At 41.4% G+C, this 65,014-nt stretch overlaps 1 protein-coding gene across 4 annotated transcripts; it reads left to right on the forward strand.

Annotated features, from left to right (window-relative positions):
* The first annotated feature begins 13,080 nt into the window (after positions 1-13,080).
* Positions 13,081-47,893, forward strand: LOC122066604. 4 transcript variants are annotated; one of them, XR_006136406.1, is made up of 4 exons: positions 13,081-14,371; positions 14,737-14,805; positions 14,874-15,025; positions 47,638-47,893. XR_006136406.1 is itself a non-coding variant. In XM_042630432.1 (3 exons), exons 1-3 carry the CDS (start codon positions 14,222-14,224, stop codon positions 14,973-14,975), a joined length of 321 nt encoding a protein of 106 aa, XP_042486366.1. In that variant the 5' UTR covers positions 13,081-14,221; the 3' UTR covers positions 14,976-15,111. The 4 variants fall into 4 exon arrangements, 3 of the variants coding, with proteins under 3 accessions (XP_042486366.1, XP_042486368.1, XP_042486367.1); XM_042630432.1 differs by lacking the exon at positions 47,638-47,893 and having other exon boundaries at positions 14,874-15,111; XM_042630434.1 differs by lacking the exon at positions 47,638-47,893 and having other exon boundaries at positions 14,879-15,111.
* The last annotated feature ends 17,121 nt before the right edge of the window (positions 47,894-65,014 follow it).

Below are 65,014 nucleotides of genomic sequence, written 5' to 3' on the forward strand. Positions count from 1 at the left end.
AAGGACTATGAAAAGAACTACCCTACCCATGACTTGGAGCTAGCAGCGGTCATTTTTGCCTTAAAGATTTGGCATCACTACTTGTATGGTGAAAAGTACAAAATATACAGTGACCACAAAAGTCTTAGGTACTTTTTCACCCAAAAAGACTTGAATATGAGACGAAGGAGATGGCTTAAGCTTATGAAAGATTATGATTGTGATATTTAGTATCACTCAGGGAAGGCCAATGTAGTGGCAGATGCTTTAAGCCGAAAAGCTCAAAATGTGTCCCTTGCCTAGCTAGCTGTCAGTCCAGAGCTCGTACAAGAGGCGTTGTTAATGGATGAAATCCTCTTGTATGAGGGTGCGACCTTAGAACTAGAGCACCAGTCAAATGATGTCCAACAGTTGACTATGTCCTTGGTAGCTCTACAAGTACACTCATCCATCAGGGAAGAAATCATAATGAAACAGCCTTTGGATCCTGAGTTGCACCAGATCAGAGAGAAGATTCAAGAGTAAGCAGAATGACCCTAGCTTTACATTAGCCAGTGATGGAGCACTATTATTTTGGGGCAGATTATCTATACCCTGAGATGAGGTAATACAAGACAAAATAGTAAAAGAAGCACACAGTTATGAGTACTCTCTTCACCCTGGAAGTACAAAGATGTACAAAGACCTAAAGCAACACTACTGGTGGCTAGCAATAAAGTCCACAATAGCTCTGTATGTGTCGACTTACCTTGCATGTCAGAAAATCGAAGCTCAACAGCACTGACCTTTTGGCACTCTTCAACCACTCCCAATACCTAAATGGAAGTGGGATAACATTACAATGGACTTCATCACCAGACTACCACGTACACCTAAGGGAATGGATGCAATTTTGGTAGTAGTTGACAGGCTTACTGAGATAATTCACTTCATTCCAAAATCAGGACCAATTACACCATGGATAAACTAGCACAACTTTACATGGATAATGTGGCACTCTTGCTTGGTGTACCGGTGAGCATTGTATCAGACAGAGACCCGAGGTTTACCTCCAGATTCTGAAAAAGCTTCCAGCAAGCATTGGGATCACAATTGAACCTGAGTACGGCCTTCCATTCACAGATAAACGGACAGTCCGAGTGGGCAATACAGATATTAGAAGATATGCTCTGAGCCTATGCCATGGGAATGAGTGGCAGTTGAGAGGAATACATAACTCTTATGGAATTTACTTATAACAACAGCTACCAAGCTACAATTGGGATGGCTCCATATGAAGCATTATATGGTAGAAAGTGTAGGACTCCTCTATACTGGGACGAAGTAGGTGAACATTCAATGCTTGGACCGGAGATGATTCAGATGACATGTGATAAAGTCGATGTCATTAGAGAAAGGATTAAAGTAGCCCCCAGTCACATCAAAAGAGCTATGTAGATAGCCATAGGAAGGAAATGGAATTCCAAGAGGGAGAGAAAGTGTTCCTCAAAATATGTCTTACCAAAGGTCTGCACAGATTTCACAAGAAAGGTAAGTTAAGTCAAAGATATATTAGGCCATTTGAGATTTTGAAGTGAGTTGAGGCAGTAGCATACATGTTGGCATTACCACCTTCCCTCAGCAGTGTTCACAATGTCTTCCATCTATCCATGTTGAACCGGTACGTTCATGATCCATCCCACGTGCTATCTATGGAATCGGAATACATAGAAGATGATATGACATATGAAGAACATCCGACTGAGATCTTAGACCAGAAGGTGAAAACTCTCCCTAACCATTCTATCGCTTTTGTGAAGATTTGGTGAGCCAACCACCCGATCGAAGAGGCATCTTGGGAGAAAGAGGATGATATTCAAACCTTGTATCGTCATCTTTTCGGACAACCAGGTACTACAATTTTGGGGACAAAATTTTCAAAAGGGGGGTTAATGTGATACCCTACTTTCTAAATCTGATCTAATTACCCGTATTGACTTGGTTTGATCATGTAGGGGCTGAAACGGAGCGAACTGACGCAAGTACTACATAGAACATGGTAGCAAGAGTGATCTTGAACTCAGGTTGGCCCGACAAGATCGAGCGGGTACCAAGTGTAATATGTGCACCCAAACCTTGCACTTTCACACGAGGCTATATACAAGAAGTAAAGGTACGTTGCTAGTAATTTTGGGTCCCTATGCAATTTAATTATAAGTATGAGTTTGTCCCCATTGAAGTCTAAGTGGAACACTAGCAATGGGCTGACTAGAATGGTATACCCACCTGAGATATACTCACCTGAGATATACCTACCTGAGAATGCCCACGTAAGATATACCCACCTGAGGTATACCCACCTGAGATGGTACCCACCTATGACTAAAATATATTTTGGGGGCCCAGGTATAAAAGGGGGGGAGACGTTTATTTTTTTTCCCTCATTAATGATAGTTGGTTGGTGGGAGGGTAAAGAAGAGAAAGAAAGAAAGAAGAAAGGAAAAGGAAGAAGAAGAAGAAAGGAAATTGACCGCAGAGCTTCACCAGAGCTGGGTCTTGGTATTTTAAGCTCGGATTAATGATCAACTCTCCGGGATCTTTGATTTGAGGTAGGTATTGTACATATTCCAAGGATACTTAGGAAACCCCCTTTCTTAAACCCTCTTTTTAACTTTTGGGAAAGAACCCACTTGTATTTTGCTAATTCTACTTGGATAATCAAATCTAAGGTCTAATGGAAGGTGTGTACAATGATTTTGATGGATTTGGATGGAGTGTTGGTGAAGATCTAAAGTATTTGAAGTTCTTCAGCTAAAAAAGTGAAATTTGGGTTTTCACTGGTGTTCTTGAGAAAGAGGTAAGAATCTCCTTTTTTTCTTTTGATTTGATCTGAGATCTAGGTTGAGGATACATGATTGGACCTTAGATAAGTGATTTGATCACCGGATCGACCCCAAACAAGTTTTCCAAGCAAGAGAAGATAGGAAAGATGATGAAAAAATTTTGTTTCAAGACTAGGAGAGTTCCAGACCCACCTGTCTTTGGGTCTCTGGCCCACTTGGTTTCCTAGTACTCAATTTCTGAGCCTCTGGTGTAACCATTGTGTATAAGACCGGTGAGCTCCAAGGCCCACCTATCTTTGACTCATGCCCACCTGTCTTTCCAGACTGCCTAGAATGGGTCCAAATTTGATGGATAACCCCCATTTATGATTCTAAACCTAATTTTAGTGTTCAAACATGATGATTTTGACCCTAATATAGTGAAACGATAAACCATTATGTTTATGATAGGTTACACTCATTATACACGTACCCACACACCGGATCTCTTGCGTGCCGGGTATAAGCACCGTGTCCATATACAATTAAGTGGGGAGCGGACTTTGACTTACTTTCGGAATTTTATGCATCACTTAACATGTGTTAGTCTAGCCATGTCATTATGTCACTTGTGTGTAGACTAGACATCATGTATGCCATATCACACATTGTATGTGTATTTACATAACATGCTATGCTTCGCTTTATGATGAATATTCTTTATGTCTTGTTGTATGTGATGGAAGAATTTCATATGGACATGATATGCATACTAGATTAGATGTCGTAGACGGCTTGGAAATGAGTGCATGGTGGCTCGTGGAATGGGACGTGGTGCCATCGTGTAATCATACTATGCTCATATAGAAGTATGTAGCTAGGATATATATATATATACCCCTTTGTGCTACGACCCTTCCCAATAGGGGTTTACGTTTTGGGTTACTATTAGGGGGAAGCATCGGGTTGAGGTTGTCAAACTCCTGCAATGGTTAGAAGTACACATGGTTGATTGCTAGGATAGTCAGTAACCCCAGTGGTATATTCAGAGGGCCAATCGTACTGCTTTTATTTCGGGTGGAGTCACCCATTTACTTTCTGTCATTTAAATTTTTTGGGAGTTGGCTTATATTTTAAATTCTGGTACCAACGGTGGGCCTTCTTTGACAACTCTATGGGTGTATCATGGGTTGGGGTCCGTGGCTCGTACCGAGGGCATACGCACACTATGGCTGTGAGTACATAGCCTATGACCTAGTAATGTTGTTAGGTGAATAGGGCTAAAATGAATTGCATACATATAGGTGCATTTGTATTGTGACTCCTTGTGTGGTCTTCCTTTCCACTTACTAGGCTAGTGAGCTCATCCCACATGCACAACTCTTTTTAGGTGATTTTGTAGGTTACCCGCCTAGAGATTAGGAGTCGAGCCCCACTGTGGAGTTTCCCTCTGAGGACTAGTGGGTCCCTAATGAGTTTGAGCACGGTGCCGATTGCATGTGCGAGGATTGTGCTACATGGCAGCAGTGACTCTAGAGTGATTCTTTTTTATTCTTTTGATGTACTCTCTTTTGATGACTTGATGCCTAAATTGTTATATTTTTGTGTATATATCTTTTATAACTTTTATAACTCAATTTGGGTATCATGTATTTGGGAAACAATTACAGGTCTTATTATGATCAGGTCTTCTGCTAAAAATATAGGTCTTATCTTAGTTTAGTAGATGTATGTTGTATTGCAGTTACTGCATTGTTGATCCTGGCAGGTTTATGAGTTAATCGGAGTTAACTCGGTCACCGGCTCGATTCTGTGCGAGTGGGGTGTGACAATAGATATAAATGGATCCTAGCCCACCTTTGACAAGCATGGGGCCCTAAGCCTCTAAAACTTCTCCTTCATCTTTTTCAGATCCGTCCAACCCTCTACATATACTTAGGCTTGTTCTGGTGTTGGATCTTGTACATGACCATGTACATGTTGCTGATCTTGCCTATGCACTTTCCCTTGTGCCCCATCGGACTTTTGAAGAGTGGCCGAGCCAGTGGGCATCAGAATGGGTGCCGATGGAGTAGGAGGTGTTGGCGGTGTATTAAGGGCTTCCATTGTCGTTTGGATCCGATTATCAATCTTGGCCATGGATTGGTTCTATCTTTCTTCAACCTCCCTCATCATATTATTCATGATGGAAGCAACATCATGAGGGATGAGCACCGATGGAGCTGGGGGTGCATTTTGGGGTCTACCCCGGTTCCTCGTAGGGGAAGTGGGAGGTGATGCACGTGACTGGGATTGGGACCGGGTGTTTCGGCATGACATGAATCCTGTGGAGGAATCCAATTAGTTCACATGCACGTATAAGGTTGCATGTAATTAAAACACACGCATACATAGTGGGTCTCACACGTATACACAAAAGGAATTTAGGGTTAGAGCATGTATAAGTGGGGTCTACCAAGTATTGGATCCAATCGCACACATATTAGGGAGGGAATCCCTAATTAAGGAAGCAAATATAATAATATAAAATAAAATAAAATAAAAATTTGTTTCCAAAAATGTTCACCGGAAATAGGGTCATTCCACTGGAAATATCAGACCTATTTTTGGTGGAACTGGAGGAGGTAGATTTGGAACTTTTTCACTCACCGGAAACACTCAGCGGAAACAAGCCCAGTGTTTCTGATGGGTTATTTCCAGTGGACCAAAAATCGCTATATATAGGCTCGGGTTTGGGGTTTATTTCATAAATCCCTATTTTAACTTGTGGAGAAGAAGAGGAAATGGCCAAGGGAGGTCCTCCAGCTCATTCCCCACCTTTCTCTTGTGATTTTGCGATCGATTAGCGCTGTCTACGCATCCAAGGTTAGTTCTCCTTCTTCTCTAACCTAGGTTTTTTTTTTTTATCTGTGAGACTTGTTTCACTTTTTGAACTTAGGTCTTATTCTCTAAAACCTTAGGAACCTCTAAAATCATGTCTGGTCATCGTGTTCATACTCACCGCACCGTCACACAAGAGAAATCAGCCATTCTTGAAGAGGCATAGTATGACCAACTACTATTTCCCTCTGTGGTCGAACATGACCGTTGGGAAAGCTTTGAATTTCATAATGTGGATCCGAGGAAGTATGTGTGGACTAGGGATTTCTAACAATTCTGCCTCAACCAACACTTTGAGGCCATTGGGTGGTATCGCATTCTGAAGCCCAACCAGAGATACTACCCAAGGTTGGTGAGGTTATTCTACTCTAACCTCTAGTGCGTGAACCGCTGCAAGAAAGAGATGAGGATCACTTCCTATGTGAAGCGGGTCAAAATATCCTTTGACATAAGGTAGCTGGCTAACATTCTGATGGTTGACAATACAAGCAAGCTGGTCTACTGCCCTCATCAGACTTCAGCCTATGAGTTCTAGAATCCCGGGGTCCTTCCAGAGATGAACAATATGCTCACCAAGGCTACTTTTGGGTGGGATTTCACTGTCAACGGTCAAGCCACCCCAAAGGTTGTCAATAGGGCAGTTCAGTTGAATATCCTTCCTACCTGTGGCCACTATGGCAAGATGCCTATGCTGCATGCCTATGTGACATATTATGTGTACATGGGGGTGCCGGTTTGCCTTCCCTACCTACTGATGTGGACCATGGTGACAAGGTCCGAGGGGGGGCACATAGGGCCAGAAATCTGTGTTATGGGAGGATTCTAACTGATGTGTTCCTCCACTTTTGGGTGGACTTGGAAGGTGAGGGGTACTTGGGAGCTGATGTAATAGACTTCAACCAAGATTCCCTAAAGAAGATGACACTAGATATAAGTGAGGTCTCACCCGATGAGGCTGAGGGGGAACAACCAATGGAGGTGGAGGGTCAACTAGGAGATGATGCCAGGGTTGTTAGTGGAGGTTCTGAGGGAGATGGTGGAGATGCTGATGGGGCTAGTGATGGTGTTGGTAGAGGTGCTGGTGGAGCTGGTGGTGGTGCTGGCATAGGTGTTGGTGGGGTTGATGGTGGTGCTGGTGGTGTTCCACCACTTGACCCATAGACTATGGTTTCCACTGTTGCCTCCTCTTCCTATAGCACTAGAGGCGTGAGACCTTATGGTCTCACTGATGTGATGTCCCACCTGGGCACCACCATAAACTTGTTGAGGAGGATGGAACACCAGCTTGAGAGCATGGATAGGAATTACTATCTAATAGACAATAGGGTGGCCTCCCTTGAGGCACAAATACAGGCGATGATCTTCCACCTCGCCATTCTGATGCCACCTCCAAGAGTACATGGTCAAAACCAGAGCCAGGCTCAAGGCCAATGGCAGCATCAGTAGTAGCATGATCAATAGGAGTAGTGGATTAGGTTGCCACGGTAGTCTTAGAATTTCCCATTCAGTGTTTTCTTTAAAATTCCATGTTCTAGATATTCTTTGAAATTTATTTTGTCATTTGCTTATGTTATTTGAATACCTAGATTTAGGCTAGTTAGGATTTCTAGCTTTCTGTCTTTTATTTTGAGAAAATTGGTGTAAGCTTATGTACTCAATTCTTGATTATAATGAAATGGCTTTAACACCTATACTTGTCTCCTAAATGTATAATTTCTATTATTTGTTGTCTTTAAAATTTTTAATTTTAATCCTAATCCATAAATTGTGGTTCGGTTGAGATTGTGATTTAAGGCAGAGTATCACGCTCTGATGCCAAGCTGTCACACCCCACTTCCAGGAGACCTAACTCACCGTATAAGAATACCGATTGTGTAAGTAAGACGCTTACTTATCTTACGAACCTACCAAGATCCCTGACAGCAATACCTTAACTATTCACAATCTCACAACACAACCAAATAATAGCAACGAAATCAGAGTATAATAGCAGAATCATAATAAAATGTGGAACATCTAGTGATACTGTCAATATCCATAACCAAATTATCGGTTTACAATTATTCGAGACTTATAAAATTAGTTCAAAGTATACCATTCACAAATCTATATTAGAATAACAAAATACGCCAAACACCTCATGGTGCCACGTAAGCACATACATCATAGGTACAATCCTAGTTATGCTCCCCTGCTTTCGTCATCAACCAATCGCTCACTCCTTACTTGAGTCCAGAGGAAAGAGAGTCACAAGGCATAGGACCGACCATACCTGCATCATCATCTAAAAAGGGGCATATATGTGAGGTGACCTTTCCAACTCGCTCAGTGAGGGGTAGGGTTCATGCACAACCAAGCAAAGGCAATCGCATAAATAATTCATGATACATGATTACATAAATTAAACATATAGTCCATGATGCCCGTGATGCAATTCATTTATTTTATTATCCACCTAACAATACAACTAAATCTGGCAAATGCTACTACGGCACATTAGGTTGTATCCCTGGTCTCAAAACCACCATCGATTGCATAGTGATACAAATCCTAGCCATAATTAGGAGCCTGCCGATCCCAGTATGCGGCCATCAATCACCCAACAAACTTTTGATAACCCCCTCCTGGCAGTCACGGCACCGATATGTCCATCGGCCATGCCAGACAAGTTCCTGCCTCTGGCAACAATCACATCTTACTGTGGGTGTGCCATTCTAGGAAGGTTCATTGAATATACTGTGACAATAATGACTGAAAGAAGATGAGGATGTCTCTCTCTTTCCCTTTTTTTGGGGGAGAGAAAAGGACTTGCATCGATTCCATCCTCTCTCCTCTCTTTCTTTTTCTAGTGAGGCAGGGGTGTGTCATATGTGCTTTGCTTGTAGGCCCCACACAACCGTATCACGGCTCGAAGATACGTGGAGGCCTATTTCGCAAGAGTGTAAAGTTTATCATTCTAGATGGGGGTTTGATGATGGTCCAATAAGGGGATCGGGATCATACAAAAGGGTTTGGAGTCGCCACCTAAGATTATGGGCCCAGGACCCAGGGGTGGGCGTAATTCTAGAGAAAAGGGCCCAATAATTGGTCTGGTCCAGGGTTTTAGGGTAAGTGTTAGGTTACAGAGTTGGGAAGGTGTTAGGCACCCAATCTACCCGATTCAACCGGTCTTCCTACTAGATGATTAAGAGCGAACATTTTTCATAATTATTACTATTTCACATACATGGCTAAGTTATCACACATATATACATTAACCGAATTTAAGCTACTATGTACACTAAACAAGGTCTATTAGTTATCTACATTATGCTCAAATAAGGAGAGAGATTATACCTAAATTTGACCCCTATTTCGGGTTAAGAGGGGTGGGCCCCTGATTAGTACCAACTCAGACTGTCTTTGGTGTTCTCATGGCTCAAGGGAAGATGGTCTTCACCTTCAAGTTTCTTTCTTGAGAGATGCTGATTGTGATGATATTCGGACAGGGTTCCGGCTAGGAATGGTTACTTTTGGATTTGGATTCGGACAGAGCTTCGGCTAGGGAAGGCTATTTTGGATTTTGATTCGGATAGAGCTTCGACTAAGAACAGCTACTTTTGGATTTGGATTCGGGCAGAGCATCGGCTAGGGAAGGCTATTTCTGAATTTGGGTTCGGATAGAACTTTGGCTAGGGAAGGCTATTTCTAGGCTTGGGATGAGGTGGCACTCTGGCAGAGCTTCCACTGGGGATAGGCTATGCGAGGGCTAGGCTGAGATGACACTCCGATAGAGCTTCTGCTGGGGATAGCTAGGGAGGGCTAGGCTGAGGTGGCACTCCAACAGAGCTTCCGCTAGGGATAAGCTAGGGAGGGCTAGGATGAGGTGGCACTCCGACAGAGCTTCCACTGGGGATAGGCTAGGGGATGGCTAGGCTGAGGTGGCACTTCGATAGAGCTTCCACTGGAAATTACTATTTCTGAAAAGAATCTAGGGGCACTTGGACAGAGCTTTTGCTAGGAATTGCTATTTTTGGAAAGAAACGGATTGACCTAAAAATGGATTGAAGATCCCTGAAGCCCCGAAGAACACCTTGAAGATCCAAACAGAATTTTGGATCTTGACAAAGATCTCTTCGTAGACCCAAAGAACCTCAAGGGGGAGGGATTTCTATTTCGGGTAAAACTCAAGAACACTCCAAGGAGGGGGTTGAAGAACACACTATGTTTAGCAAAAACTGGATTGGACTAAGAACTTGGATTGAAGATCTTCAAAGTCTTGAAGAACACTTCGAAGATCCGAACAAAATTTTGGGTCTTGAAGAAGATCGCTCCGAATACCCGAAGAAAATCACGAGAGGGAGGGAAGGAGAGAGGGTAGAGCTTCACTACTATGGAGTAGATGGGGTTGTTTTGTATATAAAATCCAAAGGAGGGGGTATTTATAGGTTTTATTGGCCAATGGGAAAGAGGGAGCATCTCTATCCAATGGACGAAAGAGGGTTTTTTAACTAAAGTTGGTGAAGAGGGCTTTTAAACAATGGGAAAAATGGGTTCTTAGACTAAAATGGGTGAAACAGACTTTTAAACAATGGGTAAAAAAAGGGTTTTTTAGGAGAGAGAATCCTCATTAAAAATGGGTTTTTTGGTCTTAAGCTGGTGAAGAGGGAATTTCTTCACCCATCAGGTTAAGGGAATATCAATCCAAGCTATTGATGGCGGTGCGTGAGACTGGGCCGAAGTGTATGAGGCATGGTCAGTATAGGAGGGCAGGTGATGTATACAAGGTGTGCGGGCAATGTCATAAGTGTATGACGTATGGCACACGGGTAGTAACATGGGTGTGCGTCACTTGGCACACGAGGCAACGCACATGGGCAGCATGCATAGGCAGCAGTGGGCTATGGCTAGAGGGGGCATGGGTCAAGGCCAGAGGGGGTGCAGGCATGGGCCTGCTGGGGGGGCTCGGGTCAAGGCCAAAGGGGGCACAAACATGTGCGGAGGGGGCGCAGGTCATGGCCTGTGGGGGCGTAGGTCATGACCTGCGGGGGTGCAGGTCAAGGCCAAAGGGGGTACGGGCATTATCGGAGGAGGCGTGGGCATGGCTAGCATACATGTGTTGTAGCCCATAGGCAGCAGCTATGTGCTGCAGCCATGGGCAGCTAGCACGATTACGGGCTGGCCTGTTGGCCAGCGCACTGCATTCGATCATAAAGTTTTTCGGCGATGATCATAGGAGATCTATCAGTCCGATTTTGACGTACTATATATCGTCAGAATTGTACTTTCGAGCACTATCCATCCGTATGGTCATCTTGACCGGATTCCTTTGTATCTAAAAAGTTAAAATTGGACCTCTTGTCTCCCTCGTAGGGGTTTCTAGGGTTTCAGGTAGGGGAATGTTTTTGGGTTATCTAGGTAGGTAGGGGATGATCTTTAGGGTGTTTGGGGTAGGTAGGAGATTTTTCCAGGTTTCCAGTAGGCTTGTCAGTGTGCGCGGCATACGTATGGGAAAATGTAATTTTTTGGGGATGACCGCGGGAGGTCCGACAGTCTAATTTTGACGTGCCATATATCATAGGAATTGTATTTCTAAGCACTATCCATCTGTATGGTCATCTTGACCATTTTCCTTTGTATATAGAAAGTCAAAATTGGACCCTCTTCTCTACCGAGTGGGGGTTTCTAGGGTTTCAAGTAGGGGAGTATTTCTATCATCGTCTCTATTGATTGGAAGCCAGAAGTCATATCCAAGATCCACATTCATCATAGCCAGAGGAGGGTGACAAAATTGGGTATCTACAGAATGCCCCTCTTTTGCCGAGGCTTGTGCCAACAGCCGAAGGGCAAAGAAAAGAACGACCACATTTTATCACCCAGAGCATGTACTGCCATCATCTTGCTCATTTATGATGGAGTTGAAAAATACAACAGATAATATCTCTTAACTACTTTAAAGTTGAGGACTTACCTAGGCCACTGATGACAGGAAAGAAATTTGAGCCCTTTCAATCCTGTTTTGAGATGTTAAACTAACATTTTGTAGAGATTTGAGCCCTCCCTATAGAGAATGTTAGTATATGAAAAATGTTCTTCCTAGGCTGGACTTCCATCCGCCAGTCCTAGGGATTGATCCATCATTTGCAGAAATTTGAGCCCTCTCTGCAGAAGATGTTAGTACATGAAAAATGCTCTTCCTAGGCTGGACTTCTATCCACTAGTCCTAGGGATTTTGGTCTCCAGGCGGGTTCTTTCAAATCGGTCTGGGCTATCTAGTCTTCCAACTAGGTGCTTTTGAACCGGGCTGGGCTATCTGGCCTTCCAAGTGGGTTCTTTTGAACCGGGCTAGGCTATCTGGGACCAAGTCAATGAGATTGGACCATTGGGTTTAAGCCCCTGGTTCTTAATCATTTGGGTTTTGAACTTTTGGTTCTTGATTTGGAATCTTGATTTTTGGATTTTTTGACCTGAATTTTGATGTTAGACTTGGAATCTTGATTTTTGGATTTGATGCCTGATTTGGAATCTTACCCTTTGCTTTTGATTTGGTATCTTTCTTCTTAATCTTGAATTTTGACCAATAAAAATTTGACATTTACTTTCTTCTTTTTCATGTGATATAATTTCCACCTATCACATGAATTTGAATTTTACCTTCCTTTTTATTTTTATTTTCTATTTTTCTTGAATAATTTTTACCTACCACATGAATTTCTACCTTCCCTTTGAATTTCTACTTCTCATGTGACATAATTTGCAACTACCACAAAAATAATTTTGAATTTGATATTTGGTAGTAAGAAACTTTGATTTGCACTTTGGATTTGGAATCTCAAATTTTTTTTTTTTGGGAAAAACAATTTTTTTCCTATAAAATGATCCCCCTTCCTTCTCCATTTCTCATTCTAACTTTTCTGAGTGAAGTGAGTGGGTTTTGAGTTTCTAGAGCCCTTAGGTTTTTCTTGAAGTTCTCCTTCTTGTTTTTTAAGTTTGTCATCTTGTTCTTGGAAATCTTCATCTTACTTTTGAAGATCTTCATCTTGTTCTTGAGGGAGGAGTCATTTAGAAAATTTATATTCTTGTGGGCTTTTATGCAAATTGGAAAACTTTCTGGGGCTTCTTGCTAATTGAGAAACTTTTGGGGGCTTCTTGTAATTTCTGAAAATATGGCTTAAAGGAGATTGAGAAAATCTTTGGGAGAGATCCAGCTGGAGAGTTGTAGCAATTCTTCCCATAGGGATGAGGCCCTGGCCGATTGGTACTCCGGGTAGACTCTTCACAACAGTCGGAATCACATCTGCGACTCCGTATGGGGTTCTTGGGTAAGTCTTTATATTTTATTCATTATTTTGATCATCTTTTATTCTTGTTTTGTTGTTTTTTTTATATTGCTTTTTGCTTTTTTTTTTTTTTTTTTTTTTTTTGTATATTCTTTATTTCCATTAGCATGAGGGGAGGGAACCACCTACCATGGCCTTGTATGGCCATCCAAACATGGTTCAGTCTTGGCATAGGATACTCCTCGTAGAGTGAAAGAGATGGTTGATACATCCTACCTGTGCCAGCTAGCCCTTGTAGAGACCCGAAAGTTCAATCCGGCACTGGTGGGGGCCCTGATGGAGCAGTGGTGGCCGAGTACTCATTCTTGTCATCTCCTTGTTGGCGAGATCACCATCACGCCCCTATGCTTCTATACCTTGATAGGCATTCCACTTGGGGGTAGACCCATGACCCTACCTAAGATTTCAGCTGTCAGGGAGTTCACAGATTTGACAGGCATTACCATCACGGTCGGCTAGACACACATCCGTCTAAGGGAGATTAGTGCCCGATGGTGGAAAATCGGCCTGGGGGAGAACCCAGGCAACATGTCATAGGTGGCCCATTCTTTCTTGCTATTTGCTGTGGGTCAGTGCCTTTTAAGTGACCTACGAGGGGGAGTAGATATCCGCCTGGTGTTCTTCCTCCAAGATCTTCGTATAGTAGATTCTTAGGACTAGGGTGGGGCCGCCTATGCATATCTCTTGCGGACCCTAGACCTACTATCATATGGAGATAGGGGCCTCAAGGGGGCAAGTTACATTCTTCAGGTAACTTTCCTTCTTGTAACCATTTCCTTTCATTCATTTGGATTGCACTTTCTTACTTTAATCTCTTGAAATAGCCTTAGTGCTTTGAGCACTTGGGGACCATAGCTCCAAGACTAAGGGACCCTTAGGCATTCTTCTTCACTGTAGCCACGAGGTAGGGCGACAATCAGGTGATCAGGGCTTGGCACCATCCTCTGGGGACCACTGCTCGTTCTCTTTTGAACGACCTCACTGAGGTATGCCAAGTTTGATATTGAAATTCCTTTTATCTTGTGTTGTACTTACTTTTCCTTGGATTTGTAGGTCACTTGGAGACCATTTTATTGCCATGTATTTCCAGATTCTGAAGGATTCACATTGGCTAAACACTTATTCGAGAACCAAGTCCTTTTTCAGGGCATTTGGGGCCACGTCTAGTATTTGGGAGAGAGGGTAGTACCCCAATGGTCGGATATCGAGTCATGCCCCTCTCACGGTCTTCCTCCACCCACTATGCACTACTCAGAGATCATCGCAGTAGACGAGATGAAGTGCTTGGCTGACAAATTATGGGATGACTCATTTCTTGACCAGGATAAGGACTATAGGGCCTTCCTGGAGGAGGAGACAGTATGCACCCCTCTTGGTCCTGATGGTCCAGTGGTATGTTGCCCTTTCTTAAGTATTTCCTTCAAATTTTTCTTGTTTTGGTCTTGACTGATGTTCATTCAGGGGAGAGTGTGATGTGTAGACCCTTCTTCCGTTAGGTCACAAGTTAGTGCCATTGATCCTTCACAAGCGGGACCCTCTACCAGTGTAAGTGGGTCTCTCAGAGTTGCTAACATCCCCTTCCATGGCTTCCCTGCTTGGAACTATCCTAATGTAGCCAACTCAGTCTCCCTCATCTTTTAGAGCAGACAACAGATGTAGATGCTTCCCTTGGGCTGCCCATTGATTATAACTATGTGAGTATCTGATCATCCTTCAATTAACTCTTGACTTCCTTTGGCTGATATGCTCTTTCTCAGGTGTCCCCAGAGGTTTATTCTGAGATCAGGATGATGCATTATGGCTTGTGTGAGACAATTGTTGCCAAGGTATTTCTCACCTTCCTCCTTTTTTTCTTTCATTATTCTTCTTTTTGATACTTTTATATGTTCCTTAGGATAGAAGGATTGTCACCTTGCAGAGCCAAGTCAGCTCCAATGAGTGGGAAATTGCACGGAAGGATACACTGATTCAGGACATGAGCCAGAGGTTGCAGTAGGCTGGACTAGCATCCGTGGGTTCCCTGGTACTCCATGGGGATGATTCAGAGTATGGTTCAAATGATGACTTTTGACCCATAGGGATTTGTTCCTGTATTTCCTGTAAACACAAACACATGTATATTTTCCTTTTTCTTTCCACCCTTGTTTGTTCATCATTTTATTTTAGCATCTTATGAATGAAAACTTACCTTTGGTGCAAACAAAATCTTTTCTTTTTGCTTTTATTTTTTGTTTGCAATGTTCAGGCATAATCAATTCCATAACTCAAGTCACAATTAGAATAATCGGGATTAAATGAGAATCCAAATACTTCCCCGTTCTATTACCAAGTGAATTACATGAAAAGAGAAACAATTTTCCTACCATAGATAAGATAGGTGAGTAACAAGCTGGGAAGACAACTCTTGAGGTGGATGAAAGTTCACTAACTCCTCTGGGTTCGTCACCTCGAGCCCATATTGTCGGCTGATGTATGAATGCAAATAAAAGGATGTGTGAGTCAATCCCATCAACCTAACATAATTATAGCCAGGGGTCTTCATCAGAAAATCTTCTTGTGGCCTCCCTAGGCACCTTCATACAATATCTTACACAGTTCTTTCCTGTAGGTACTTATCCCAATCAATGATGAGGTCAAATTCCTGAACTTCCCTCTTATCCTAGTAGTAAAGAGCTCCGAATGGGCCTCCTTTTAATAGTTTGGTCAACTTCAATTTCTTGAGGAGCCAAATCTGAAAAACAATAGGACTCCCTTGGTAATGTTCTAGTCTAAATTTGTGGCCACAACTCTTATCATCGAATCCCTTGAGTGTTTCTGCAAGAACCGTAGGGATGATGTCACTTCCCTTCTTCAACTGTTTTACTACCTCAATCAGAATGGATGGTGCACCACATCCGAGAGTGGGGAGAACATACCAAGCTATCATGTAGATATTGGATGAAGATCTAGGCCACCTTCAGAATGTTGATCTTTCCATACTTGACAAATTGTTTCGCTTCCTTTTCTTTCCATCCGAAGAAGTCTTGAATTTCCTCGGAATAATCTTTCTTCAAAGATGGCTGAAATAACCTGCCTTGAGGTGGAGATAACATACAAACTCAGAATTCTTTGAGATTTAGGCAGATCTCTACTAATCCAAACCAAAATATATTTAAGTTGGCGTCCCAATGTTGAGGCACTTTCCAGAGTAACTGATGATGTAATTTCACACATTCGATTCGATCGACGAATGACACAATCATAGATTCTAGCAATCCTAGTGCTCTCATGTTCATGTCCAGTGTCCATTTCCTCAATGTCTCATCCAACGAGCACATGGTTTTTTTCTGAAACCATCACAAATAAAAGAGATATGATGATTTATCAAAGCATTACTCATTAGCTAATGACTCAAACAAGCCTTTACCACTGTTGCATCAAGCTCTTCTTTTTTGACTGATCAAGGGTGGGGAATAAACTAGCCTTGACAAACTGGTGCCGGGTGGCAATTTTCTATTAGGAAATAGAATCCTGGATAAGAGTTGATGGACCATAGGTGAATGACAGATACCTAATGGCCTTGCATGCCAAATGGCAATTCTTAGGGGATAAAATCCTGGGGAAGAAGTGAAGGACCAATGGGTGGATGACAAATACCTAATGGCCTTTCATGCCAAATGGCGATTCTTGGGGGACACAAACTATAATGATCTTTTAAAATACTTTGGTTATTAATCAATGAACCAATTTAATGCCTTTAGATGGTTGAGACCGCACTTACACGTGTCAAGTTGCCTACGTATCCCTCAAAAGGAATCAAGTTTGATGTAGTTCAAGCTATTCGAGCTATTCGCCCTATTAGACATAATATTTCTTAAGTTGATCCATGTTGACCAGTCCGGGTATTTCTTTGCCATTGTGGTCTATGAGTTTCACAGCTTTGCCTAGTAGAATTTCCTTGACAATGAATGGGCCGCTCCAGTTGGGCCTGAATTTCCCTCTTGGGTCATGAATTGGGGCTTTTTGTTCTCGAAGAACAAGTTTTCCCTCCTCTATGTGGCAGGGCTTCACATTCTTGTTAAAGGCCCTGGCTATTCTCATTTGATATTTCTTCAAGTTATCCATAGCTTTCATACGCCTTTCATCGAGCAAATTGAGCTCGCCATGCCTAACCTTTACCCATTCTCCTTCAGGTATCTGACTATCAAGGACCACCCTTAGGGATGGTACCAGGATTTTCATGGATAGAACCACCTCAACCACATATACCAAAGAGAAAGGGATGGCCCCTGTCGAGGATCCAACAGAAGTCCGGTATGCCCACAAGGCAAGGGGTAACTTATCAGCCCAATCCTTATGAGTTTCTGCCATTTTCTACAGGATGACTTTGATGTTCTTGTTGGCCACTTCTACTGCCCCATTGGTCTATAGCCTGTAAGTGGTAGAGCGATGCCTTCTGATTCCAAACTTTGTGTAGATTTTATCAGTCTTGCCCTAGAAATGGGATCCCTGATCTGATATCAATTCTTGAGGTACTCCATATCGGAAAATAATATTTTCTTAGATGAATTTTTCCACCTTACCAGACGTGAAGACCGCATAGGACTGAGCTTCTACCCACTTGGTGAAACAATCAATGGCTCCAAGATGAACTAGTGACTATTAGATGCCTTGGGGTTGATCTTCCCAATGATGTCAATGCCCCAAGTAGAGAATGGCCAATCTGAATTGAGAAAATCCAGCTTGGTTGGCGGGATGTGTATGATGCTAGCAAATATCTGACACTCGTAGCATTTCTTGACAAAGTCCACGCAATCTGCTTCCATTGTGTTCCATTAATATCCCAGCCTGAGGATCTTCTTAGATAACATCTTGGCATTCATATGGGGTCCCACAAAGACCTTGATGAATTTCCTCTATGATGATTGTAGCTTGTTCCTCATCTACACCCAACAACTATATTCCGTCATAAGATCTCTTGTATAACAGATCTTCTTGAAGAATAAACTGGGTGGCATATCTTCTCAGAAACTTCTTTTCTCTATCAGTTGCTTCAACTGGGTACTTCCTTTCTCTGATGAAATCCACTATTGAGAAAACCAAGACCACCCATTCACAGTGAGAGAGTTCACTGAATTCTGATAAATGGGCTTGCTTCTTTGTTTTATAAAGAACGGTCAAACCCTAGCCATAGGGTTGCATTCTACCAAGGAAGCCAAAGTCACAAGGGCATCAAAAAACCTGTTGTTATCTCTTTAGAAGTATTCGAATGAGATCTTCTCAAAGTGTTCACTCACCTCTTTGGCTTCAACTTTTCATCTCTAGTCTTCCACTTTCCTTGTGTCTAGTAGAAGACGATGGACGAATCACCATAAACCTTGATCCTTTTCACACCAAAAGTCAAAGTAGTTTCAAGCCCCAAAGCACAAGCTTCATATTTGACAATGTTGTTGGTACAGGGGAAGTCAAGGCAGAATGATGACAGTAATTAAAGGCCATCAAGGGTGATAAGCAATATTCCCACACCACATCCCTTCTAATTGGCTTCTCCATCAAAGTATAACAGCCAGTCGTTAACTGTGTCATCTTTCTCCATTGTGGTGATTCCTTCATCGGGAAAGGCATCATCCAAGGATCTTCCATCTTTTGTGGGGTGGGCAGCTAAATGATCGGCTATGGCTTGCCCCTTGATATACTTCTGAGTAACATAGGTGATGTCAAACTCTGATGGTAAAAGCAACCAATGGGCCATCCTTCCTGTTAAGGCTAGTTTCTCGAAGAGATATTTGATGGGATCCATCCTTGAGATCACGTACACCGGATAGGAAACCATGTAATGTCGTAACCTTTTTGTTGCCCAAATCAATGCAGTACAAGTTCTTTCCAAAGATATGTACCGTGTCTCATATTCTAGGAACTTCATGCTAAGGTAGTATATGGCATGCTCTACCTCTTCTTTTGTCTCCTTCTGTTCTAGCAATGAGCCCATGGAATATTCTCCCATGGATAAGTACAAGAGAAGTGGTTCTCCTTCCATCGGCGGTGTCAATACTGGTGGGTTCATAAGGTATCCCTTGATCTTATCAAAATCTTGTTGGAATTGGTTATTCCATTTCGTGGGTTGATCCTTCTTCAGCAGTTTGAAAATTGGTTCATAGATTATAGTCAATTGAGCTATGAATCTGCTAATATACTGAATGTGACCCAAAAATCCTCGTATTTGCTTCTCAGTCCAAGGTGTGGGCATTTCCTAAATGGCCTTGATCTTGATAGGATCAACTTCAATGCCTCTTTCACTCACCAAGAAACCTAACAACTTTCCTGTTGTTACCCCAAATACACACTTCTGAGGGTTCAACTTCAGTTGATAGTTCTTGATTCTTTCAAAGAAATGCCTTAGCACGGGAATATGACCCTGCCAATCTTTTGACTTTACTATCATGTCATCCACATAGACTTCCACATCTTTGTTCATCATGTCATGCAATATGGCCATATCTACTCTCTAATAAGTTGCCCCAGCATTCTTCAGTCCAAAAGGCATTACCTCGTAACAATAGGTTCCCTATGGAGTGGTGAAGGTTGTCTTCTCACGATCTTCTGGGTGCATGCTTATTTTTTTGTATCCTAAGAATCCATCCATAAATGATAACAAAGCATGCCCCGCTGTATTATCCACCAATACATCAATGTGAGGTAATGGGAAGTCATCTTTAGGGCTCACTTTGTTAAGATCTCGGAAGTCCATGCACATTCGTACCTTACCATCCTTCTTTGGTACTGGTACAATGTTGGCCAGCCATTGGGGGTATTTCACCACTTGTAGAAATCCCGCATTCCACTGCTTCACAACTTCTTCTCTGAACTTCTCACTCCATTCTGGCCACATTCTTCAGAGTTTCTACTTTACTGGCTTTGCCCCAATGTAAGTCAACAATCGATGCCACACGATGTTGGGGTCGATACTAGGCATATCCTCATAAGACCAAGCAAAGACCTCGGCGAATTCCTTAAGAAGACTAACCATTTCTTCTGCTTCTTCATCATCAAGGGTAGTGCCAATTTTTACCTCTCGAATGCATTGGTTGGTTTCTAGATTAATAACCTGAGTATCCTCATGGATGGGTTAGGCTTTCTTTGTTTTCCATTATTTTATTGATTCTTGATATTTATTAAGATCATCATCAGAAAAAGGAGGCAAGTCGTACTCAGAATCAGAAATTACATTCATGAAAGCAGGAGTAACAGACTTGACATACAAGGACTCTGAACTCTCCTCAAGAGGGGTGGTAGACACGAAATCATAAACAACAGACTCGACTACAAACTTGATAACTGGCTTGATGCTTTTGCTAAGTGTATTCAGGCTGGTTAACTCAATAGCATAAGAAAACTTGAAGTTTTCTCCAATGCTTGTCCAGTTCAGGAGTGGTTCAGTGGCTTGATGGATGAGGAGGTGTGGTGAAGGGCCTTCTTCTCCTTCTAAAAAGGTTGTTGCTATATTTTCAGTGGCACAATGTTTCTTCTGGATAGATGTCTGTTTCTTCATGAATACCAGCTGGTCAATCTCATACTCTCGGAAGTCAAATTTTCTAAGGGGTGAAGATTGTTGGAGACTGCTCAGTTCTCTTTCTATAAAGTCCATATTTTCTAGCCTGTTGAGGGATGCCATCTTGGTGCCTTGATCATACTTTGACCACCTTCATAAGTCTTCCCATTGCAGTTGGTTCGGGCACAATACATGCAAACCATCATTCTTTGTGCCCTTCTTTGCTTTGCATACACACTTCTTCCTCTAAAAGGATGAGGCTTGAGTTCATGGAGCTCTCGGGCTCTTGGTTCTTATAGGAGGTAGCAAATGTAAATTTTCAAATCCGTGGGAAGCTAGAGACTCCAGGTGAACCTTATCTTCTTTTCTCATTCTCTTTTCAAGAGGACTCGAGGACTTGGTGCCTCCTTTGATTGGATCAATGTTGTAGGGTCACCAGAGGAAGACCCAGTCTCAATCTGTGCAATTTTCGCTATCCCAGTGATGCAACTATCTTAATCACTTTCATTGACTAGCATTTTTTGTTGTTCCACTTCATGAGCCACCCTATCGAACTCATCTTGGAAAAATAATTCAAATCCTGGTTGCATCTTTGTGGCAATTTCATCAAACCGTGGTTCCACATTTCCACAAAATGGAAAATCCTCTCCTTTTACAAAATACCCATTGAGAGTAGGGTAGTAAGAGATAGAGGTCTTCCTAATCATCCTCAGTACTTTCTACCCCTTGGTGGTCGGAGGAGTGTATCCGAGACCGTTCTTTCCTTTGCTCACTGCCAAACTGGGCTGCTTTGGAACTCCTTGATGATATTTCCCTAGCCCCATACTAGGAAAATATTGCATATTATTTGTCATCTGATTCACCAGCGAACTCTAGATGGCTTCATAGTTAGCCGGATTTCCTCCTTTCGAACTTCTTTGGTGATGACTGCACAAGTTGTTTCTAATTCAAAACCACTTAGTTGAACTTCCTAGTCTTGTTCTTCTCCATTTTCAATATTGGCCAAGGTGTTAACCACTTCGAGGTCCCCAGCTACCGTGATTACCTTTCCTTTATGAATGAACTTTATTTTTTTATGAAGACTAGAGGACACTGCCTTCGCATGAAGCAAGCAAGGCCTTCCCAAGAGCATGTTAAAAGCTTCCAGTATATTAATGACTTGGAAGTCAATATCGAACTTCACTGGGCCAATCTTTATGGAAAGAGTAAGCTAAGGATCTTCCTCTTGGTATTGTCATATGCCCATATGGTTTGGGTAGTCGGCCTCATTTCTTCTAGGTTGATACCAATACTCTTTGTCGATCTCAAGAGAAGCACATTCAAAGCAGACCCGTTGTCAACGAGAACCAGGGGAACCACTTTGTCAAGACATTCTACCATAACGCGGAGAGCTCGATTGCGCTAGACCCCTTTGGGAAGCTCTGAATCTAAAAACATCAAGGATTGCACCGCATATGTTACCCCTACTGTATGTGCGAGATGTGTCGGATTTATCTCGATTGGCACCTGTACATTGGTGAGAAACTTCAAAACTGCTTCATGGTGTGTGGGGGATGCCATCAATAATTCCAAAATTAAGATATTAGCCTAGGACTTCTTAAGTTGAGCCAAGACTGGGTTCTCTGGTTCTTTCTTCAAACTACTGGTTCCAGCCTCATGGGTCCCTGACTGTTCCACTGCTAGAGCCTTGCCCTTGTAATCTCTCCCACTTTGGGTCTCCATCACACTGACTGGCTTCTTCACAATAATTTCTGTGGGATAACAATCTTTATCATCACTATTTTTTATGGTGATTATCCCTACCATGGGATCATCCTCTTCTTCTAATTCTCCCCCTGCTAGGGGTGGGAAGTCGAGGTCCTCCACAAATGTCGAGGGCCCTGGCTCGTAACTTCTTGACTGCATAAGATAACTGTTAGAATGCGGTGCCAACTGCTTTTGCGAATGTGTCATCTGGCCCTATTTCCTCCAGATCATTCAGCTGCTCACTGTAGTAATGATCACTGATAGTTACTTCACCCAACATGCTATCAATTTCTTCCACCCTTTCTTGCATTTTCAATGTGTTTGAGTACACTTCACACAATTTTTCTTCCAACTCAAATGTGGAGTACTGTTCATCCATATAAACTTGTGTTGGCTCTCCAGATTGCTCATCATTTTCTTAATTTAATGTAGAATCATCTCCCTCCATGTATGGGGAAGGGTAAATGCTACCTGTCAGATTAGCTATTAGGTCATCACCACCAATAACATAAACTAAAAAACATGTCGGATGTTCTGGTGAGTAATATTCTGACTCATCATCATTGTCATTGTACCAAGGCCCTTGGTAGCCATCCTAGTCTGGATACCCATCATCATCTTGAGAATCAGAGTCATCTTCATCATTCTCATCCTCTTCCTCATCCCCATCATCGTCGTCATCATCCTCTTCTTCACTGATTCCCCCCTCACTTGGTTCTTTATCAGATTCTTCTGGACCATCAAATTCTCTAATATCCAAACACTCGTAGTATTTAGAGCGTATGGACTAAAAGATTTCCTTAGGGTTGGTTCTGACATCACTGGCCCTCAGTTGGACCAGTCCTAACTCATCATCCTCTGTGTTGCTCCCTATATGGATTAGGGAGGTGTACTCTTTGATCTGCTCTCCTACTGGCAATGCTATTACTACCCTGAGGAGATCATCTGTGACTTCTTTAATTACTTCTAGATTTTCCTCTAAAGAATAGTGGGCTGAATTAAAGAAGTGGGATCACCCTCCTGGTCTTCTCCTGAAGCATTCACTGATCCTGTTGATGAGGTCATCTTTGGGGAATCTGGTAGTGTGAGCATATCTTTCCAATCATACCCATCCGTCCATCTTTCTTTTGGATAATATACCAACCCTTGAGAATGGGATTGGTATGAGGATGATAAGGGATAAGAAGCGGGATGTTATTAAGATGATGTAATGTGAGATGTGGGATATGAGGATTGGGGGTGATGGGATGAGGAAATTCCTTCTCCTTGATGATGAGGGGAAGGTTGATGGTATTACGGAGGTTGATATTATGGTGAAAGTGGGAGCTATGGTGGAGGATGGTAATGTGGTACGGTGGATTCTTCTGTTTATGAGAAAGAATGAACGACGGGAATCTAATCTTCTGATTCTTCTTCTGATGATTCTCTTCTTTTGAGAGTCCCTATGACTCTATCCCTTTGACTCATGAGTTTCCTATAAGCGTGGGCATTCATATGGTTCTTCTGAGCTCTAGGTACAATGAGTTGAGTGGGGTCACTCTCTATGGCTTCTTCATCTAGATTGTTCACATGATCAGGGAGTGGGTTGGTGTTGACATTGGGAGATTGCTTAACCTTGAACTCAATGGTTCTATTATCTACGAAGGCCTAGATCACATGTAGAAGACCTATGCATCTTTTAGTGGTGAGCCCTTTCTGAGTATAGTAAGCACAATATTGGAGGGTTGTTGATCACTCTTGGGCCACTGTCCCTTGCATTCCCTGTTTCTTTAACTTCTCATATGTTGTTGTCATGGGCATTCCCAGATCAGAAAACTACCTTATTAGACGAGGGGCTTTCTGGTAGGGTGCATCTGCTTGTATTATGAATAGTTGTGAAGAAGTAGCTAGCGGGCCTGACTGCTGAACTGCACTCACCATATTAGCTTCTGGACTCTTTCCACGTCCAACTTTGGTGTTCTTCCCTGCATCTTGGGAGGATCCTTGATACTGGACTTCCCTTAGGATTCTGTTCTCCACCCATGTGCCGATGGCTATTAAGGCATCAAAAGTTTGTAGATGTTGATAGTAGAGAACATCATAATAGGGCTTTGACAAGTTATCTATTAACCTCTCCACCTACTCCTCTTTTGAAGGCCGATCTACCCTCTTGGTGGCCTTATCCCTAAACCTCATTAAGAAGGTGATGAATCCTTCTCTAGGTCTCAAAGTCTCAAGCTCTCATCGCTTCACATCCACTTCGGTGTTGTATGATTACTGTTTGGTGAAGGCTTTCACCACTGTTGCCCAATTTTGAGTTTGGGATGACTCCAACTGTGTGAGCCACCTTAGTGCTGGTCCCAATGGGGATAACATGAAGGCTTGCCCCATCTAGTTATCTGTAAGTTGCCATGACTTGGCGATGCTAAGAAAAACTTTGAGGTGAGCCTTGGGGTCTCCTGACCCATCAAACCTATTAGTCTGCCATTTGAATTTTTCGGGACTTCTTACCCCAGTGAAGAAACTTATTTCCTCTGAATCCACTGTTTGGCCTTCCAAGCTTTTTTCTGCTCAAATCATATTCTCTAGCTTCTCCAATTGCTCTCTGAGTTTTCTTTCTTTCTCCATCTCTGGAGGCTCAATGCGGACATGTGCTGTAAATTCCTCCTCATTTTCAATCATTACCTTAGGAGGAGGGATGCTAGACTAAATTCCCCGTTGACTATTTGGACTGGTAGGTGAGGTTCCTCTCTTGCCGGTTGGCCTAACTTGCTCTGGTTCTCCTGAGTCAACTGGTGAAGAGTTCCCATGATAATCGGTAGCCCCATTCTGTTCCAAATCTCCCATAGCCGGTGCCAGCTCAATTCTAGGATTAACTCTGGGAGGGTTCTGAAATGCATGCAATATCTGAGTTATCCCCCTTTTTACTTCAGCCATTCTATCTGTAAGGTCTCTACGGGATGGACCTATGCTTGCTCATGTGATTCAGGGTTGTGGGCATCCTGCTAACTGGACTGCAATCACTCGGTGGTAGACAATCTCGAGGAGATGACGGAGGTGATGCTGGACTTTGGCGAGTCAACCGATTACCCTAACGCATCCAAAGGGACTATAGAGAATACTTGAGGTGTGGAATTGTGCCTGAACCAAAAGTGGTTTATTTTAGGATTCTTGAATTCCCAACCCCTTATTCACACATTCACTAGATTAACAACCAATGATCCATCCAAAGTTAGTCCGCTTAATGATAGGGAGTGGATAGGGTTTGATGCCCCTAGTCCACTCGTTGTCATAAGCAGGAGATTCATACAAATGGCTTATCAAGAACATTCCCATAAGATATTCCATGTAATAAAGTCAAGCTTTCCTTAATCTTTTCCCACTGGGTGTCCTTTCTCCTGATTTTCTTGGGACTTCTTTGGACTTGACGTGACTCTAACAGGATTGGCCCTGACTCACGTATCTGGACTTTTTCTTAAGGAGGAGGGACACCTTCTATCCGAAACCCACTTAGGAAAGCAATTATTTACAATAGCACTATAATATAGGAACATTCCTTTTCAAGATCGTAAACATGTTCTACAGTTAGCTTGTGGGGCTCCTAGCTTCTTCATCTTTCTTCTACATGATGCTGAGCATATGGTGGATGTAATAGGACCAACAAGGCTTCCTTGATATGATCTAAATACATAGGGTACGTGATTCTTTCGATATACCTGTAGGTACAAGATCAAGGGGGTGACTTACTTGCCCTTTACTTGTGACTACACATGAGTTTAAGAAATTGGCTACAGGGTGGGGAACTGTGAGTGATTGTGTGCAAAAGTATAATGTAGGGTAACCATCATTCAATCTCAGAATACAATAAAGTGCATGGACCTCCCCGAGGGTGCTAGCACAATTATGGACATCCTCGTCGTTTGATGAAGCATTCGATCTCAGAATGTCATAAAGTGCATGAACCTCCCCGAGGGTGCTGGCACAAATACAACATCCTTACCATTTGACGATACCTTTCATTCTTGTGTAGGAAGCGGGTATCATTTTCTCTCAGAGTACTCTCCATGACATGCACTGACCTCGTCGAGGGTGAGGGCATGACAGGGAGTCCCTCACCAAATGATTTCACTTCAAGCACGATGCATAATGTGGTTAGCGAATACAACTACAAACATGGGGTTAGCCAAACACATTTTCAAACAAATGTGGTGGAAAATGTTCTTACATTTAAAGGTAGCATCCAATTTCGGAAGCTTGACATTTATCCCTAGCAGAGTCGCCACTGTGAGGGTAGCGACCAAAAGATGATGAGGATGTCTCTCTCTTCCCCTTTGTTTTTGGGGGGGAGAAAAGGACTTACATCGATTCTGTCCTCTCTCCTCTCTTTCTCTTTTTAGTGAGGGAGGGTGTGTCATGCTTGCTTTGCCTGTGGGCCCCATACCACCGTATCACAACTCAAAGATACGTGGAGGCCTATTTCACAAGAGTGTAAAGTTTATCATTCTAGACGGGGGTTTGATGATAGTCCAATATAGGGATCGAGATCATACAAAAGGGTTTGTAGTCGCCACCTAGGATTATGGGCCTGGGACCCAGGGGTGGGCCCAATTCTAGAGAAAAGGGCCCGATAATTTATCTGGTCTAGAGATTTAGGGAAAGTGTCAGGTTACAGAGTTGGGAAGATATTAGGCATCCAATCTGCCCAGTTTAACCGGTATTCCTACTAGATGCTTAAGAACGAATATTTTCCATAATTATTACTATTTCACATGAATGGCTAAGTTATCACACATATATACATTGACCAAATTTAAACTATTATGTACATTTAAAACAAGGTCTATTAGATATCTACATTATGCTTAAACAAGGAGAGAGATTATAACTGAATTTGACTCCTGTTTCAGGTTAAGAGGGGTGGGCCCCTAGTTAGTACTGACTCGGACTGTCTTTCGTGTTCTCTTGGCTCAAGGGAAGATGGACTTGACTTCAAACTTCCTTTCTTGAGAGATGCTGATTGTGATGGCATTCAGAAAGGTTCCGGCTAGGAACAGTTACTTTTGGGTTTGGATTCAGACAGAGCTTTGGCTAGGGAAGGCTATTTCTAGATTTGGATTCGGACAGAGCTTCGGCTATGGAAGGCTATTTTTGAACTTAGGATGAGGTGGCACTTTGGCAGAGCTTCTGCTGGGGATAGGCTATGGGAGGGCTAGGCTGAGATGGCACTCCGACAGAGCTTCCACTGGGGATAGGCTAGGGAGGGCTAGGCTGAGGTGGCACTCCGACAAAGCTTCCTCTGGGGATAGGCTAGGGGAGGGCTAGGCTGAGGTGGCACTTTAGCAGAGCTTCAGCTGGGAATGGTTATTTCTGGAAATATTCCAGGGGCACTTGGCAGGGCTTCTGCTAGGAACTTCTATTTTTGGAAAGAATCGGATTGACCTAAAAATAGATTGAAGATCCCCAAAGCCCTGAAAAACACTTTGAAGATCCAAACAGAGTTTCGGATCTTGACAAAGATCTCTTCATAGACCCAAAGAATCTCAAGGGGGAGGGATTTCTATTTCGGGTAAAACTCAAGAACACTCAAAGGAGGGGTTGAAGAACACACTATTTTTGACAAAAATTGGATTGGACTAAGAACTTGGATTGAAGATCTTCAAAGTACCAAAGAACACTTCAATGATTCGAGCAAGATTTTAGAACTTGATGAAGATCACTTCGAAGACCCGAAGAAAATTAAGAGGGGGAGGGGAGGGGAGGAGAGAGAGCAGAGCTTCACTACTATGGAGTGAGATGGGGTTGTTTTATGTGTAAAATCCAAAGGAGGGGGTATTTATAGGTTTTTTCGGCCAATTGGAAAGAGGGAACTTCTTTATCCAATGGATGAAAGAGGGTTCTTTAACTAAAGTGGGTGAAGAGGGCTTTTATACAATGGGAAAAATGGGTTTTTAGACTAAAATGGGTGAAGTAGACTTTTATACAATGGGTAAAAAAAAGGATTTTTTGGGAGAGAGAATCCTTAGTAAAAAGGGGTTTTTTGGTCTTAAGTGGGTGAAGAGGGAATTTCTTCACCCATCAAGTTAGGGGAATATCAATACCAGCCATTGACGATGGTGCACGAGACTGGGCCGAAGTGCACGGGGCATGGTCAGTATAGGCAAGTAGGCGAGGTGTACAAGGTGTGCGGGCAATGTCATGAGTGTGCGGCGCATGGTACACCGATAGTGGCATGGGTGTATGTCACTTGGCACACGGGGCAACGCACATGGGCAGCATGCATGGGCAGCAGTGGCAGCACACATGGGCGGCAGGGGCAGCACACATAGGCAGCATGTATGGGCAACAGTGGGCTATGGCCAGAGGGGGCATAGGCATGGGCCTACAGGGGCGCGGGTCATGACCTGCGAAGGTGCAGGTCAAGGCCAGAGGGGGCACAGGCATATGCAAAGGGGGCTAGCATACATGTGCTGCAGGCCATAGGCAACAACCATGTGCTACGGCTATGGGCTACAGCCATGTGTTGCGGCCGTGGATAGCAGCCATGTGCTGCGGCCATGGGCTATAGCCATGTGCTATGGTCGTGGGCAGCAGCCATGTGTTGTGGCCATGGGTGGTAGCCATGTGTTGCGGCCATGGGTAGCAACACTCATACGGGCTAGCCTGCTGGCTAGCACACAGTGCGCACGTGATCATGAATTTTCTCAGTGATGATCACGGGAGATCCATCGGTTCGATTTTGACGTACGACATATCTTCGGAATCCTACTTTTGAGCACTATCCATCCTTATGGTCATCTTGACTAGATTCCTTTATATATAAAAAGTCAAAAATTGGACCCTCTTCTCTCCCGCATGAGGGTTTCTAGGGTTTCAGGTAGTGGAATGTTTTCGGGTTATCTGGGTAGGTAGGCGATGATCTTTAGGGTGTTTGGGGTAGGTTGGGGATTTTCTAGGTTTCCAACAAGCTTGTTAGTCTGCGCGGCATACATACAGGAAAATGTAATTTTTTGGGGATGATCGTGGGAGGTCCGACGGTCTGATTTTGACATGCCATATATCGTAGAAATTCTATTTTTGAGAATTATCCATCTATACGATCATCTTGACCAAATTCCTTGGTATATAGAAAGTCAAAATTGGACCCTCTTCTCTCCCGCATGGGGGTTTCTAGGGTTTCAGGTAGGGAAGTGTTTCCATTATCATCTCTATTGATCGGAAGCCGAAAGTCTTGTCCAAGATCCACATTTCATCATAGCCAGAGGAGGTTGACAAAATTGGGTGTCTACACATACCATAATTGGGTTGTCCAACACTTACCCCCTGTTGGGAAGGGGATGTAGCATGGGGAATGTCACTTAACTATAATATCCTACATGCCTTCATAATGATACAATTAGTATGGACCACATGACACCGGTATGTCCATCAGCCATGAAGCGGGTCCATCTCAAAGTATAGTCCCGGGGTACACGATATCAGGAGCACATCGGCCACAAGGTGTAACCCACGACTATATACCTATCTAGCATGCAAAGAAGTTGAGTATGAACTATACAGCACCGATATCCCCATCGACTATGAAGCGTATCCATTCCCAAATGCAGTCCCTGAGTACACGATATCGGGAACACATCGGCCATAAAGTGTGATCCATGACTACAACTAACTCTAATGCACATAGTTAATGCATAAATGCAACAAATATACAGAAATCATGGTACCGGTACCACCTCGACTACACCAGATTCCATCTCATGCATACAATAATCACACGGTGATCACGGTACTGGTACCACCTCGGCCACACCGAATCCTGCCACACATATCAATATACATCTCATATCATTTCCATCAAAATAATACTTGTGATAGAACATCATCATCATTTAAGCAATTTAAATAATAATGGGAGAGTCTATACATGTGAGCAATTCTAAAATAAATAAACATTCCCAAAAATAAACGTCAACCATCCTTCACCTTGTTTAAGTTCAACCGGATCGGGTTCCAATTATAGCCACCGAGCATTCAATTTAATTCTAGCTTTGGGGTACGTGCGCATCACTGCCCTAAGCACAAGGATAACCAAACAACAATACATGTTGAGAACATCAAGAGGTGCCCACAGGGGTCACTCCCAAAGGGTTTAGGCAAAGTCCCACAGTGACAGTATTGTCACCGAAAATAGTCATTGTCCACCGAAAATATCAATGGTGTTTCTAGTGGACATAACAAAGAGCTCCTAAGGCCAACATGTTCACTAGAAACAGCCAGCAGAAACAAGCCCAGGCTGTTTTCGGTGGCATATTTTCGGTGGCAGTGCAGAAACTGCCTGTGAGTTTTGGGGCTTTCTAGCTCAGGCCCGATCACCAGGATTTGTTCTGTGGAGTTTGTGGTGGATATTCCCAGCATCATTATAAGCTATTAAAATCCTGATTCCACTAAGCCATCTAGGAGAAATGTCGATCGAATGATTAAAACTCATTTGACTAATCTTGTTACCGGAGCTCACCAGACTCGGTTTGAGCTCGGCAACAGTACCAGGGAGGTGAAATATGAAATCTCTGAGCTCAATATGGTTTGTGGACCAAGATTCCTCCTATACCTAGCTTGTCCTATCTTAAAATGAAGAGAGAGAGTGGTTGAAAAGGTAGCACTTACCTCCGATAGGGATTCTGGCAACTAGGCGGGCAGTTGGCACCAAGGTGAGCTTCCCTTCTCCTTCTTCCTCTTCTTCTTCTTCCTTCCTCTCCTCTCCTTTCCCTCTCCCATGATTTTTACAAGTGAGAAATGAGGAAATGAATCCTCATTTCCACTTATATACAAAGTTAGGCCTTAGGGCCTGTTTGGCTGACCATAGTCTGGTCTAAGTAGGTTAATCGAACTTTCGGGGCATGTAGACCCCACTACCTTGGTTCATAAGGTGAACATGTCATAAGCAAGGTGTGGGGAAGCTATTAGAATCATCCAGGGTTGTCCACAATGCGAGTGGTGGGACCCACAGGCATCAGAACCTAACCAGCAACTCAAATGGCCAGGGGAAATAGGCCCAGGCTGTTTCTGGTGGCCTATTTTCGGTGATCAAGACAATAACCTGTCTTGACTGCTTGATGTCCACCAGCTAGTCTCGCACAGGTAGTTGTCCTAGGCTATGTTCATGGTCTTTTGGTAATTTTGGTGTATACTGGGATTTAGGTGTGAGGTGTCGGGCCACTTACCATCTAGGATCGGATGGTATGAATCCCCTCCAGTTGGACTGGCAAGTAATACACAAACATGTGGGGTCATCTCTCCCTCTTCGATAATGGGCAGCTGTGAGCCAAAACCCAGTGGTACTTCCCACCTCCGGTCCAAGACCTATCACAATAGTTCAAATTATATCGAGTCAGGGCATGGGTGTAACATCATAGCACTCTTTACTCTGTACATTTTGGAAGTACCAAGATGTATAAAGATCTGAAGAAATTATATTGGTGGCACAATATAGAAAATCATGTGGCAGAACATGTAGCAAAAGGTATGAACTGTCAGATGGTAAAGGCAATGAGACAGAGACCCCATAGATTATTAGAGCCTCTTTTAGTACCGGAATGGAAATGGGAGCATATCACTATGGACTTTGTGTCAGGGATACCAAGGACCAGGAAAGGGAATGACACTATCTGGGTGATTGTTGATAGATTAACAAAGGTAGCACATTTCACACCTATAAAGGTATCTCACCCTATAGAGAAATTGGCACAGTTGTATATTGATAACATTGGGAGATATCATGGTGTGCCTATCAATATTTTTTTTCATCGTGATTCCTATTTTATTTATAAATTTTAGGAAAGTGTGCAGAAAGCAATGGGGAGTAAGTTGAATTTTAACACGGCATTTCATCCACAGACTGATGGTCAATCTGAAAGAACAATCCAAATTTGGAAGATATGTTGAGAGCCTATGCTATAGATATGAGCTACAGTTGGGATGAGCCGTGCCATTGATTGAGTTTGCATATAACCATAGTTAACAAACAACTATTGGTATGGCACCATTTGAAGCTTTGTATGGAAAGAAATGTAGAACCCCATTGTATTGGGATGAAGTTGGAGAAAGAAGAATTTTGGGCCCAAAATTTATACAAATCACCTATGAGAAGGTGAACATGATCAAGGAAAGAATCAAGGTAGCTCAGTCCAGGCAAAAGAGCTATGTAGATAATAGAAGAAAACTCTGGAATTTAATGTAGGTGATAAAGTATTTCTGAAAGTCTCACTAGTCAAAGGTATTAAGATATTTAGAAGGAGAGGAAAATTGAGTCCTTGATATATGGGACCCTTTGAGATTTTGGGTCGAGGTAGTCAAACAGCCTACAAGTTGGCATTACCTCCAGAATTGGAGAGATTTCATAATATGTTTCATATATCTATGTTGAAGAAATATATTTCAGATCCGTCACATGTGTTGCCTACTGTGGAGCCACTGGAATTGGATGATGATATGAGCTATGAAGAGCAACCCAAAGGAATCTTTGATAAAAAAGAATATTAGTTTCATAACCGTACTATACCTCATGTTAAAATTAAATGGAAGAACCACCCAAAGCAAGAAGGCTCTTGGGAGAGGGAAGGTAAGGTGAAGGAGAAACCAAAGGGCATTACTTTCTATTGGTAATGTTTGTTAAATAGGACACTGAATGTTGTGAGTTGTTTATTCTCTCATCAGTCAGCTTCACTTGCCAAAATCCCAATTTACAATAAAATATGCTAAAATATTTGGCATTTTTCGCCTTATGAATAAGAACATCTTTTCAAGGGATGAAGTATCCATCAAAAATGATATTCTGATTAAGCCCCTTATAGTTGATCATCATGCGAGATTTTCCTCTAGCATGTTGTGCATGGTTTCGTACCTTAAAAGCAAGACTTATATGAGGATTGTTAGAGGGTTCAACCAATTTGAGGTTTAACATCTCTTTTAATTGTATCTCAAATTCTTTAATATCCTCCTCAAAATATATAATTAGTTTGACTCTAATGATTTTGTGTAAATCATCAATCTGAATATGGCAGTAACGAGTGCTTTTATCTCATAACTTCAGAGGGTTATCACTAAAATTATCAGATCATTCTTGAAAGAGCCAATGGGTAGGTTCTAGAATATAAGAGGTATGACGAGGTAAAATGGGTATCACTACCTCTTGAGAAGAAAAAGTTTATTTTATAGAATGTGGTAGAATGGTTAAAGGTAGGTGATTCTATAAAAAGGTGTTTCCCAATATAAAATCACTGTGCATAAAGAGGAAAACAAAGAATTTTGGGAATAATAAATTATATTCCACTTAAGTAGATGGGTACTTTATGAGCTTTTGTAACACCCCAACTTCACTTTTCTACCTTACTTGTGGACATGTAAAAGTGCCAAGGAAGGCCCATGTTGGTATGGTTGCCTGTAGTGGAATGCCAAGAGAAGAGGAATGACCCCGCATGCACCTGTCTGACCTGCCAACAGTACTGGAGGGAACAACACAAAGAATGGGAAAAAAGGTAATTTCAACTTGGAAAGGGGTTAAGTATGGCGGGGGTGTTATAAACCATAAGAGAGCTAAATTTGGCATAACTTGTGGGAGAGAACCGGCCAGCCGGTTTGCCTGGCAAGAACAGAATTTGAGACTCCGTGCAACTGTTGTGGGCCCCACACACCTCCCTACTATACATCCCTTCTTTCCCATTATTTTAATGGTGTTGTAGGGGAGAATTAGTACAAACCCATGGTGTGATGATTGAGTTATTGAATATAATACAAATATATATATACGATACATATAGGAATATATATATATATACATAACCCTCCACCAAACAGGCCCTTAGCCAAGTTCAATGGAGGAGGGATATAAAAGAGGTGGGGATACCACCGAATATCCATTTGAAACCTATTACTTATTTATACAGAAAGAACAGGAACAGAGAAAGAAGAAGGAGAAGAAGGAAGGAGAAGGAAGGAGAAGGAAGGAAGAGAAGAGAAGGAACTAAGGGAAGAACCGTCTTACCTAAGACATACCTTAGATCAGCTATATCCTTAGGTAAGTACAACACCCTACTAAAGTTGAAATAATATTGATTGAGGTAGGAAATGAAATAGGTAATTATGATTAAAGAGATTGGATGACTCAGGGTTCCAACTCCCTCTTGGGAGAGGGAAGATGAGGTGAAGGCGAAATCAAAGGGCATTACTATCCATTGGTAATGTTTGTTAAACAGGACACTAAATGCTGTGAGTTGTTTATTCTCTCATCAGTCAGCTTCACTTTCCAAAGTCTTGATTTACAATCAAATTTGTTAAAATATTTGGCCTTTTTCCCCTTATAAATAAGAACATCTTTTCGAGGGATAAAGTATCCATCAAAAATGACATTCAGATTAAGCCACTTATAGTTGATCATCATGCGGGCTTTTCCACTAGCTTGTTGTGCATGGTTTCATATGATGAAAGCAAGGCTTGTATGAGGATTGTTAGAGGGTTCAACTAATTTGAGTTTTAACAACTCTTTTAACTGTATCTCAAATTCTTTAATATCTTCCTCAAAATATAAAATCGGATTGACCCTGATGATTTTGTTTAAATCATCAAGCTAAATATGGTAGTAACGAGGGCTTTTATCTCATAACTTTAGTGGGTTGTCACTAAAATTATTAGATCATTCTTGAAAGAGCCAATGGGTAGGTTCTAGTGCCATTGTCTGAATGGGATTTGGTTTAAATCTGTTACACCCCTGCCCTGACTTGGTCTAATTTGAACTATTGTGATAGGTCTCGGACCGGAGGTGGAAAGTAACACTGGTTTTTGGCTCACGGCTACCCATTGCAGAAGGGGGAGAGATGACCCCACATGCTCATGTATTGCTTACCAATCCAATTGGAGGGGATTTAGACCTTTCGATTCCAGACAGTAAGTAACCCAACACCCCACACCCTAATCACGGTATGCACCAAAACTGCCAGAAGATCATGAGCACGGCCTAGGGTAACTACCTGTGCAAGACGAATGGGTGGACAGTAAGCAGTCAAGACAGCAAACTATCTTGACCAACGGAAATATGCCACTGGGCATACATCCGGTGGGCTGAATCCAGTGGCCATCTGTGCTGTTGAACTGGCTCCAATGCCCATGGATCCCACCTCCTGCATCGAGAACAGCCCCAGATGAGCACACACACCCTCCCACACTTTCCCCATGACTTGTGTTCTTATGAGTCCAAGGAGATGGGTCCGCATGTTCTGAATGCTAGATTAACCCAATTGGGCAAGAAGGGACCCAACCACACAGACCCTAAGGACCTAACTTACTATATAAGTGGAAACAAGGAATCATTTCCTCAATTCTCACTTGTACAAGTCATGAGAGAGGGAAGTAAGAGAAGAGAAAGGAAGAAAGAAAGAGGGGAAGGAAGAAGAAAAAAGGGAAGGAGGTTGAAGCTCACCTTGGTTCCCGACTATCGCATCATTGTTGAATCCTTGTCGGAGGTAGGTTCCACTTCTCCTACTACATTCTATCTCTTCATTTTGACCTAGGATAGTTGTACAAGAGGTGATCATTGACCTTGGCACCTCTTGGAGATTGGGGGATGATCATTTCACCTCACCGGTGTGATTGTCGAGCTCAAACCAAGTCCGGTGAATTCTGGCAACCCTTGTGACCAAATGACCAGCTAGGGTTTCGATCGTTCGATTGATGTATCTCCCAAATGGCCCAATGGAATTTGGATTTCTTTAGCTTAAAATGATTCTAGGAACGCCCCATACAAACTCTATGGAACAATCCCTGACAAACGGACCCAAGCTAAAAGCCCCAAAACCCATGGGCAGTTTCTGTGTTTCCATAGGAAACACTGGGCCAGGATTCGGTGGCTATTTTCGGTGAAGTGTCTGAGATTTAGGAGCTCTCTTCCAGGGCCACCAGATTCACATCTAATGAATCTAGTGGGCTCTAACCCTGTTTCCAATGACTGAATCCGATGACACTCTGGACTGTCAAGAATTGATAGTACATCTATCCTTTAGGGGTAACCCCTGTGGGCCCCTTTCAATGTTCCTAACTTTTATTGACGTTCAGTTACCTTTGTGCCTAGGATAAAGAGAAGCATGTACCTCGAGATCGGTAGTGAATTGAGCAACCGGCCAACACACTTGGAACATAATTTGATAGACACTATTAAGGTGAGGGATGGTTGACTTGTCTTTTGGGAATGTTTAATTATTATAGAACTACTCGCATGTGTAGGACCTTCACATCATTATTTAAATTGCTTAAATGATGATGATGTTCTGTAACATGTTATATTTTGAAGGAAATGATATGAGATGTATGTTGTGAGACAGAATCCAGTGTGGCCGAGGTGGTACCGGTACCATAATTCCATATGTATGTTGCATTCATGCATTGATTATGTGTATTAGGATTAGTTGTAGTCATAGATTAGACTTTGTGGCCGATATGTTCCCAGTATCATGTACTCTGGGACTGCATTTGAAAATGGATATGCTTCACGGCCAATGCGAATCCTAGTATTACGTAGTCCATACTCAACTACTATACATGCTAGATAGGTATATAGTCATGGGTTACACCTTATAGCCGATGTGTTCCCGGTATCGTGTACCCCAGGGCTATACTTGGAAATGGACCCACTTTATGGCCGATGGTGATCCCAGTGTTGCGTGGTCCATACTAATTGTATCATTATGAAAGGCATGTAAGATATTGTGGTTAGGTGACATTCCTCATGCTACATCCCTTTTCCAATAGGGGGTAAGGTGTTGGATAATCCAATGGTGGCATGTTCAATGGACCTTCCGGGAATGCCACACTCGCGGTACAATGTGATTGTTGTCAGAGGTGGGAACTTGTCCGGCATGGATGATGGTGATACCAGGTTCGTGACTGCCAGGAGGGGGTTATCAGAGGTTTGTTGGGTGACCGATGGTAGCACCCTAGGCTCTGCAGGCTTCTAATCATGGCTAAGGTTTATATCACTGTGTAGTCGATGGCAGTTCCAAGACCAAGGATACAGCCTAATGTCTCATAGTAGCATTGAACAAACTTAGTTGTTTTATTAGGTGGATTAATAATCAAATGGATTGCATCATTCGCATCATGGACTATGTGTTTAATTTCTGTATTCATGTCATCATCAAATATCATATATGTGAATGCTTGCACTTGATTGTGCATAAACCCCACCCCTCACTATGCAAGTTGGAAGTTCACCCCACGTATATGCCCCTTTTTAGATGTTGATGCAAGTACAATAGTGCCACTTGGTGGTGACTCGACCTCAGCGGGGCCTGATTATGGCATAGGTGACTGGTGAATGCCAGAGGCTGAGGAGCATAATCAGGATTGTGCCTGTGATTACTGTGCTTACGCAGCACTATGAGATGTGTAGCATACCTTTGTTATTCCGATATAGAACTGTAGATGGTATAGTTTGGACTTATTATTTATAAGTCATGGATAATTATAATAGAAAAACTTGGTTACTTATATGATATCACTAGATGTTTCCCCATTTTAAAGTTATGATTCCACTATTATACCCTGATTCACTGCTATTGGTTGGTTTGTGTTGTGAGAGTGCATATGTTAAGGTACTACTATTAGAAATCCTGATAGGTTTGTAAGATAAATACGTGTCTTACTCACACCACTGGTATTCCTAATGGTGAGTTGGGTATACTGGAACTGGGCTATGACAGCTTGGTATTAGAGCGCGGCGCTCGTATCAGAGCACGATGCTCATATCAGAGCGCGATGCTCTACCTTAACTCACAATCTCAACCAAACCATGACTTAGGGAGTTAGGATTTAAATAAAAATCTAAAAGACAACAAATAATATAAATTTCACAATTAGGAGACAAGTATAGGTGTCAAAGTTGTTTGATTATAGATAAAAGAGAACTGAGTACATAGGCTTATATCGATTTTTCCCAAAAATAAATGACAGAAAGCTGGAAATCCTAACTAGCCTAAATCTAGGAATTCAAATAACATAAACAAATGACAGAAAATAAACTTCAACTAACAACTAGAACATGAAATTGAAAAGAAAATATGGAAAGGGAAATCCCAAGACTATAGTGGCAACCTAAGCACTACTGCTACTGATCCAACTGCTGGTTTTGCCCACCGGCTTGAGCCTGGTTCTGACCTTATGCTCCCAGCTCCGACACTGGAATGGCAAGGTGGATGACCATTGTCTAATCTGTGCATCAAGGGAGGCCACCCGATTGTCCAGCAGGCAGTAGCTCCTATCCACACTCTCCAAATGAGTGTCCATCCTCCTTAATATATTGGTGGTGGCATCCAGATGGGCCATCATATCATTGAGTCCATAGGACCTTGCACCCCTAGTGCCACGAGATGAGGAGGCCACAAAAGTCCCCATAGCCTGAGGATTAGGTGGTGGAACCACCCCAGCAGGAGGCATATATGGAGGGATATGGAGGGATTGCACCTCTATAACCCTTGTGACCACTCCCATGACCACCTCCTGGCTAGTTCTCTATATCCATTGGTTGATCCTCCTCAGCCTCATCCTCAGTGACCTCCTCCATGTTCAGAGTCATCTTTTTAGAGAATCTTGGTTGAAATCCAAGACATCGGTTCCTAAGCTCTCCTCACCCTCCAAGTTCACACCAAACCGTAGGAAGATCTCAGTCAGAATCCAATCATAGCAGAGGTTTCCAACCCTACATGCCCCCTTCCTCAACCCTTGTAACCATGGTCCACATCAACAGATAAGGGAGGCGGACCTGCAGCCCCATGTAGAAGTGACATAGACATGTAGAATGGATACCTCATTGAAGTGACCGCTGTAGGGAGGACATTTAACTGAATGGCTTTGCATATGACCTTCGACATAGCATGATAATAGGCAGTCAAGTGCCACCCAAAAGCCTCCTTTGTGAGCATGTTGTCCATCTCTGCCTGGAGCCCCATGTAGACACAGTAAGTGACATAGGCCTATAGAATGGATACCTCATCGAAATGGCCACTGGTAGGGAGGACATTCAGCTGAACGGCTCTACATATGACCTTTAGTGTACCACGATAATTGGCAGTCAAGTGCCACCCAAAAGCCTCCTTTGTGAGCATGTTGTCTATCTCTCCCTAGACATCAAAGTTTTGGAACTCATAGGATAGAGTCCTAGGCGAGCAGTAGGCTAACTTTCCCTCATTGGAGATCATCAAAATGTTGGCCAACTCAGCCATGCCAAAGGAGATATTGTCCCCTTCACCCTTGAGGTGATCCTCATCTCCTCAGTACTGTGATTCTCACATCATAGATTGCAGTAGAAGAGCCTCACAAGCCTTGGGTAGTACTTCACATTCGATTTTATGATACGGTACCACCTAATGTCTTTGAAGTATTGGCGGAGGTGAAACTGACTGATGTCCCTTGTCCTCATATATGTCCTAGGATCGACATTCCTATACTCGAACTTCTCCCATCGATCTTGTTCCTCCACAGAGTGGAACAATCGATGATCATACTGTTCTTCCTCGAGAATAACCAGTTGTGCGGCACCATGGCGGGGACGAACACAGCGGTCAGACATGGTTGCAACACAAGGTTCCTAGGATTTAATAAAATAAAACCTAGGTTAGGAAGAATTCCAAAAACAAAGAGAAAATCCTAAAACCTAAGTCAGAGAAGAAGAAGAACTCACCTTAGATGCGTAAGCGGTGTTAATCATTAGCGAAATCGCAAGTGGAAGGTGGGGAATGAGTTGGAAGACCTTCCTTGGAAATTTCCTCACTTTCTCCAATCCCGAGCCTATATATATTGTGTTTGGGTCCACCAAAAACACTGGACCTGAATCCGGTGAGTGTTTCCGATGAACAAAAATTTTCAGGATTGCTCTCTGTTTTGGTCACCGAAAATATGACTGATATTTCATGTGAACTAACCCATATTTCCGGTGAAAACTCCCTATTTTTGGTGAACATTTTTGGGAATGAAATTTTTTTGTATTTTTTTATATTATTATATTTGCTTCCTTAATTAGGGATTTCCTCCCTTTTATGCATATGATCAGATTCCAATACTTGGTGGACCCCACCTATTCATGCTCTAACCCTAAATTACTTTTTGCATACATATGCGGGACCCACTTTGCATGTTAACCTAACATGCTTGCTACTTATGTATGTGTGACTAACTAGGATTCCTCAACAGGAATCATGTCACATAGATATACCCGATCCCAGTCTAATGCGTCACCTCCCGCTTCCCCTACGTGAAACCGGGGTAGACAACACAATATGCCACTGGCCCCACCAGTTCTCTCGGCACAGGATGTTTCCAACATAATGGGCAAACATGATGGGTGAGGTGGAAGAGAGACAAAATCAGTTCATGGTTGGGATTGATACCTAGATCCAGGCTGCTATTGGAGCCTGGAATACACCCCCAGCACCCCCTACTCCACTGGTACCATCCCTAGTGCCAACTAGTTTAGCCACCCTTTAGACATCCGATGGGATGCAAGGCCTGGTGCATGGAAACATACAAGGGAAATTTCAAGGACAAGTACCCTGGAAAGTGCAAGGATAGGCCCAAGTGCAAGTAGAGGTTTTGATAGACCTAAGAAAAATGATGGAAAAATTCCAAACGTTGAGGCCCCCATACTTCTCCAATGTAAGTCATGACTAGATGCTTCCCTTAAGATGGATTGGGGGTATGGAGAAAGTCTTCAAGTTGATGGGTTGTAATGATGAGCAAAAAATATTATATGCCGGCTACCAATTGCAAAATGAAGTTGATGCTTGTTGGAGGGCTACTAAGGCCATTATGAGAGCAACCAACCCCACCCCCACTTGGGAAGACTTTAAGAAGACCTTCTTTGGATATTACTTCCCTGAGAACTTTTGGGATAGGAGAGAGAGTGAGTTCTCCAATCTAGTTCAAGGATCCCGATCAGTGCTAGAGTACCAATATAGGTATGAGGAGCTGCACTACTTTGCTCCGGAGCACATCTAAAATGATAGGTCCAAGGCTCAGAAGTTTGAAAAGGGGTTGAGGCCAAGCATCCATTCTACTATAGTTGGGTTGAAACTGCAGACATATGTTGAAATGGTCTAAGTGGCCAAGTCTATTGAGGATCAATATAAGGAGAATTTCTCGACTCAACAAGGAATGGGGAAAAGGTCTATAGTGTCCTCTGATTCTAAGGGAGCCACCAAGCACTAAAGAGGCTCTTATATTAACCCTACACCAGTCCAATCAAGAAGGCCAAAAGCAAGTTAAGCCTTCCAATCCTCCCAATCCAGTGATATGTCTCAATCTGTGGGATCAAGCCCTAGGTGCTTCTATGGTGAACATCCAGGTCACCTAGCCTGAACATGCCCCCATCGAAGACCGGGTGATGCACCTTATACTCTACCACCTAGGCCCTAGCAAGCTTATGTAGCCAATCGGCCAGCCCAATCATCACAGGGCCAGAGACCACAACGAAGGGTATTTGCTATGACCACAAAGGATGCAGAAGCAACCCTAGGAGTGGTGATAAGTACATTATTGATATCATTTTTGCCTGCCCATTTTTTATTTGACTCAAGGGCATCCCATTCATTTGTGTCACCGACATTTGCAAAAAAGATGGGAGTTCCACCCAAGAGCTTAAACCAATGCTTGGCAATGAGTACACCCACAAGAAGTGTGGTGGGTTTGAACTATGTGTATAAACCATGTCCGGTGACCATAAATGGACATGACCTGAATGCACACTTGATGGAGTTGGATATGACTGACTTTGATGTGATTGTGGGGATGGACTGGTTGTTTGCTTACAGAGCCAATGTGCTATGTGCAGAAAAGGTAATAATTTTCAGACCCCGTGATGAGGGAGAGTTTAATTTTGTGGGGGAGAAGCCAAAGAAACACAAAAAGATCATTGTATTAGGACTTCAGATGAAGAAGTTACTGGATCAAGGTTGTCAAGGGTACTTGGCATCTATGACAGATACTGAGATAGAGCTCAGACCACTGACCGAATTGGATGTGGTAAGGGAATTTCTTGACGTATTTTTGAATGACTTGACAGGATTGCCCCTGGACCGAGAGATAAGAGTTTGTTGTAAACCTACTCCCTAGCTCGGCACTAGTTTCAAAAGCTCCTTACCGCATGGCCCCCATAGAACTGGAGGTCTTATAGGTGCAACTACAGGACCTTCTAGAGAAGGGATTCATTAGACCTAGTGTGTCTCCTTGGGAAGCACTAATACTATTCATCAAGAAGGACAGAAGTATAAGGTTATCTATTGACTATAGGGAGTTTAACAAGCTAACCATCAAGAACCAATACCCTTTACCAAGGATCGATGATTTGTTTGATCAACTACAAGATGCTAAGGTATTCTCCAAGATTGACCTTAGATCAAGCTACCACCAGCTCATAATCAAGGATAGTGATGTCAGCAAAACAGCTTTCAAATCTCGGTATGGACATTATGAGTTCTTGGTGATGTCATTTGGACTACCAATGCACTGGCTACATTCATGGACTTGATGAACTGGTATTTCAGGATGTCTTAGACAAGTTTGTAACTATTCTCATTGATGAGATTTTGGTATATTCCAAGAGTGCAGAGGAACATGTTGTTCACCTAAGGCTAGTACTGCAACGTCTGAGAGAAAAACAACTCTACACCAAATTCAGTAAGTGTGAGTTATGGCTTTCACAAGTAGCACTCCCAGATCACATTGTCTTAAATAAGGGTATAGAGGTTAACCCAGGTAAGGTGAAGGTAGTTCTAGAGTGGGACACCCCCAAGAATGTGGCAGACATTCTTAGTTTTTTGGGTTTGGATCGATACTACATAAGGTTTATTGAGAACTTCTCCCATATTTCTGCACCAATGATTCGACTCACACATAAGGGTGTGAAATTTGAGTGGTCCAACGCTTGTGAGAAGAGCTTTAAGGAGCTAAGGCAAAGGTTGGTATCAGCTCCAGTTTTGACTATTCCAACTAGCACTGGTGGTATGGCTGTGTACAGTGATGCCTCCAAGCTAGGATTGGGTTGTGTGTTGATGTACCATAGGAAGGTAATTGCCTACGCATTGCATTAGTTGAAGGACTATGAGAAAAACTACCCCACACATGACTTGGAATTGGCAGTAGTAATTTTGGCTTTAAAATTTGGAGCCATTACTTATATGGTGAGAAGACTGAGATATACAGTGACCATAAGAGTCTCAAGTACTTCTTCACCCAAAAGGACCTCATTATGAGATAGAGGCGTTGGTTGGATTGATGAAGGATTATGACTGTACTATCCACTATCACCTAGGGAAGGCCAATGTGGTAGCCGATGCACTTAGTCAGAAATCTTAGTCACTAAATCTTGCATCCTTGACTACCAATGAGCATCTCCTAGAAGAGGCCAAGAAACTGAATTTGGAACTACTAGTGGAAGGTGTCATCTTGTCACTATCTGCATTAGTGGTACAACCCAGTCTAGGGGATAGAATTATTGCAGCTCAGGGTACTGATGTAGAGTTGTAGAAATTGATAGTTGACTGTAAAGAAGGGAATCAGAAGGACCTAGATTTCTCTCTAACTGAAGGGGGGATTCTTAAGTTCGAAGGGAGATTATGTGTGCCTAGTGATGGTGATTTGAGAGATATTGTTTTAAGAGAAGTACACAGCTCTCCAAACTCCATTCACCTAGGCAGCACCAAGATGTACAAGGATGTGAAAGGTTCCTATTGCTGGAGAGGAATGAAGAATGATGTGGCCATGCATGTTGGAAGGTGCCTCACATGCTGCCCCATGGTTTATTACAATCACTACCTATTCAGGATTAGAAATGGGAGAATATCACCATGGACTTCGTCACAGGCTTACCCTGCACCAGCAAGGGTAAGGATGCCATTTGGGTAGTTGTGGACCGCTTGACCAAGGTAGCTCACTTCATCCCAATTAAAGTCACTTTCTCCATGGATAAGTTGGACAAGTTGTACATTGAAAATATCATCTGGTTGCATGGTGTACTTGTTAGCATCATCTCCAATCGAGATCCCAGATTTACTTCCAAGTTCTGGACATGTGTGCAGAAGGCTATGGGCATACAATTGAATTTCAGCATGGCATTTCATCGACAAACAGATGGACATTCGGAAAGGACCATCCAGACCTTGGAGGACCTACTTCGAGCATATGCCATGAATATGAGTAATAGTTGGGATGAGCACACCTCTTTTATTGAGTTCTCCTACAACAACACTTACCAAGCCACCATCGGTATGTCTCCGTTCGAGGCACAATATGGTAGGAAATGTTGGACTCCTTTGTATTGGGACGAAGTTGGTGAGCGGCACATTCTAGGTCCAGATTTGATACAAGCCACTTGTGAGAAGGTGAATGTGATTAGAGAAAGGATCAAGGTAGCTCAGTCCAGACAAAAGAGTTATGCCGATGTCAGGAGGAAGCATCTGGAGTTCAAGGTTGGAGACAAGGTGTTCTTGCGGATCTCCTTGGTCAAAGGGGTAATGCGGTTCAGCAAGAAGGGAAAGCTAAGTCCTAGATTTATGGGACCATATAATGTACTGGAGAGGATCAGATTAGTGGCCTACAGATAGATTTACCACCAGATTTGGAGAGTAAACATGATGTCTTCCATGTATCCATGCTGAGGAAGTACATTCCCAACCCCACTCACGTCTTGACTTACGTACCACGTGAGTTAAACGAGGATTTTGCCTACGTGGAGTATTCGGACTATTGACCGGAAGGACCATATTCTCCCAACCACACCGTTTTCTTTGTCCAGGTGAAAGGGATGAATCATCCAGAATAAGAAGCATCCTGGGAGCGAGAAGATGAAATAAAGAAGCAATACCCCAGATTGTTCGATTTACCAAGTGCGTTCAATTTTGAGGATGAAATTCTTGTAAGGTGGGGGGAATGTTACACCTGTGCCCTGACCCAGTCTAATTTGAACTATTGTGATAGGTCTCGGATCGGAGGTGAAAAAGTACCATAGGGTTTTGGTCACGGTTGCCCATTGCAGATGAGGTAGAGATGACCCCACATGCTCATGTATTGCTTGCTAATCCAACTGTAGGGGATTCAGACTTTCTGATCCCAGACAGTAAGTGACTCGACACCCCACACTCGAATCCCGATATGCACCAAAATTTCTGGAAGATCATAAGCACAGCCTAGGGTAACTACTTGTGCAAGACTAATGGGTGGAAAGTAAGCAGTCAAGATAGCAAACCGTCTTGACCACCGAAAATATGCCACTTGAAGCACCTGGGCTCCAATGCCTGTGGACCCCACCTCCCGCATCAAGAACAACCCTAGATGAGCACACTTGCCCTCCCACACATTCCCTGTAACTTATGTTCTTATGAGTCCAAGGAGACAGGTTTGCGTGTCCCAAATGCCAGACTAACCCAATTTGAGAAGAAGGGACCCAACCAAACAAACCCTAAGGACCTAACTTACTATATAAATGGAAATGAGGAATTATTTCCTCATTTCTCACTTGTACAAGTCATGGGAGAGGGAAGGAAGAGAAGAGAAAGGAAGAAAGAGGGAGAGGAAGGAAGAAGAAGAAAGGAAAGAAGGAGTTTGGTGCTCACCTTGGTTCCCGACTGTCGCATCGTTGTCAAAATCCTTTCTGGAGGTAGGTTCCACTTCTCCTACTACATTCTCTCTCTTCATTTTGACCAAGTATAGTTGTACAAGAGGTGATCATTGATCCCAACACCTCTCGGAGATAGGGGAATGTTCATTGCACCTCCCCGGTGTGATTACAGAGCTCAAACCAAGTTCGGTGAACTCTGGCAACCCTTGTGACCAAATGACCACCTACGGTTTTGATCTTTCAATTGATGTATCTCCCAAATGGCCTGATGGAATCAGGATTTATTTAGCTTAAAATTATGCTAGGAACATCCCCTAAAAACTCTACGGAACATACCCGGTGATCGGACCCAGCCGAAAAGCCCCAAAACCCACCTATCAAAAACATTGGGCCAAGACCTAGTGGCTGTTTCTGGTAAAGTGTCTGAGTTTTAGGAGCTCTCTGCCAAGGCCACCAGATTCACATCTGATGAATCCGATGGGTTCTAACCCTGTTTCCGGTGACTGAATCCGATGACACTCTGAACTGTCAAGAATTGACAGTACATCTATCCTTTGGGGGTAACCCCTATGGCCCCTTCCGATGTTCCCAATAAGTATTGACATTCGGTTACATTTGTACCTAGGACAGAGACACGCATGTACCTTGATGTCGGTAGTGAATTGAACAACAGGTCAACACACTTGGAACGTAATTTGGCAGACACTATTAAGGTGAGGGATGGTTGACTTTTATTTTGGGAATGTTTAATTATTATAGAACTGCTCGCATGTGTAGGACCATTATATGATTATTTAAATTACTTAAATGATGATGATGTACTATAACATGTTATATTTTGATGGAAATGATATGAGATGTATGTTGTGAGATGGAATCTGGTGTGGCCAAGGTGGTACCAATACCATGATTTTCGTATGTATGTTGCATTTATGCATTGATTATATGGATTACACTTTGTGGCCAATGTATTCCCAGTATCATGTACTCCGGGATTGCATTTGGAAATGGATACGCTTTGTGGCCAATGGGAATCCTAGTGTTGCGTAGTCCATACTCAACTTCTATGTATGCTAGATAGGTATATAGTTATGGGTTATACCTTGTGGCTGATGTGTTCTTGGTATCATGTACCTAGGGGCTATACTTGAAAATGGACCCGCTTCATGGCCGATGGTGATCTCGGTGTTCTGTAGTCCACACTAACTATATCATTATGAATGGCATGTAGGATATTGTGGTTAGGTGACATTCCCCATACCACGTCCCCTTGTCAACAGGGGCTAAGGTGTTGGATAACCTAATAGTGATATGTTCGATGAACCTTTCCCGAATGCCACACCCGTGGTACAATGTGATTCTCGCTGGAGGCGGAAACTTATCCAGCATGATGGTGATACTGATGCAATGATTGCCAAAAGGGGGTTATCAAGGGTTTGTTGGGTGACCGATGGTCACATCCTGGGCTCAACAGGCTTCTAATCACAGCTAGGGTTTGTATCGTTGTGTAGTCAATGGTAGTTTCGAGAGATACAGCCTAATGTGTCATAGTAGCATTTACCAGACTTAGTTGTAATGTTAGGTGGATTAATAATCAAATGGATTGCATCATTCATATCATGGACTATGTGTTTAATTTCTGTATTCCTATCATCATCAAATATTATATATATATGAATGCTTGTGCTTGATTGTCCATGAACCCCACCCCTCACTGAGCAAGCTGGAAGCTCACCCCACGTATATGCCCCTTTTTAGATGATGATGCAGGTACAGTAGTGCTGCTTGGTGGTGACTCGACCTCAGTAGGGTTTGATTATGGTGGATGCTAAAGGCCGAGGAGCATGAAGTTTTATGCTGGTGATTACTGTGCTTATGCATCACCATGAGATGTGTGGCATACTTTTGTTATTCAGATAAAGAACTGTGGATGGTATACTTTGGACTTATTATTTATAAGCCATGGATAGTTGTAATAGAATAATTTGGTTACTTATATGATATCACTAGATGTTTCCCCATCTTAAAGTTATGATTCCACTATTATACTCTGATTCTATTGTTAATGGTTTGTTTGTGTTGTGAGAGTGCGTATGTTAAGGTTCTACTATCAGAGATCCTGGTAGGTTTGTAAGACGGGTACATGTCTTACTCACACCACTGGTATTCCTAATGGTGAGTTGGGTTTACTGGAACTAGGGTGCGACAAAATCTTTTTCAATATAAGAGGTATGACGATGTAAAATTGGTATCACTACCTCTTGAGAAGAAAGAGTTAATTTTATAGAATGTGGTAGAATGGTTAAAGATAGGTGATTCTATAAAAAAGTGTTTCCCAATATAAAATCATTGTGCATAAAGAAGAAAACAAAGAATTTTGGGAATAGTAAATTCTATTCCACTTAAGTAGTTGGGTACTTCATGAGCTTTTGTAACACCCCAACTTCACTTGTCTACCTTACTTGTGGACAAGTAAAAGTTCCAAGAAAGGCCCATGTTGGCATGGTTGCCTATAGTGGGATGCCAAGAGAAGAGGAATAACCCCAGATGCACCTGTCTGACTTGCCAACAGTATTGGAGGAAAAACCAAGAAGAATGGGCAAACAAGTAATTTCAACTTGGAAAGGTGTTAAGTATAGAGGGGATGTTATAGACCATAAGGGAGCTAAATTTGGCATAACTAATGGGAGAGAACTGGCCAGCCAGTTTGCCTTGCAGAAATAGAATTTGAGATTCTGTGCAAATGTTGTGGGCCCCACACACCTCCCTACTATGCATATTTTAATGGTATTATAGGGGAGAATTAGTATAGAACCCATGGTGTAGGCCGTGTGATGAGTGAGTTATTGAATATAATACAAATATATATATATATATAACCCTCCACCAAACAGGCCCTTAGCCAAGTTCAGTGGAGGAGGGATATAAAAGAGGTGGGGATACCACCGAATGTCCATTTGAAACCTATTACTTACTTTATACAGGAAGAACAAGAAGAGGAAAGAAGGAAGGAGAAGGAAGGAAGAGAAAAGGAGGAACTAAGGGAAGAATTGTCTTACCTAAGACATACCTTAGATCGGCTGTATCCTTAGGTAAGTATAACACCCTACTAAAGTTGAAATAATATTGGTTTGGTAGGAAATGAAATAGGTAATTATGATTAAAGGGATTGGATGAGTCAAGGTTTCATTCGTTCATCCCATAAAGAGAAGGATTATGAGTTAGTAAGCTAGGGTTAATAGGTATAAATGAAACCCTTCTCCTTTGTGCTATGTGTAGTATATACTTGCTAAAAACAGAGTAGGAACGGAGGTGTTTCATAGAAATTTTACAAAATTTACCTGAAAATCCTATTGTGAAATAAATTGGGCAGAATTGTCACCCAACCGACTTGATAAAGGGTGGAATTGGCCCAACGATGGGCTCGAATCATGATTCCAGCCCTGAGTATGGAGTTTAGGAAGTGGAGCAGAATCTAATTCTGCAAAAGTTTAGGGAACCTGTGGGACACGACTGACCTGCTGGTTGTTCTACTATCTCCCACCAGTTGGGCATTCCAGAAACCAGTATGGCTATTGTTGGACCTATCATATTTGTAAACCTGTTCAAGACTTATAATACATATAAAATAGGGACAATTTAGCCCTTAACTGATGGTTCTAGTGTTGGATTTATGGGCTAAATTAATTATTCGGGTTGATTAAATGGGTGAGAGTCAAATTGCATGAACCGGTTCGCTCCACTCTCAAGCTTAGGGATATGCTGGCTCAACCCATTGTGGTTTAGGGTTTTGAGTGCAGGACAGTATTATAAATACTAGGTTTTGGGTCCCTACATCCATTATTCACTCTTCCCCACTTTACCACTAAAGTGAGAGAACCAAGGAAGTTTAAGGGGCTGTAGAAGATCCATAGCCAAGCCAAGAGAGCGAAAGTGGGAGTGACCAACATCAATCATCTTCAGCATACTAGGTGAAAGGTACAAATCGATCCTCCATAATTTTATTAGATTCGTGTTCTTGTTTTTCCTGTGTGGTTTCCTCAATAGGGTTTCAAACTCAAACCCATAGGGAGTTCTAACATCTAGTATTTATGAACTTCAATTCCCGAGATCCCAGAATTGAATTGGAATCTTACTTGAACTGGGACCTAATAAAAGGAGAATGGGAACAAGAATAACCATCTAATTTAGATTGATGGTAGAATTTTAATTATATTCTTGACAACTTGAGTATGTTATGGAATAGGGAAATTGATTTGCAGTGAGGAAACTTATCCAACTCAAAAGGAAGATTTCTTTAGCCTTGAATACTAAGGTGAGTGGGTGCTTTGATCTTATGTTATGGAGTGTTTTTAGTATAGATCTGCCTGCAACTCATGCATTTATTATGTGCATAATCATTTTATTGGTATTTATGCTAATGGACTGAGAAGGTGGAATAGGTAAGACAAGTAAATTGGGACACTAATGAGTGCCCAATGCATTGTATGATTGTGTGAAATGGATGATGATTGTGCATCATGTAGACATTGTGGGTTAGGTTATTACCACCCAAATGCTACAACCCCTTGTCAGTAGGGGGATAGGTACTGACTAATCCCGATATATGTGGCTGCTTGATCAGTAGTACACTTCTGTGGTACGATGTACTATATCCAAAGGTGGATTACAGTAGGATACGACATATTGTATGCCTGACTACCCGGGGTTACTAACCTAAGAGTTAGTCGAGGGACCGAGGCTCTGACCAAGATTGGCTGACTCTTGCCTGCAACTAGCTTGTATTCTTGAGGCCCAACATACAAGGTAGGGAATACCACCTACATTGTGTAGCACTATATCCTTTATTATCAAACATAGTAATGGAGTAGGGAGTAGCGTAATAATAAATGAATTCATGAGCATCATTTATCTGTGTGGAGCATGCATTGCATCATTTGTATTGTGTATGCTTGCTTGCCCCCACCCCCCTCACTGAGCATGACGTGTTCACTCCTCTTATTTACTTTTCTAAATGTCAAAACCAGTGTTTTGCCGATTCCTGACGCTAATTATGAGGCAATGGCCATAGATCACCTCGCCTATTTTCTAGAGGCTGAAGCTGAACATGGAACCGACTACAGATGTGATGATTATGCCTATAGAGGCCAGTACCTCTTAGAAGGAGAGAGAGAGAGAGAGAGAGAGAGAGAGAGAGAGAGAGAGAGTTTGTGTTACCCTGATGTTTTGTGTATATACTTCCGCGTGAGAGTACTCTGATGTATTGAACTACTTGAGAGATGTTATATCTTTTTGTGTAAATATTCGTTGGTTTATAAGTTATTCTAGATAACTGTAACATATTGTATCACTTAGAGACACTAGATGGTTATGTACATACTATGCAGATGTACTATACGATAAACTTTGATCTGTAGTTGTAGATTGTGGTGTTAAAGACTACCATGAATCCTGATCTTGGGGGAAAATAGGTTGACTGGATACGGTGAGGTGTCCAGTGCCACATGCTTTGGCCAAGTTGAGGCAAGGTGTGATAGCTTTGAACTCCAACCTTGCCAAGGGTCCTGAAACACCATGGACATAAACTGGTTTTTCTATTTTCTCTCAATAATGCTCAGGAATAGCATGCCATTGACAAACAACATATGTAGCTCCAGTTTCAGTGAGGATGTCAAAGCTATATTCTTCAAATTTGGGAAATTTGAAGACTCCTTTGACATAAATATGTTTATTATTTCCTTAATTTAGGGATAAAATGATTTCATCCTTGTGGTGCAAGTAATATTTATGATAAGAGATCATTTTAGATTCTTCAAATTGGGTATTTGATTGTCTAGAAGAATGAGTAGGATCATAACTCCGAAAGAATTGAGGATTATAAACTGGTGGAAAATCAGAAATAGAATTCCGTTGTTGTACGGAAGAAGTAGAAGATTCTCCATCATAGTGTTGGGAAAGATGGGTTAGGGTTTTAAGAAACCCTTCCCAACCTGACCCTGTTTCACCCCTACTTTACTATATAGGCTGACACGAAAAATATGTCTGAAGTTTTTGTACCAGGCCCAACCCAACCCAGCCCTAATTGACCCTGTCAAAGCTGGGTTGGGTCGAGTTGGGCTGGATTGGGTTGACCTTGGCTTCTGTAATGGAGGATTAACCTTGATCGACCTGTTTTTTCCATTCATATCCTATACATTAAAAAATTATAAAAAAAAATGAAATACCAATAGGAACCCTAAATTCTAATATAAAAATTCAGGGTTAAATGTCGAGCCATGTTAGGTCGGGTTGGGCTAAACTGAGGCCTCAACCCAAGCCCGACCCAACCCTGACCCGCTCTCAGGGTCAAAAAACTTGGCCTAAGCCTTGTTCAGGTTCAAAGTGGACTAGGACGGATTCAGATTGTCAGGCCAAAATTTCACCCTATTATAAAGCATCAAGTTTCAGCCCAAATGATGCTTGAAAAAGGGTCAACGACATAAGATGATCCCACAATCCAACTAATGTAACAATTATCATCCATTCAGATCCATACATTACCTAAAAAATTATTCCCATCAGATAATGAATCCCGAATTCTCTCCCCCCCGCCCCAAAAAAAAAAAAAAACGTAAGTGCAAATATGTAGGCTATGACCACGTAGAACACAGACAGTAAAATGTCCGGCCTATCCTCCATGCAAAAAAAAAATAACCTTTTGAAAGCATCAATCAGATGTACAAAGTCAATAAAAGCTCAGAACCCAAGAAATTGAAAATCATATTCTTTTAAATAGACAAACTAACCTTTCCCCATTACCTTCCCACACCTCGACTCTCCACACCATGCAACTCCAATTGCAACATCACTCATCCATCAAGAAGATAAAAGACCTCTTCTCTGTAATGAATTCAAACACCACCTAGTATCTCTTTTCTCCCGTTATCTATTGCTAATGATATTTTGAAAATTCTTGTTTATTCTCAAAATGATCTTTAGTGGTGCCACATTTCTAAAACAGGAACCCTATGAAGGATGTTATTCCTACTAATAACAACAGATAAGATCTTGCCATACAATCATTGAATCACAAAATTAAACTATAAGGGTTGACGCATACCGTTCACCATCGACTATGAAGAATTTGCCGCCATTATATTCTTCCTGTATTTTTATTCCTGCAATCCCAATCACGAACACAATGGATCTTCTAGGTTTCTCCCACTAGTTCTCTTAATGCTCTCTTGGTGATGGAATCAATAATGAGATTAACGTTAGAGTAGGAGGAGGACCTAGATTCCTATTAAATAAAGTTTTGCACCCTCCCATCAAGGTGTGCAAATAGGGTAGGACCCTTTTCCCTAATTTGACGAGGAGTGGGTTTCCTATTTGGAATCCAATTCTATGAGATTAGTATCGGTCAATTACCTAATTGGTATATGGGACAATAATAGAGAATATTCTTACAATCTCCCACTTGAACCATATGACCACATAATTATAATCTCAAACATAATTTGGATTCTAACATCATACTGCAGTATTTGAAAGTAAACCCATCAACTTTATATCATCATAATCTTGATACCATATTTGAACAAAACTACTAATGTGGATCATGGCGGTTATACATCATATAATGACATACTCCCTTCCATAGTCACAACACTAATAACTTCATCCAAACAGGTACAAAAGTAGGGAATAGACTATAAAAGTCTATAACTAAATGGTCCAACATAATATCTCACATATATTAAATAAAATATGTACACACAATAATAAAATGAGAAATATTCAGAAACAACAAATATCATGATCATTTAAATAAATAAGAAAAAAAATGTCTAACATAATATGACCATTACATCAAACTTTACATAAACCCATGTCCATTACAAGATCTGAAAAGTGTTTAGGCGCTAATGCCTTAGTCATAGGATCAGAAATCATCAGACTTGTCTTGATGTGTGTAATAGACACTTCTTGTTTCTGAACTGATTCCTTCACAAAATTGTCTTTTACTCCAATATGCTTCGCTCTACTTGAATGCTTATCATTCTTGGAGTAATATACGGCAGCAACATTGTCATAATACATTCTCAGCGGCTTCGAAATGATGTCGACAACCCGAAGTCCTGAGATAAAGTTCCGTAACCAAATTGCCATAGATGTGGCCTCAAAGCATGCCACAAAATCTGCTTCCATAGTAGAAGTAGAGACACAAGTTTGTTTCTTGGACTTATAAGAAATCGCCCCACCAGTAAGTAGAAAGATGTATCCTGATGTAGATTTCCTACTGTCGAGGCATCCTGCATAATCAGAGTCTGAATATCCGATCACTCTAACCGATCATATGCTCTGTAAGTAAGCATGTACTCCCTAGTCCCCTTTAAATACGTCATCACCTTCTTTGCTGCAACCCAATGATCCATGCCAGGATTACTCACATATCTGCCTAACATACCAACAGTAAAACTGATGTCTGGACGAGTACAAGTCATTGCTTACATAAGACTCCCTACTGTGGAAGAATAGGGAATATCCTTCATTTGTACTCTTTCTAGATCATTCTTTGGGCATTGATTTAGACTGAACTTATCTCCTTTGATAATGGGGGAAAGACCTGATTTACAATATAAGTTTTCTGTGATAGCCCAAATATCCGACGAGATCTATCACGAAATATCTCAATGCCGATAACGAAAGAAGCTAAACCCATATCTTTCATTTCAAAGTTCTTAGAAAGAAAGGTCTTTGTATCACTCAACAAACCAAAATCATTACTAGCAAGTAAAATATCATCCACATATAAGACCAGAAATATAAATTTACTCCCACTAAGTTTCAGATATATACACCAATCAAAGGTGTTCTCAATAAATCCGAAGGAAACAATGATATGGTTAAATTTAATATACCACTGTTTGGAAGCTTGTTTAAGTCCGTATATGGATTTCTTAAGTTTGCACACTAGATTTTCTTTTCCTTGATCACTAAATCCCTCAGGTTGGTTCATGTAGACTTCCTCATCTAAATCCCCATTCAAGAATGCAGTTTTCACATCCATTTGGTGAAGCTCTAGATCATAATGAGTTACTAATGCCAAAATGATTCTCAGAGAATCCTTCTTAGAGACAGGAAAGAAGGTTTCATGGTAATCAATGTCTTCTTTCTGAGTGAATCCCTTTGCAACTAGTCTAGCTTTATGTCTCTCAATATTACCCTTCGAGTCGCGTTTGGTTTTAAATACCCATTTACAGCCAATCGCCTTAATGCCCGTTGGTAATTTAACGAGATCCTAGACATCATTGTCACTCATGGACTTCATCTCATCTTTCATGGCATCTACCCATTTAAGAGAATCATTATCGTTTATGGCCTGTGAAAAGGTTAATGGGTCATTCTTGATTCCAATATCAAACTCTGATTCTTGGAGATATACTATATAGTCATCAGGAATAGCAGACCTTCGAACCCTCTGAGGTCTTCCTTGAATTTTCAGTTGAGAAACATTCATAGTATTATCAGTGGTAACTACATCATGGAGTGATACATCTTCAATAGTTTGTTGTTCCATAGGATCATTTTCAATAGTTACCTGTGGGACAACATCATCATGATGAATATGTACATCTTCTATAGTTTATTGTTCCACTAGATCATTATGAACAGTCACCCGTGAAATAACAATGTTATCACGATGTACATAAGTCGGTAAAGAAATTTGATGTTCTTCAAATATCACATTACGTGGTTTCTCACTCCCACTAATGTTACCATCCTTTAAGAATCTAGCAATTCGAGTTTCCACATTCTGGTACTGTGTTGGTGCATAAAACCTGTAACCCTTTGACCACTAACAATAACCAATAAAGTAACAACTTTTAGTTTTAGGGTCAACTTTTCTTTTATGTGGATTTTACAATCTAGCTTCAGCAGGATAGCCCCATACATGTAAGTGCCCTAAACTAGGTTTCCTTCCATTCCATAACTCGTAAGGAGTTTTAGGAACTGACTAACTATGAACCCGGTTCAAGATATACACAGCTGTTTTTATTGCTTCGCTCCACAAGAATTCAGGCAATGAGGAGTTGCTCATTATGCTATGTACCATATCTGTGATGGTACGATTGCGTCTTTTTGCAACCCCATTTTGTTTAGGTGTACCAGGAGTTTTGTATTCAGGGGTTATACCCTTCAACTTAAGAAATCGGGCAAATGGTCCTTCACTTTGCCCTACATCAGTATGTCTACTATAATATTCACCCTCTTTATCAGATCTCACAGTTTTAATATTTCTGTCTAAATTACTTTTGACTTCAGTACAGAACACTTCAAAAGCATTTAAAGCATCATATTTTTCTTTTAATAAGTAGACATAACAATATCGTGAGTAATCATCAATGAAGGTGATGAAATATTTTTTACCAGTTATATAAGGATCAAAATGGCCACAAATGTTAGTGTGTATCAATTCCAGAAGTGAATTGGTCCTTTTGGTAGCAACTTTATTTGTCTTAGATTGCTTACCTTTGATGCAATCTATACAAGTGGTGAAATTAGTGAAGTCTAGATTTGACAATATTTGATGCTTCACTAACCTCTCCATTCTAGGTCTAGAAATATTACCTAAACGTCTATGCCATAGGGATGAGGAATCATCATTGTTGGATTTACGCTTTGATCCATCATTCACATGCAGTGCAAGAATGGATTTAGAAAAAATTAGAATCCAAATTAAGTTTATAAAGACTATCACATAAATATCCAGTGCAAACTAGATTAGTGTCTTTAAAAACGTTTACAACCTTATCACCAAAATTAAACCTAAAACCTTCACAATCAAGTCTTGATAATGAAACTAAATTTCTAGAAATAGAAGGAACATAAAGAGTATCCATAAGGTCCAACTGGAATTCGGTGTCCAAAATGAGTCTATAAATGCCGATGGATCGAACTTCAGACTCTTACCGGTTTCCTATGTAGACGACGCTTTCACTTTGATTTAGTTTCCGGGTTGTAAGAAAGCCCTACATAGAATTAGAAATATGAACAGTTGCTCCTGAATCAATCCACCAAATATTACAAGGAACATCAACAAGATTGGTTTGAAAACATACCAGGATAGAATTATTACCCTTCTTTTCGAACCAAGTCTTGCGTTTCTGACAATCTTTCTGAAGGTGTCCTACTTTCTTACAAAAGAAACACTTCAACTTGTCAGTTTTCTTTTCCTGGTAATCAGACTTTGGATTGGAGGCTTTCTTTGATGCATTGTTCTTTTTAAAATTTTCTCTGTTCCTTTTATTCTGGTTGGATACAAAATTGACCTCCTAACCTCTTGGACGCACATACTCTAAAGTTCATTCAGAGTCCACTTATCTTTATTTGTATTGTAGTGTATCTTGAATGCTCCAAAATGAGGAGAAAGTGAAGTCAGAATGATTTGAACAAGGCAACCTTCATTCATTATCAATTCGAGGGGTTTTAGTTGTGCACAGATACTTGCCATTTTAGATATATGGTCCCCTATCCCATTAGTACCAGTATACTTCATTGTTACTAGTTTGGTCATCAAAGTCCCAGCCAAAGATTTATCAGCAGTAGCAAAACGGTTCTCTACATTGATTAGGTATTCCTTTGCATTTTCAGAAGTTGGTATGGAGCTTTTGATAGTCTTGCTAATCGTCTTCTTGATATATAAAAGACAAAGACGGTTGGAACGCTCCCACCAATTATGTAATGTGACCTCATCATCAGTGTTCTCATCAGTGAGAGCAGCAGGTTTCTCATTACGCAAGACATAATCATGATCCATGGCAGCAAGGTAATAAATAAGTTCTTCATGCTAGTCATTAAAGTAAGATCCATTCAGAAGTGACACGTTATTCGAAATAGGAATAGGTGTTGAACCTATGAATAAGAGTGAATAATACATGCATATCAATCATCATGCTTTGAGTTTCAGTAATAGAATATTAAAATTCTAGAAAAGCAACCTATTGCATCATTACAATCTATCCTGTGGGATCGAGATGGTAACATGCTAATGGTTCACTTTACATTAGATGGAAGACATCATTAGGGTAAAATATTTAAGTCATCAAAATGGTCAAATAAGATGTATACATGTGGATATTCCCGTCCCATTTAACTGTTAAAATATCATATATAGATCAACACAATCAATCAAGAATGTATACCTGTGGATATTCTCATTCTATTTTGACCGTTACATAACGATCACCATAAGACCCTAAAGTTTGAAATTTAAATTGAATGTGTGATACGATTATGTTTAAGGCCAACATATATAATTATTGTGATCAAGAAAAATGTGTACCTATGGATACTCCCATTCAACTTAATCACATAATCATTAATACCCCAAACGCATTTAAAATTGAGAATTATACACTTTCAATTTAAATTTAACATAAATTGTCATCCAAGCATCATAGGTATTCTAAAATAATGCATAAAGACATAGACAACATCTATTTTTATCTATTTCTACCATAAAAGTATTTAAAATAAAGATAGAAATTTAGTTGGTAATATAGAGCATAAGTAGAAATAGATGTACAATCCATGAAATATGTACAAACTTCAGTAGAGAGTACAAATAAACCATATCTATTATGATTAGAATCAGAAATAAGGCATAAAGAGAAGATGGGTTTACATAATGGATTTATTTCATTAAATCCCATAATATGGGCTTTCATAATGGGTTTAGTTTATTAAACCCCACATATAGGGGTTTTTTTTTTTTTTTTTAAAGTAGGGTGCCACAAACCCAAAACCCTATATTACATTATACAAAATAAACCCTTGAGTAAAGTATAACAAATAAACCCTAATTTATAATTAGAGTTTAAATCTTTTCAATACTTGTGAGTTTCATGCAAATAACATAAAAAAGATTTTGCAATTGTTCGTATAATATTGGTCATGAATCATATGGATTAATATCAAAGTTAATACAATTCATCACATTCAAGCCGATCCGATCAATCGGATCATACAAACATAATATGGGTCGAATACTGTCATGAACAGTAATCGGCACTGTTCATGAACAGTGTCGTGAACAGAGTCGGCATTGTTCATGAACCGAACGTCACCCCACCTACTTTAGCATAAAATTGGTACTGCTCATGAACAGTATGAAATACTATTTATAAATAGTACTCTCATGTGATTCAAAAACGCATTGGCGTAACCATGAAGCTCTGATACCACTTAAAGGATGTTATTCCTACTAATAACAACAAATAGGATCTTGTCATATAATCATTGAATCACAAAATTAAACTATAAGGGTCGATGCATACCGTTCACCATCGACTGTGAAAAATTTATCGCCATTATATTCTTCCTGTATTTTTATTCCTGCAATCCCAATCAAGAACACAATGGATCTTCTAGGTTTCTCCCACTAGCTCTCTTAATGCTTTCTTGGTGATAGAACCAATAATGAGATTGACATCAAAGTAGGAGGAGGACCTAGAGTCCTATTAAATAAAGTTTTGCACCCTCCCATCAAGGTGTGTAAATAGGGTAGGACTCTTTTCCCTAAATTGACAAGGAGTGGGTTTCCTATTTGGAATCCAATTCTATGAGATTAGTATCGGTCAATTACCTAATCGGCATATGGGACAATAATAGAGAACATTCTAGAGAATATTCTTACACCCTAACCACTAAACTGGTTGCTAAATTTTTTAATCCAACCTTGATTAGTAACCCTATTGGATTCTCCAATAGGTGTGCTTGCTCCTAACTTTGCTCGCACTGATGGCGATACTTATGAAAACTCCATTTACACCTGTAATTTAAGATTTTCTTATGAAAACTCTACAATGGAGGACCCCCCACAAAAGATACTTTGAAGAACGGGATGCATGTTGATCGGTCTTATGGTTTCTGTCATACAAATAATGACTCCCTTTGGCATATTTTTATCTCTTGTGACTATATTAAGCGTGTTTGTGCTGGTAGATCGCTTCCTTTGAGCACTAAATTTCTTTCTGCATCTTCCTTTAAGAACTTGATTATGTACTTTTTTTAACTCCAACTGGCTCCCTAAGGATTCCCTTAATAATTTTTTTCTACTTTTATTATCATTAATTTTTCATGAAACGGAAACCTACGCTGTTTTGGTTGTTTTTTTTTTTCGCCTCTGTGCGTGACCCATTTTTCGGTTCTCTGCGTGATCTCTCCGATTATGTGCACGCTCTAATTTTTCTCCTTTCTTTCTTTCCTCTTCAACACCTGATTGTTAATATGAGTACCAACAATCGGTTCTCTCTCTCCTCACTTCCGATATTCCGTGACCCTCTACCTCCAGATCCAACCCTTGAAGGTGAAGGTGAAGATGATGCCCTATCACTAGACGGAGAACTTGAGGAGCGGCTATTGAGCAACCATCATCTTACCCTATTTGGTAAAGTCCTTGCTGGGAAGCCATACAGGAAGCATGCGGTTTCTGATGCTTTTATTATAGCTTGGAATCTAAAATATGGGGTGGAGACTACATCACTTCCTAATCATAAATTCCTCTTTTGATTTCACCAGGAAATCAATATGCTCAATGTGTTGGAGGAAGGCCCTTGGTCTATTATTTGAAACTTTCTTCTCCTCACCCCCTGGAATGGTGACAGTGACACCCACATTGTCCTAACGGATTTCTGGATTCAATTACACGAGGTTCCTTCTGAGCTTTTTTCCTTGGAGATTGTTTCCAAGTTGGCTAGTAAAGTAGGTGTCCCTCGTAGGGTCATGCTAGTCAGGGGCAACCAGTTTGGATAAAAACATGAATATATCGTTGTCGGGTAACTATTGACACATCTCAGCCGCTGCATACAACTATTCTGGTGAAGGGTCAAGCTTCTCTCATATGCACTGTCAAAGTTAGGTATGAAAAATTACCTTTATTCTGTTATTTCTGCGGTTCCATTGGGCATGAGGATCGTCAGTGTGATTCATAGTTTGATGCTTACGATGGCCATCGGCTCAGCCACCAATGCTCCATTGTCATCCAATGTCTAGAATTACCTAAACTTCGGTTTGGACCTACTCTCTGAGCCTCTATCCCATCTCCCCGCCTCATTGACCAAGCCATCTATGCAATGGCTCCTTTCCCCACAAACCATACCACTCCTTCATCTTCTGAAAATCAACCTTCCCAACCTGTCCAAACCCGGCAACCCCATACCAGCAATGCGGAAGATGACCGTACACCTCCTGTAAATAGTACCCCCATATCTCAGTCAGCTACACGTGGACCTACGATATTAGCCCTTCCTTCTGCCATCCACCCTACCAAATCCCGGAAAATAATCCTCTGTTTTTCTCATCCCTGTTTTTCCTTGTGTTTGCTACCTGTACACGACACGTGGACAACTTTAAGACCAACGCACTGGATGTAATAATCCTCACCCAATCTTGACCGTTGGATCCTCTGTTGTCCACGTGTCGTGTTTTGCAGGTAGCAAAACAAGGAAAAACAGGGATGAGAAAAACAGAGGATTTTGATCCACCAAATCCCAGCCCTTACAGCACCAGCAGGCCGACAACGTGATCACTAAGGGACCACATAATAGTGCCAAGGAATAACCACTTGGACCATCAGTTACCCTCAATTACAAGACCATTACACAACAGCTCATTGCCCATATCTTTTTGGTAATGTAAAAGGTGCTCCACGGTAGTGATCATAGCCCTCAGGACAAGCCCATGTACGACAAGCAGTGCTTCCACAGGACCAATGGGCGATAGTGGGCATTCCAAGACTTTAACCCATAACCAGCCGACTCAAGCGGTGATGGGTTGAGAGCATTTTCACCACTAGGCTACCAACCCCATTGGTTCATCGCCCATATCATTCAAGGCTCTTAGACCTCATCGTCCATGTTATCCCTCCTACCTTTTCTATCCCAATTCCGTATTTCCCAGCTAGGACCACGTGAAAGCCCACCATCTACTCAAGTGATACGCACGGCCCAGCCCATTCATGTTGTTGTTCCCTTGGATATACAAACCCAGTCCACCCATGAATCTCCAACCTCCCATCAACAAGCAGCTTCAAATCGGCCCAACCAGTACAACCATCTTAACTTACCAACTGAACCAAGCCCACCACTTTCACACATCTCCCCTCCCTTATCTCTGAGAGTTATTTCCAAATCTCTCGCAACCTCAACCCGTTACGCGGGGGCGAGGAACTCTTTGAAGATGGTGAAGGACCAACGTTTGGTGTGGCAAATTCGATTGGTTTCAAAATCGCCTCACATTATCAGAAAATCTAAGGGGGTGTTTGATTCGATAAGTCAAATGGTGTATGTATCGGATATGGATGTCAATCTTTTGATGGACATTCTTCTGAAACGTGTTTCTTGTTGAAAAATCGTTTGGTTGCCTTGAGTCTGGTACATGTTTCTTGCTTGAAAACTGTTTGGTTACTGTAAATCTGTATAGTGATTCTTACTGTAAAACTGTTTGGTTATCCTAAATCTGTGTAGTGATCTTACTGTAAAACTGTTTGGTTACCCTAACCATGTGTAGTGATTCTTCCTATTAAATTGTTTAGTTAAACATAAAAGTGGTGAAGTGAAAAACTATAACCTTTTTTATTATTTTTTATTTATTTCTAAAATTTATATTTTTAAATAATTTAAAAGTGATTTATCTTAAAAAAATATATGGTATTTCCATTAAAAAAAAAATCACCTCACAATTTTGCATTGAAGCATAATTTGTAGTATGGCTCAAATTATGTATTCAGGAGGAAAAAAGTTTTTTTCTTAAGTTTGAAAATTTGACTTTCCTTCCCTTTAAATTTCTCTTGCAACCAAACATAGTCTTAGTATTCAATCAAAATGGGAACCAATTCATTTCTCATTTTTAAAATAGTGCCCAAACTCTGAGGGGAAAAAAATCTAACATTGAGAGAATCAGCCAATCAGACGTTTAAAATTTGTTATTTATTTATTTCATATTAATAAAATATTTTATGCACATTCATGTATGTGTACAATCTTGCCTTCACTCGTTGGATGGAAGAGAGAGGGGATGTTTAAATAAGCGGTGTGACCTTTGCCTTATTGCATGTTTTTTTAATTAATTTAAATAAATAGAAAAAAATATTTGTGAGGGAGTGCATAATGACCACCATGCCCCTCCCAAAAGAAGCACAGGGCTCTCGGATAGATAACACTTGCCTATACTGAAAAATGTTTCTCTCTCTGTCTCTCTCTCCCTGTAAGGCATGAGAGATACCCTTCTACCAAAAAACCCAAAAACATAAAAAGCGTATGGGATATTCCCCAAAGTTATGTCATGTGAAACCTTCTCACATTTATTACCGACTCACCATTGGTAACGCATGGGAAATTCCCCCAAACGGCATGGCAAAGACAAAAATTGGAAGATATGCTATATATTAGAGACAAAATAGGTGTACTAAACAAGAAGGAATCATGGTTGTCCACTTCACTGTCATGAAAAAAAAAAAAATTCCTGTTTTAAACATTTGATAAAGTTGAGAGACCTATCTAACTTACCATTAGCAAAAGGGTCAGCATTTGCACCGAAAAACCAAAACAAAAGGGCTGGCAATACACAAGACCCTCCCCAAATAGAAGAATTCTCACTCTCACAACTTTATAATCTTAAATGGGAAAACCTCTATTCCCCACCCAATGTCTTATAATGATGTCCATTTTCTTTTTCGTTTATAAATGATATTTTTCTTTTCAGAAAAAAAAAAAAACCAAATATTCTCTTGTTTCGGTTGGCCCCATGGTCATCATCATTTCAGCCATAAGAAGATACCGGGTAGCAAGTCTGTAAGGACCTCAGGTTGTCATAGCAAGGCTCTTTTCACTTACTATTTCTTTTTTAAAGGATGTGATAGGAACAATTTTTTTTTTTCAATGAACTGAGACATGGGGCTGAAAATGTAGGGCACCAGTCTGTTAAACCGATGTCGAGTCATATGGATCGTTCTAAGAGTAACAAGAGAGAATGTACCGAATTATGTCACGGTTTATGTACGGTCTCTTAAGAAGCATTAATAAGACCATATAAGCTCATCTAAGGGAGCAAATTTATCAGATTAACTTTAGCCAGTAAAAGGTCATACATTTCCGTGGCAAATCAAATAGAAGCACACAGCTCATCACGCCTTCCCCTTATGACCATTTGTATCCTATCGAATAAGTGTGAGCTATCAACCTGCCAAATACAGGGCAAGCGGTGGCAACAGAAATAACTAAAAAAAAAAAAAAAAAAGTAAATAACGGTAAATCCTGCCAATCCCAGTATACAAGCCACTTATATTGTACTCGAATAAGAACCCTTAACCACCACCGGCCCCCAACAAAAGAGAAAAAGAATAGAAGAGGAGAAACAGAAGCAGCAGCCGTGGCGACAGAAATAACTCAAAAATACACAATGAAATGGACATCACAGTAAATAACGGTAAATCCTGCCGTTCCCAGTATACAAGCCACTTATATTGTACTCAAATAAGAACCCTTACCCGCCCCTAGCCCCCAGCAAGAGAAAAAGAATTGAATAGGAGATGCAGAAGCAGCAGCACTTGTCTAAGATATCAGGAGCAGTGGCCAGAGATATAACTCAAAATACACGATGAAATTGAAACCACAAAAAATAATGGCAAATCCTGCCGCTCCCAGCATACAAGCCACTCATACAGTACTCGAATAAGAACCCTTAAACACCCCTGGCCCCCAACAAAAGAGATAAAGAATAGAAGAGGAGAAGCAGAAGCATCCAGTAGTATAAAAAGCATTGATTTCTAAATTTGAATAATACTGGCCACAGGACATTACATCTTGCATAAATCTCTTGCAAACAGGGCGTATCTCCTTGCTGAGTGTCGCTGAAAACATCATGACTTGCTTATCATGAGGGGTCATCTTGAAAATCTCCTGGACATCTCTTCTCATGTCTGCACATCATAAATATCAGTGATAAGAGACTGGAAGCATATGCATGGGGAACAAAGAAGAAATGCATTAAAACTTCCTACGGTTTAGAAGTCTAAAGATGAAGATGTGATGACAGTAACGTTACATGAAATAAAGAAAGAAAAAACAACACAGAGAAAATAACTTAAGAACCT

This window comes from Macadamia integrifolia, unplaced genomic scaffold (assembly GCF_013358625.1).
Source record: "Macadamia integrifolia cultivar HAES 741 unplaced genomic scaffold, SCU_Mint_v3 scaffold2488, whole genome shotgun sequence".
NCBI lineage: Eukaryota > Viridiplantae > Streptophyta > Magnoliopsida > Proteales > Proteaceae > Macadamia > Macadamia integrifolia.

Bases quoted from the DNA above. Each gene is read 5' to 3' on its own strand.
- LOC122066604 (XM_042630432.1), top strand. From the start codon at position 14,222: ATGCACTACTCAGAGATCATCGCAGTAGACGAGATGAAGTGCTTGGCT. The intron at 14,372-14,736 runs GTATGTTGCCCT...GCTCTTTCTCAG, and splicing joins TTGGTCCTGATGGTCCAGTG to GTGTCCCCAGAGGTTTATTC. The intron at 14,806-14,873 runs GTATTTCTCACC...TATGTTCCTTAG, and splicing joins GTGAGACAATTGTTGCCAAG to GATAGAAGGATTGTCACCTT.